The sequence below is a fragment of the Dipteris shenzhenensis genome, chromosome 25, assembly GCF_047967505.1.
Source record: "Dipteris shenzhenensis isolate YYH24624 ecotype China chromosome 25, Dip_SZ_1.0, whole genome shotgun sequence".
Lineage (NCBI taxonomy): Eukaryota > Viridiplantae > Streptophyta > Polypodiopsida > Gleicheniales > Dipteridaceae > Dipteris > Dipteris shenzhenensis.
Window position 1 is genome coordinate 46,655,797 of NC_141620.1, and position 72,089 is coordinate 46,727,885.

At 39.5% G+C, this 72,089-nt stretch overlaps 1 protein-coding gene and 1 pseudogene across 1 annotated transcript; one reads left to right on the forward strand and one right to left on the reverse strand.

Moving 5' to 3' along the window:
* Positions 1–16,335: 16,335 nt before the first annotated feature.
* LOC147885963 (short-chain dehydrogenase reductase 3b pseudogene) lies at positions 16,336–17,317 on the reverse strand (annotated as a pseudogene).
* Positions 17,318–21,646: 4,329 nt separating this feature from the next.
* LOC147885964 (dihydroflavonol 4-reductase-like) lies at positions 21,647–23,697 on the forward strand. Its single transcript, XM_087396946.1, has 6 exons — positions 21,647–21,785; positions 21,964–22,133; positions 22,293–22,496; positions 22,613–22,772; positions 22,944–23,136; positions 23,559–23,697. Exons 1-6 carry the CDS (start codon positions 21,647–21,649, stop codon positions 23,695–23,697), a joined length of 1,005 nt encoding a protein of 334 aa, XP_087253072.1.
* Positions 23,698–72,089: the final 48,392 nt, after the last annotated feature.

Here is a 72,089-nt window from a genome sequence, read left to right on the forward strand (position 1 = left end):
GCCCCTAGTATAGCATGAAGAATTGCATCACTAAATCATCCAAATATTGTGGTTGCAGCTTTGTTCTCCTCAATTTCATCTTGAATGTCAGTTTATTTGGCTTCTGTATCAATCTCTACAATCACTTCCTTTGAGATTTTTTGCACTTCAATGGGAACAAGATCCTTGACTTTAGAAATCACTCGAGTGGTCACTCTCTAAAAATCCATAAAACATGTGTGAGCAAGCACATATTTAAAAATACCCCTATATTTAAAATTTTATGATTGTTTGCATGATTATTTATTCCTCTTAAGCATATATATATGTAATTTTAAATTTAAAGGTCCCCTCCTTACATGACATATCATAATTGCATTATGGGACTAAACTTTTCACATACTTCTGTCTATAAATGGATCGTAAGTCCCCCAATTTTATGATCCCCTTTCATTAATGAACCAATGAACCTATGACCTTACATATTTACAATGACCACCCTCGAATAAACTAATTGGGGGGGGTTTAGGAAAATCCACATTATCTCATCGATGACTACTTGCCTCTTGAGTCCTTCAAGGAACTAGATTCGAGCTATTAGAGTTTCCATATGCAATTATAGCTTTCATGCATCTTGCTGTATATAGAACTGTTGAGATATCGAGCTCCACTCGCAATATGCTAGGGTGACCGTTGTGCATTTATGTCACCGACTTGTTAGCTACAGATGCGGTTGGTACACCGCCCACGAATAATAGCTGGATGACAGTTATCCTTATCTACACTAGTTCGTGGCTCAGTTAGTATGCCACCTTAGTTAGTTGAGTTTGGTTTGAGACCCACATATAGGGTTCTTCTATTTCTTTGTACTAGAGTTCTTTTGGCTTTCACAACTAAGAAGAGGAAAACTGTTTTCAGCCTCCACCTTTGTGTGTATTCCTCCATTGTGTATGTGAGGAAGCCTGCAAGTGAGACTCCTTCCCTCTCTCCCACTATCTTCACATGGTATCAGAGCCTTGTTCGTGGTAAGGAGCTTAAGAAAGCAAACCAAGTTCGCAGTGTCCTGGTAGTGTTGCTTTCCTTTTTCGAGTTTGGGAGCAAATCTCTGCAGGTAGCAAAGCCAGAAGTGTAAGAGTGCACTGTCTCAGATTGAGACGCCCTTCGTGGTGTGGCAAGAGGGCATTATATGCTACGGGTGTTGGGCGAAGCCCTCAGTCACTTTATTTTTTTGATTCGAGGTCATTTCGGGGCCCGTTTTGGAGGCGGAAGATCTCCGCAGGCACTTAGAAAAAGGCCCTATTTTTGCTGTGCGACCACTGTTCTGCAGGTCGGTGAAAAGTTACTATAGAAATTGCATCGTATGCCTGTGCGTAGAGATATTGGGAGTTGCAGAATCATCCTTATTGCCCGTTGATGCAAAATGGTCACTAGGAAGTGACTGTGTGGTAAAAAAAACCACTTTCGTCAGGTTTGTAGATTTGCCCTTGGGAGGCAAAAGCTGTGTTTTTTGCAGTGACAGAATATTTTGCAGTGTTCTGTAATGGCGTCTGATTCTCTTTCACAGATTGTCACTGAAAAGCTTGACAAGAACAACTTCCAAGCATGGAAGTTTAGAATGACGAATTTCCTTATGGGAAAAGGCTACTGGGAGTTCATTACAGGAAATGAAGAAGAACCAGTTCTTCCTAATGTTCCCAATCAACAGGAAATGCAGGCATTTAAAGGATGGCATGAGAGAGCCAGAAAAGTTATGTACTGGCTGTCTATCAGTATTTCAGATTCAATGATTGTGCATATTCAGGATGCAAGTACGCCAAAGGTGGCATGGGATACTTTGGCTAAAATATACAGCACAAATACGCAGGCCAGGAAAATGCAGCTCAAGCAGGAGCTGCACAATGTTGTGCAGAGAGAAAATATGAGCATCAATGACTACCACATGAAGGTGAAGAAAATTGCGGATGCACTTGCTTCCATTGGGTCACCAGTGGATGATGACGATTTAGTTTCTGTGACCTTGAATGGTCTAGGAAAGGATTATGCACAGTTCTGGACATCCATTGCCGTCCGTGAAAAATTTCCTGATTTTGAGGAGTTGATTGCTCTTCTAATTTCTGAAGAGCAGAGAAATGGTGGTGCATCTTCTTCAGGAGGAACCTCAAAAGAAACTGTCTTCTACTCAAATGCTGGAAGTGGTAGAGGTAGAGGTAGAGGAGGCCGATCTGGAGGCCGTGGTAGAAATCAGAATATGCAACAAACTCAAGAAAACCAGTCCTATGTAAGAGGACGTGGTAACTCTAGAGGTAGGGGGAGCCAAAGAGGTCGTGGTGGATGGCAGAGAGGCCAAAATGCAAACAACAATGTTGAATGCTACTACTGTGGTAAAATGGGGCATATGGCTAAAGACTGCTACAAAAAGCAGAATGACATTATGAATGGAAAATTGCAGCAAGGCAATTATGCATCCTCTAGTAGACAGGGTGATGACAGAAATGAACATTTGTTTATGGTACAGCATATGACAAATTCTGTGACAAGTGCAGAAGAAAGCAATGATGTGTGGTATGTTGACTCAGGTGCATCAAACCACATGACAGGTCATGCTGAATGGATGCAGGATGCAAGGAAAATGGAAAAACCAGGATTTGTGGAGACTGGTGATGATACTGCACATCCTATTGTGCAGATTGGCAAAATTCCTTTGTCTATGTAGGATGGGAAAAATAAATACTTGTCGGATGTATTTCATGTCCCGAACATCACCAAGAACCTGGTTTCTGTTGGTCAAATGGTTGAGCAGGGCTTGCAGGTCAGATTCAATCCTCATGGATGTTTTGTTGAGGATATGAAAAATAATGGTCGCTTGATAGCAAAAGGAAAGAAGAAAGGCAGGATGTTTACGTTGGATGCGGACATGCCTGAATTGAGTGCAGCAATGTTTGCACATGGGACCGGTGTAGTTGCAGATATTGATATCTGGCATAAACGCATTGGTCATGTTAATGTACAACGACTTAAATCAATGCAGACCCAAAATATTGTTGCAGGATTGCCTAAATTCAAGGTTGCAAAAATACATAAGGTGTGTGAAGCCTGTCAATTTGGAAAACAGGCAAGGAAACCATTTCCTAAGCATGTTCAAGAGAGTAAAAAGCCATTGGAATTAATCCACTCTGATGTGTGGACTACTAAAGCTGCATCTATTGGAGGCTGTCACTATTTTGTCACATTTATTGATGACTTCAGCAGAAAACTTTGGGTGTATTTTATGAAAAAGAAAAGTGAAGTGTTTGGGCACTTCAAAGCTTTTAAAGCTATGGTTAAAAAAGAAACAGGCTTGCAAATAAAATGCCTAAGGTCAGATGGAGGGGGAGAGTACCTCTCAAATGAGTTTGCAAGGTTCCTGCAGGAGCATGGCATAAAGCAGCAATATTCATGCAGTCATACCCCACAGCAAAATGGAATTGTAGAAAGGAAAAATAGACAGATTGGAGAAGTATCTCAGGCCATGCTAAATGAAAAAGATCTACCAGATTATTATTGGGCTGAAGCAGTTGCTACAGCAGTTTATATAATGAACAGGACTCCCACTGCAGCAATACATGGCATGACGCCAGAGGAGATGTATACTGGTAGGAAACCAGACATTTCTCATTTGAAAATTTTTGGTTGCATTGCCTATGTTCATGTGCCAGATGAGTTGAGGTCCAAGTTGGATCCAAAGGCTGAGAAGTGCGTCTTTATTGGTTATTCTCTGCAGCAGAAAGGGTATAGATGCTATAACCCTTCTACACGTAAGTTCACAGTGAGCAGAGATATTGTTTTTGATGAGATGAGCAGCTGGTATAAACCAGTAAATGTAATGATTGATGTAGATACACAAAATGGTAATGCTGCACAAAATTCACAGCAGCAATCACAAAATATCAGTGGACCTGCAGTGTCCTCTAGCAGTGGTTCACATACTTCGCCATGGACAGGTAGATTGAGATCAGGAGAATCTCCTCAAAGCAATGTAGATAGTGGTACGCAGGTATCACGAAAAGGAAAAGAGAAGGTAGATCAGCCCATGTTTGATGTGAATGCAGGTCACTCTTATGTGGATGGTGAATCCAGTGGCTCAGAGCAGAGCATTGATGATGAGTTAGGTATTCCTTCTGTTGTTACACCTGGAGTAAGGAAGACCAGGGATGTTTTGAGAGCACCTGGAAGTGGGCCTATTTCGCGCAGGTCTACTAGGGTTAGGTATCCTGTGGATAGGCTGAAATATGATGGATTTAAAGCCATTCACTATGCCTATATGGTCAAAGTGATACAGGAACTAGAACCCACTTCTTTTGAGCAAGCCATGGAAAATGAAAAATGGGAGAAAGCCATGGATGAAGAAATGGATGCCTTGGATGCAAATGCTACATGGGAATTGATGCCTTTGCCTAAAGACAAGAATGCAATTGGCTGTAAGTGGGTTTATAAGATCAAGCACAATGCAGATGGTTCTGTGAATAGATACAAGGCAAGATTAGTTGTCAAGGGGTATGCACAGACATATGGCATTGATTATGAAGAAACTTTCAGCCCGGTTGCAAGGATGGCAACCGTAAGAGCAGCCATTGCTATGGTTGCATCAAAGGGATGGTCTTTACATCAAATGGATGTAAAGAATGCCTTCTTGCATGGTGATTTGCAAGAAGAGGTCTTTATGGAGCAGCCAGCAGATTATGTTCATGCTATTCATCCTGAGTTTGTTTGCAGGTTGAAGAAAGCCTTGTATGGCTTGAAGCAAGCACCTAGAGCATGGTCTGACAAGATAGGACAGTATCTTGTCACTATTGGCTTTCAGATTTCCAAGGCAGATTTCTCACTCTATGTGAGAAAAACAGAGAAAGGGACTATGCTGCTTGTCATTTATGTTGATGATTTGATCATCACAGGTGATAGTGATGAAGATATCCTTTATGTGAAAATGCTATTGAGGCAGAAGTTTGAGATGAAGGATTTGGGAGAGCTGTGCTATTTCTTGGGCATTGAGGTGATTAGATCACCAAGTGGGATACAGCTCTTGCAGAGGCAGTATGGATTGGACATGCTGTCCAAATATGGGATGACAGGCTGTAAGCCTATTTCAGTTCCTTTGGAGCAGAATGTGAAGCTGAGCGCAGATGCAGGTGAGCTTCTGGAAGACCCTACTATGTACAGACACATAGTAGGAAGTTTGATTTACATGACTATTACCAGGCTAGATAATTTGAGCTATGCTATTGGGTTGGTAAGTCAGTTTATGCAGGCTCCAAGGAAACCTCATTTGGATGCGGCTAGACGCATACTCAGGTATGTGAAGTCCACATTGCAGTATGGACTATTTTATGAGGCTGGGGTTCAGATACAGTTGCATGGATACACTGATGTTGATTGGGCTGGTAGTATTTCTGATAGAGGATCTACCAGTGGATATGTGTTCTCTTTTGGGAGTGCTGCAGTCACTTGGAGCAGCAAGAAACAGCCTACAGTTGCCTTGTCGAGCACAGAGGCTGAGTACAGGGGTGCAGCAATGGCTGCATGTGAGGTAGCTTGGTTGCATAAGCTACTCTATGATATGCATCAGTCTATAGATGGGCCAGTTGTCATTTATTGTGACAACATGAGCAGTATACACTTGGCAAATAACCCAGTCTATCATGCTAGAACAAAGCACATTGAGATGCATTATCACTATGTGCGGGAGAAGGTTTTACTAGGTCTTATTGATCTAGTTTATGTCAGCATAGAGGATCAGGCAGCTGACACATTCACGAAGGCATTGGGCAAAGAGAAGCTACGCAAGTTCAGAGATCTGCTTGGTGTGCAGGAATTGGGATTGAGCTCGAGGGGGAGTGTTGAGATATTGAGCTCTACTCGCGATATGCCAGGGTGACCGTTGTGCATTTATGTCACCCACTTGTTAGCTACAGATGCGGTTGGTACACCGCCCACGAATAATAGCTGGATGACAGTTATCCTTATCTACACTAGTTTGTGGCTCAGTTAGTATGCCACCTTAGTTAGTTGAGTTTGGTTTGAGACCCACATATAGGGACGTTCTTCTATTTCTTTGTACTAGAGTTCTTTTGGCTTTCACAACTAAGAAGAGGAAAACTGTTTTTAGCCTCCACCTTTGTGTGTATTCCCCCATTGTGTATGTGAGGAAGCCTGCAAGTGAGACTCCTTCCCTCTCTCCCACTATCTTCACAAGAACATCTATTCTTGGAGACCAATGATGTGCCTAGTTAAGGTCCGTTGTTGGCATGTACTTGGAATATGGAGAGGGTGTCGAGGTTACAATTTTAGAATAGAAGAATTTGCTAATGCGATCTGAGATTTCAAGAGAAGAGGCAGGGGAAGGGAATTTCAAGAAGTTGGTGTGTTCCATATCTTCCATATTTGAGTTCACCCCCTAGTTGAGACTAACCTGAGGATAGGGCTAGGGGTTCAATCAAACTCGGGGTGGGGCAACCAAAGGATGATATTGTAAGGGACTAAGTAGAAATAGCCGAGAAAAAAAAAGGGAGTGGAGTGAAAGGAGTACTAGGTTAGTAGAAGATTAGCAAAGGAGTGGATTGAAGAAAGGAGTACAATGAAAGGGGGATGGGTTAGTGACAAGCAGAGAGGCATTGTCTAGCAATGTCAACCAAATCAAGAGATCAACAATAGATTAGATGGAAGACCAATGAGGTGGAGTATTGAATCAACAATAGGTGGAGCATTGATAATAGGGAGAATCCATTACTGCTTAGAAGAATCGACTATTTGAGGCCACCATTCTAATATATTTCACATTGGCTTGCTCTCCATGAGTATTAGACACGCATTGTGAACTAGTGTGAGATGAGCTAATGTGAGGAGGGTACAAAAAATGGAGGACAAGGGGGTAAGAATTATGTGTGTGTGTGTGTGTGTGTGTGTGAGAGAGAGAGAGAGAGAGAGAGAGAGAGAGAGAGAGATGACTACATAATGCCATTTTCTTTTTGAGCCCCCATGAAAATTTCATTTTTAAGTAATTTCACATCATTATGAGAATTTCTTCATAAATGTTTGGATGATGTGGATGTGGTAAGCCATTAAGGGAGAAGTGGGTCTCAAAAGAGCCTCAAATTATTGTTTCCTAATTTAAAGGAATGGGTAAGGGATTTCAAGTGAATGTGCTCCTTTCTGTGGGGATATGCCATATTGAGATGAGGGTGGGCAACTAAGCAGATAGCCCATATTGTTTTTCCTCTTACACTGGCGACCATACAAACCATCCTCTCCCCCCTTAACCCATGCTTAACCCTCTTCCTCGTATGTGTACCTATCCCAAATCAGGCCCAAATCTCATTTAAGACTTTCTAGGCCCTTTTGGGTGAGATGGAAACTATTATTTTGATCATAAATCCCCTCTTTCTTTGCTCCTCTATTCTACTCTATTCTAGACCAGCTATTTTCTCTCTCCAATTTTCAAAATTTTAACCATAGCACCTCCCACAACTCCAATTTCCCTATTGCTCTTGTCCAACTATTTCTCCCACCGAATTTTTTATTTCATGGCTACAACACCCTATAGCACTTCTTGTATAGCTGTTATGCTACCTCCCATGAGGCCTCCTGCATATGACAATACATTTCTCTCCCTCTCTCTCTCTCTCTCTCTCTCTCTCTCTCTCTCTCTGTCTCTTGGCTAGCACAAACCATTCTCCACCTTCTTGTAATGGGATGCACATCCATGCATAGATTGTCCCACTAGTTCACTTTAAAGCAATCATTTGTGGAAAATTGCTAGCCATGGTGCATAAAGCCTTCTTACCAAAAAAGGAAATTTTTATAGGGCCCGAATGAGTGAAAGGAATCCAATAGTGATGGTGGATTATAAAAACCATTCCTCCATCCCATCATCTCCTAGGTGTGTGTACACCTATGCATTGATTAGACCTCATTTGCCTTCTGTAAGCCAATCACTTATGGAAAATTTTTCTGCTTTAAGCTAATCATTTTTATGTGTTAATTAGACCTCCTAAGCCTACTTTAAGCCAATAATTTGCAAGGATTTTATTGCTATGGTGTGAAAATCACAAAAAAGAGAATGGAAAAATGAGTTTGAGTGGTCATGTGCACTTGCATAGACCACACTTCCACCATCTGCTATATCTTTGTACACCTATGTGTTGATTGAATGCTAATAGCCCATTTAAAGCATTCATTCATGAAAAATTCCTCTAGATGATGAAAATTGGTGAAAATAAGATATTTTCACAAGGATAGAAGGAAAAAATGGGATTTGATGGTCATGTGAGCTTGCATAAAGCATTCTTCTTCCTGGGTCATTGTTTGTTTGGGTGTAGCCATTTTTGGTAAGGTTCAGGGTCTTTTTTGTTTATAGGTATCTTGCATGACCCATAACTTATGCATTGATCAATAGAATTCAACAGACTTTGTCTTCAAGGTATAGTACACATTCCAAACTTGAACATGAGACTATAAAATAATGGAATAAGGATTTGGAATGACCGTTAAAGCATTCCACGTGCTATATTGCATGTGAAACATGCATCCTAAAGACTATAGGATATAGTAATTTATTCAAAAACATCAAAATTTTGTTATGTACATACATGCAACTAAGTAATGATTCAAAAGTACACTACGTGAGCTTCATCTCAACCCAAAGACACACCTAAATGAGAACATTAGGCATGAATTAATGGGCCTCCAATGTTGTGCTAAAATGATGCACACCCATTTGAGGGCACACTCCATAACGTTTTTTTGATTTGTTGAAAATGAAAATTTGGAATCCAAACTATTGGAACTACTGCATGGTGGTCTTAAAACATTGATAGTTGTTGATATTGGTATCTAGATTCACCCTATGTTTGTGAGCAACCCTTTCATGAAATCATGTATGTAATCAATCTTAAAAGATGAGAAACCAACTATCTACTACTATGAGTATGTATCATTTGCCATCGATACTTTTTCAATATACCACCAACAAATAAGCATTGATCACTAGCAATACTATCAGTATCATTGGCAAAGATAAAAGTACCAATGACATATTTAGTCACAATCTAAATTGGTGGTACTGAATCATATACCACTAATAAACTGTCTAGAACCACTGGTAGCTACATTTACAATTGATAGTATACCTATTACCCATGGTAATATTCTACTTACTAGTGGTATAATTACCACCACAACTTTACAAGGATGTCGTCAGTTCATTTCCAATGCTTTTGATTTGCCAAGTAATGTTCCTCTCCTACCTTAAGTCCCATGCCAAGGCTTGGCCTTGTGACTAATCCTTGGCCCTTGTGCTCACAAGGCATAAGAGCTATATCCAACCACACTTCAGGTGTAGGTACCTAGACTCTTTCAAAGAGGAAGATGGATTTTTTTCAATTTATTATTGGCATGCATGTTGGATGGAGAATTTCAGCAAGTCGATGTATTATGGAGCTACTACATAGTTGGTAGGGTGCGACTCATTCTCCACTCTTTCAACCTACATAGGCCTAGCCATGGGTATTTGATATTAAGGAACTCATGAGAGCCGTCTAGCCGTAGTAGTCGGTTTCATAGCTAGCATAGCATGTTGTAGGAGTCATTAGTTGAGTCGTGGTCTTAAGAATCTTTGTAAGACAAAAACAAGCTTGGTAGAGATGCATTGACATCAATCCATACTTGTGTTCTAGGTCATGAATCAATAGAGTCTTTTTATTTTCTTGGAATTCTTGAGTTCAAATTGCAACAAATCATATTGTACAATATTGAGAGCTTCTATTATTTTATCTAGCCCAAGGCCCCTCCTAGTCAATTAAGTGTGTATGTGATGAAACACTATTCCAACAATTAGTATCAGAGTGGCATCCAAGTCCTAGAGAGAGTTTACTTTGTGAAAGGGTCCAAGTTGTTTTTATGAAAATGCTGTCGTGAAATATTTGTTTAGTTCTTTGGCCAGCGTGACCACGACGAGGACGAGGACGAGGATGAGGACAATGATTCAAATATACTTCGTCATGTATATGCTTCTGTATGTTGGCTCATTTGAGCGATTTTGTATCACCCTTTTCGAAAGGGTAATTTTGTAACAAACAATGTTGTATATCTTCGGCATGTATATGCTTCTATCGCTCGGCTCATTTGAGTGATTTTGTATTGCCCCTTTCACATGGGAAATTTTGTAACAAACAACATTCTTTTGTAATTACTATAAAAAAAACATTAGTGGGACAAAACAAGGCTTGTTGTGGCCTTGTTTAGCCCCACTAATGTTTTTTTAAGCTTCTCTTAATCGTTGCTATATAGCAACCTTTACCAATGTCATTATATAGCAACGTTTATCAATGTTGCTATGTAGTGACACTTATATAGCGACCGTTCTCTTTTGGCGCTAATAGCGCCGTAAATACCATCCTTTGCATTCGTAAAAAAAAAAAATTTAGTGTAAAAAAGGTCGAGATTTTCGTCGAAAAATAGCTTGTGCCTTGTAGTGTCAAGGGATGTAGAGAACAGGTGTGGCAAAAAAGAGGGAGCAAAAGAAATGAATACCTACTCATGTGGCTCTCTTTCTTTCTGTAAACGACACGAAAAAGGCAAATTTTAAACAACAGATAAAGCCTTGTATAAATGGAAAAAGTATTTGCAATAATGCATATTGCATCACTACATGATTATCACGTGGCACATAATGGGATTTGGCAAACAAAGCAAAGTATGGAGTAAAGTTTAACATTCATGGAAACACAGGAAGGCCCAAAACAAGAGCCTCAACGGTCTCAGCAACAACAATTTTAAAAGACTACATTCATGAAAATGCTTTCCCTATACCCCATCTATCTAAAATGCATCTTTCGATAGGTTTGACAAAAAAAGAAGTGTTTAAGTCTATTGGAGAAACACAAAGGCAAAGAGGGCACACTCTGCCGACATCTTTTCACAATTGATATACTCTTTGGAAGAAGATCTTTGTACATGTTAAAATCCCAAAAAGCAAAAAAATGTCAAAGTGCAGTGATTGTGATGATCTAAAGCGAGCACTTGAGAGTGCAATGTCTCCAGAACAACAGAATCATACAAAAAAAAGATAATTTCATCATGGACTTGTTCAGCATTCTAGACTAAAATATGCATTTTGGAAGGAGCAAGATATTAATGAGTACATGTGCATTATTGTAGATGATATGGATCAGAGTGCAACAACATTACCTTGATTCATTATTAACAGTCCACCTAAGCTATGTACAAGGAAAATACTTTTTGAAGACACATTTATGTGCCAGAGTGTTAGTGCATGGATTTAAGTTTCTTGCAGACATATGGATTGATTCGTTGCATCTACATGATAGCAATCAATTGTAACATCTCTTATGAAGGCAATTCATAGTGTACTTGTAGAAAAAGGTTGCCTACTAGCAAATTTGAGAATATAGGCATACAATTGTAGACGAGAGATAAGAATGTACTCTTCTTTGCATTTCTCTCAATGCTAATCGCTCATCAAATCTTCAATGAGATTGAAATTGGGTTTTTGTTAGTTGGACACACACATGAGGATATCAATCAGGTTTTTAGTACAATCTCAAGAGAGCTAAAACACAAGGACATGGAGACGATGGATGACTTGATTACAAAAATATGGGAGGCAAGTTGGTGACCACAAGGAAGGTACAGTATGCTCCATGGTTGAAAGGATGTATGATTGGAAGAGCTTTGTTCTACCTTTCATACAAAAAGGTGGTGATGCCCTGATTGGTCATAGCGCTCCACACTACTTTCACTTTTTCTTAAAGGATGACAATCCAGTGATGCAATGGCAACACTATTCTCATGCTGTTGTAATTAAGAAGGCCTATCAATTGATGAAGTACCTTGACAGAATGTGAGCAAATGATGCTAAGGCAAAACAGCCTTTATTTTGGCCAAATGTTGGTAACAACTTGCACCCATTGTTTGATGTCTTTCAAAATGACTTTGATTCGCTACTCCCACATCCATATTGTGGTCCAAGGAAGAGAGAGTTAATGCCCGAAGTAGACATAGACATCCATTGTTTTATTACAATTCGACCATCGGACTATGAGCATGAGAATGTTAAGTTCTGGGTTGCAAAAGTGGTGGATGTGAGCATGGATGACAAGGGAAAAGTTGCAACATTTATAGCACTATGGTATGAGCCAAGGAGTAGGAAGGAGAACCACAATAACAATACACTATAAATTGGCTGTATGAAAAATGAATGGGTTCTAAACCATGAAGCAGTTTCAAAGCTTTCCACAGAGACAGTCATAGTATCCTAGAAATCAACGACAAAGTAAACAAGGAAGCAGTACATAGGATATGATGTAGAAGAAAAAATATCAATACCGCTACCCATTATTTCACACATTACAGAGTTTTTGAAGATGCTCGCAAGGAGGAAGTAGAAGGAGATAGCGCAAATGGAGAACACCATTGCAATGCCATTCAAGCATCCAAGCAACAAGTGATGATGAATTGAACATTCAAACAAAACTAGTCATCTATTTGTACTTAACACACTTGTAAAGGCAGAATTGAGTTATTGAAAACGCTACGTGTCAGACTCCTTTATACAAAGACTCATGCAGAGCAATATTTCTTGTAAACATATGACAATGTAAAATTGCAAGCATAGCTATTACTATTTTTGGAGCACATTTAAAGAGCCTTCCATGCCTCTTGTCTATTTTAATCTTTAAATTTTTTGGGACTTCAAGAGTGTTATAGTTTTCTACATCGAATTTTAAGTGCTTTCTTTTGGATTAAATTATATTAATGTCTTTATTTTGAAAGTGATTTTTCATGGATTTAAATTAATAACTCTTGATTTTTTTAAATGTGAATAGGATTATTAAAAACAAGAAGTACAAAAGTAGGATTTGATCGAAGTTTTTGCATTAATAGTGCACCATTATAGAGACAGATCATGAAATTTGTAATGTGGAAATGATAGTGCCAAAAAGTGAACTTTTGATTCTCGAATGATATTTTCATAAAGTCGACTTTTCAATTGGGAAGTATTTTTGGGATTAGTCCAAGAGTAGACATATTAGTCCAAAATTAATGAAATAAGTGTTATGGATAGAAAATGTGTTGAAGTTTAGGAACATGTAAACTTCTCGTAAAATAGTTCACATGTGGGCTGTGCAGGACAAGTGTGCTTATCATCAACAATATCATAGAGATTATCATCTTCAAGAATCAATGTGACTTTTGCCTTCCATCCAGGAAAACCTTGGCCTTGACTAGCAGCACAAAGAGCTCTAAGCGCTTGAGCAGAATCAACATTACAAGCAGCATAATACTACAACAAGAGTAGAACCTCATCTTGAGCAAAATCACAAAGGTGGAGAATGGCACATGCCTAAAGGCAATAACATTTCGTGATCTCCTTTTCATATAATTCTTTTATTTTTGCATGCACACAAAAAAAAGACCACGGCCTTGAAAATTACCATTGGCTAGAAGGATAACCTATTAATAATTGCAATTCTGGCCATAATTGAGTAAAAAGGATGGAAAGGAAGAAGAACATGTATAATCTTACTAAGAATGATAATGAACCTTACAATAAGTAGCCCTCTACTGACAGACATACAACTTCTGGTCTATAGAAGATAGTGTGGCTATGTAAAGCTGCATTAGGAGAAGTTTTTCATCTGCATACCAGAACAAAGCTACAAGGAATTGCTAGTCCTCACAACTATTGATGGTGAGTAGTAGTGGATGATGACACCCAAGCGAGCAAAATAGCCAAGCAATGGTAGACACCAAGTGAGCGAGATGTCTAGTCAAAGGGTTGGTACCAAATTTGAGCAAGCAATATAGTACTAGTGGCTCGAGTAGTCACATAGAGGACAAAACACGAAGAAGGTAGGATGGCCAAGTAGTTGTAGGAGATGGTTGACACAGTCTGAGCAGGATAGCTTGGTAATTGTAGTAGATCGCAGGAGCAAAATAATTAAGAGGACGAAGAAGACTGAGATGCCAATAGGAATGGTGAAAAGGTGGAGTAGAGAGTAAGATAGGGAACTGAGAGAAGATTGTGTGATCTGAGGCAAAAAGGTAATGAGTAGAGAGGAAGAAAGGGAACTGAGAGAAGATTGTGTGAACTGAGTAGTGGTGAACTAGTAAAGTAAGTAAATTGAGGAAAAGTGAATGTAAGGATGAGCATGTGGAGGCTAGTGATCAACTTAATAAAGTAATGGAGGCGAACAAGAACATGTGAAAGCAGCTGACAATCAACAAATAAAGTGAACATAAGGATAATAATGAACGTGGAGGGAAGTAAGAGAGGAGTAAGAGCTTAGTTAAGACAACTTATTGCTGAAGCGATACTACAGATTGTGGAGGTTTGTGAGATACTAAGATTCACGATGAAAATAGAGGTACAAAATTCTCGTGCCAAAGATTTAGGCATGATGGATATACATGTAAATTGTGAATGCAAACGTCTTTGTCATGCAAGTTTCCGTGAGTTTGCCACACATGAATTGATTAGGCTGATGCTTAATGTTTCCAAATACGAATTCATCAGGCTAACACTTTAATGCATAACATCACTAAAGTTGCCAAACACGAATGCTATGCAATCTTGCCAAAAGTGAACCTCGCCACACATGAATGCTATGCAATCTTGCCAAATTCAAATGCTTAGGCTACAAATTGACAAAGACAAATGCTATGCTTCACTTGTTTACCAACTTACCAAGTGTGCCAATACTATGAGAAATCATCAAGCTATGTAAATTCATCATACTATATGAAATCTCCAAAGATTACACAATATGTTACTTAGCAGCAAAGTCTCACTAAATTATCCTAAGGTGCAATCAAGGCTATACATAAAACTTGGAAACTAGATCTTAAAATTTGCAATCATGGAAAATCGCCAAGGAAGAAGAATGTTTAATACGATACAATATAAGTCTTTAAGATAGCATCAAGTATGTGTTGGTTGGTATAGATGGAGATCATGGATCAAGCATATGATGTTTGGGCACAGCTACATAATACCTAATACCTGGAAACTAGATCTTAAAATTTGCAATCATGGAAAATCTCAAGGAAGGAGAATGTCTAGACATTCACCAGTATCTGCTCACCCTGCAAGTCGTCTCTATATCATTGTTCCCCACACTCCGGACAACTAGCTGAATCTCCATGCTCACGGCGGCGAAAGAGAATACAATCATTACAACAAGCATGCAGGATGGTATCATAATCCATACCCACCATTGTTAGCATCTTCTTCGCTTCATCTCTTGACGGGGGCATGGTATTTGGTGCAAGCAACATCTTTGGAGCAACCTATCGCAATTCAAACATACATAGGCTTCGAATAATGATGATTCTCAAACATACATGATGATTCTCAAAACAAACAATATCCAAATAACGAGACAAATGAATGCAAGAGTTAACCTCATTAAGGCCGAGACACTTGTATCCGACCACCCATACTTTGCTTGCAGATTCAAGATTGAGAGACAAGCCCGTAGTTTAGACATCCTAGCACCCTCGTACAACTGTGTTGAGGTTTTCCTACTCACATCTCTCAAAAGAGGGAGATGGGGCAAGAAGGGAGAGGAGAGCGAGACAAGGGGCGAGGCGGGAGTGAGTGGAGGGAGAGAGGAGGGAAATTCTACTTTTCTAAGGTTAAAACTTAAATCACTTTAAGATGTCTCCTTTAGACGGGTATCCAAAATAGCAAGTCTGTGGTTGCTAAATAAAGACATAGCAGTAAAACACAAAACGTCAGGTGTAACGCCTACCTAATCAGAATCGTAGAGCGATTCCTACAGCAGAGTAGGGAATGAAGATTCTTCCACATATTAGGTCAGAGCTGCGGTACTCGCGGGGTTCAGTCAAGCTAGCATAGCTACGAAATTTTAGAGTATACGGATCTCTTTGAAAAAACAATAATGCCTCTCTAAAGACCTACGTAGATCACATCGGCGGAGAAATTTGTGGGAGAAACGCTCTGCATTAAATTGTTGATGGGAGAACTTTTCGAAAAGCTGCGATGATATTAAAATGGAAGAAAAGAAAAAGATTACATAGCTGCCCAGCGTGTTGGGATTGTTCACTCTGCTTCCGAGAGAACTTAAAAAGACTCAATCCAACTTAAAAAGACTCAATCCAGAAAACAATATCGCATAAATAATTTATAGAGAAGCGTTTTGCATTCGCTTCAAGGCGATACAAACTAAACGTAATTCAATACGCTCAATTTGTCGAGCGAAGCGATTCAATCATGTTGAGAAGACCATGCTTGCTCGTTTAAGAAATTCCTTCCTGATCTTTAAGAAAATCCTGACCACGTTACTTTTGTGGAGTGAGGAAAGGCCTTCCTGCGCAAAAGCCCCCGTCCACCACCAAATTGTGCCCATTGATGAAACGCCCATCGTCGCTAGCTAAGAAAAGCGCAGCCTGAGCTATGTCTGAAGGCTGAAGTGGAACGCCTAGCTCTCGAAGTTTCGGGTTCAGATGCAACTGATTGTACACATCCAATAACAATGGCGTGTCTACTCCCGAAGGAGAAATGGCGTTCACTCGGATTCCATGCCTCCCCAGCTCTGTCGCAGCTGACTTCATCACCCCTAGCACCGCATGCTTGGAGACCGCATATGCATGGCCAATGCCTGAAGCCACGATCCCCGCAACGCTCGCCATGCAAAGAATGCAACCCCCCTTCGCCCCTATCATCACTCTCGCCGCATGCTTCACCCCCAACACGACCCCTCGAACGTTCACCCCCATCACCTTGTCGAAATTAGCAATGTCTAGCTCCGCTACCGACGTGAGCATCCCCTCTTCGTTGATCCCCGCGTTGTTGAACATCACGTCCAGACGATCGTATTTTGACACCGCGAAATCTACCAGGCCACAGACGTCTTTTTCATCGGTGACGTCACAGTGGAAGTAACTTGCAGACTGTCCCATGTCCGCTGCTATCTTTCTGCCTAAATCGTCCTGGACGTCCGCGATGATAACTTTGGCCCCGTGTTGAACAAACAATCTTGCACAGGCCTCGCCGACTCCGCTTGCAGCCCCCGTTATGACGGCTACTTTGCCATCAAGCCTGGATGAGGAAAAGTATTGTACTGACGTTAGTCTCAAACATGCAAGCAAGTATTTGGCATCTGAACGACTGCTAGAGAGACACAAACAACTACCTTATCGACCGGGTTCCATCTTGGTCTGTTGTCATGGTGAAAGGTCGAGGCGAATGCCAAAGCTTTGACCGTTGGAGAGTATGCCTGCAGGTACGCGAGTCCGACCTTTAAAGGTGGAGAGATCCTGTGAAACTGGAGGATAGCGGCATCGACTGATGGAGGACAGGTCAGGCAACTGTTGGAGGCCATTCGACATGAAGCTCGTGTTTGTGAACCGAGGCGAGTCTTGAAGCTCGTGTTGGTGAAGCGAGGCAAGTGTTTGCGTAGTCGCCAGCTGTATATTGTAAATGCCGGGATTTCTATTTTCATGCAAGCAAGTATTTGGCACCTAGAAAATGACCAATCGATATGCAAGTGTCCACTTGCATGTTGAGGACATGATGGTAGAGGAGGGTCCTAGGTTGATGCTCCATCCTAGAAAATGACCAATGGATGAGGAACTACTTGAAGCAAATCATAAGAAGAGAATCCTTGAAGAAAAACAATACTCAAAGAAATCCCTTTAGGGACCTCATGGCCTAATGATCCTCTCTCTATCAAAGTTGTACCAAAGCAAATCAAAGAAGCAGTACAAAGTTTTAGCAAGGGTCATGATTATCTCTTTCATTTTCACATGCAGCTGATGGTCTTGCAGATAAGGCTTCCTTCTATTTCACATGCAGATGGCAAGGATGTTTTGGCCCAATAGCAAGTGTTAGATGCAAGTGCCCACTTGCATATCGACGTCACGATAGACAAGTGTCCACTTGCATATTGAGGTCACGATGGTAGAGGAGGGTCCTAGCTCAACGCTCCATCCTAGAAAATGACCAATTGATATGCAAGTGTCCACTTGCATATTGAGGACATGATGGTAGAGGAGGGTCCTAGCTTGATGCTCTATCCTAGAAAATGACTAATCGATGAGGAACTACTTGAAGCAAATCATAAGAAGAGAATCCTTGAAGAAAAATAGTACTCAAAGAAATCCCTTTAGGGACCCCATGGCCTAATGATCCTCTCTCTATCAAAGTTGTACCAAAGCAAATCAAAGATGCAGTACAAAGTTTCAGCAAGGGTCATGATTATCTCTTTCATTTTCACATGCAGTTGATGGTCTTGCAGATAAGGCTTCCTTCTATTTCACATGCAGCTGTCTGGCAAGGATGTTTTGGCCCAAAAGCAAGTGTTAGGTGCAAGTGCCCACTTGCATATTAAGCTGGTCACGATAGACAAGCGTCCACATGCATATTGAGGTCACAATGGTAGAGGAGGGTCCTAGCTACGCTCCATCCTAGAAAGTGAACAATCGATATGCAAGTGTCCACTTGCATATTGAGGACATGATGGTAGAGGAGGGTCCTACCTCGATGCTCCATCCTAGAAAATGACCAATCGATGAGGAACTACTTGAAGCAAATTATAAGAAGAGAATTCTTGAACAAAAACAGTACTCAAAGAAATCCCTAAATTAGGGACCTCATGGCCTATTGATCCTCTCTCTATCAAAGTTGTACCAAAGCAAATCAAAGAAGTAGTACAAAGTTTCAGCAAGGGTCATGATTATCTCTTTCATTTTCACATGCAGCTGATGGTCTTGCAGATAAGGCTTCCTTCTATTTCACATGCAGCTGTCTAGCAAGGATGTTTTGGCCCATTTGCATATCAAGCTGGTCACGATAGACAAGTGTCCACTTGCATATTGAGGTCAAGATGGTAGAGGAGGGTCCTAGCTCAATGCTCTATCCTAGCCAATCGATATGCAAGTGTCCACTTGCATATTGAGGACATGATGGTAGAGGAGGGTCCTAGCTCGATGCTCCATCCTAGAAAATTCAAAATACAACATATATAATCCCATTGAATTTGCCTTATTGAGATCAAACCGAAAGAGAACAGTACATTTATGACTAGTGGGACAAGCATAATCCAATGCAATTATAACATTCAAGGTGTTTTGAAGTATATATCTCTCCTCTTGATGAACATAGTTTAGGGCTTCTTAGACTTCTCCTTCTCCATCAATTTTAGGGCTTCTCACAGCTCCTCCTTTGAAAACTTCCTTGCCAACCTTTGCCTTTGAATCGCAAAACCTCTTAGCTGGCCACATTCGAAATCCCCATACCTTTGTATTCTAGCCAATGCAAACATTCCTACAATCCCTCCCAACTCCCTCTTGAGAACCTCAGCTATGGGCCAAAACTCTATAAGATCAGGTTGCCTTCTTTGTCTACAACTTGGCCAACCATCTCCCTCACATGATTGTGTTTCACTAATCAAAAGAAAACACTAAAATGTAGTCCCCCAGAGACAACTAGAGCTGTATACTCTTAAATTTGGCATTCTTTGCCCTTTCAAGTTTCCATGCTTGGAAAGCATCATCCAAGTCTACCAACAGAGTCTAGAATTGTGTCCTCTCCCTATCCTCTAGAGAGAGATTCAAAGCTGTAAATAGGGACACCCTAATTTTTGATTAATTTTCGGAGATGTTGTTCACATAACACTTAGCTATGTGGTTTTGTGACTACTTTATAGGAATGGTTAAAACCTCGTTCATTTCTCTGCTATTTCATATCTGAATGTAAGGGTGGGAGGACGGTTTGAGCTATGTAGGTCAATAAGGCAAGGGTGTATGCTTGACCCTTTTTTTTTGCATTGTCCATATTTTTGGTGATATGCCTTTTAAAGAAGGTTTTCACTAAAAGGAGCATTAAGACATTAGCCTTACCTTCTAGCAAGCAACCATGCTCATATTTATTTGCAAATGACATAGTGGTTTTCTTAGAAGAAAATTAGGATAAAGTTGAGAATTTATATTGTGTGTGTGTGTGGGGGGGGGAGCTGCTGAGGAAGGGTTGCTTGTCTAGTGGGTGCCCCACTAGGCTTGGGCTTGACATTGAATGGAATGAGAGGCCCCAAAACCCCCCTTCCTTTCGACTTGCATACTTTCATCCTAGACTTTTCAAGAAAACCTCTCCCCTCCTTTATGTTTGAGCATGCATCTTTTGGAATATGTCATCTTCTCATGCTCTCTACCCATCTGGACTCTACCCTCTAATTCTACAGTCTACCTCTGTCTAATATCAGCAATCTTACTAGCAACAAAGCCTCACAACAAGGTAAGAGCTCATTCTTGCTTGGGCATAAATGGCACCATATATTGCTTGCATGTAGCATTTGCTAGGTGGTGGTAAGAGGACATTCCTTCAAACTGTCAACAGTTGCCTCCTCTCTTTTCATCTCTGACCAAAAACCTGCATTTACGCCCACAGTTCGATAAGAAACCTGCACTTAGCTATAGCAACACGGGCCCCAAAATGCTTTTAAGGAGACTCCATTTTTCGGTTTTCCACAAGAAGCTTGCAATGCCACATTATGGCACCTAGATTAATGGTGGCTTGTGGGAATGATCTTGCCTAGAGAAAAATCGCCAAAAAGTGGCATTTCTAGGAGCAAGTTTTGAGGCCAGGTTCACATCACCTATGGCCACCTTCTAAAAAGGTGGTTGCCATTCTAGCTAGCCCAATAGGAGAAAGGACCTTTAAAACCCTATGCCCACTGACACTAACAATTTGTGTTTGGCATATGAAGGCTACCCACTTCCATGGGTGACTAAACGATTTCACATGAAGTGCATGTTACTATGTGGACTGACACAAACTTTATCCTTCAGCCGCTACACTAATGAGACGTTATTGACATTATATGGCATCCTTCTACATAAAAGTTGACCTCCAAGGAGTATGAACCACTCCATCTAGCAATCATCCTCCTTTTCTTTACCTTCTTCATAGCCATAAGGTGGTGTGAACCGGGCCTAAATCAATAGCCGTTAGATATCCATTTTAGAGTGTGCACCCATGTCTATGCCAAGATGGCCGATATGCCAGCCTCCTAGCATATCTAAGCATAGCCTAGCATGAGGTCCTACTACGCTATGGTGGCAGACCCCTGGGTCCCATATATGCCTTTGAAGACACTTGGGAATGATGAAAGCATCACGTCTGATGGTTAAATCGAGTGCTCCAAGCCAGGTGGAAACGCATATTTTCCATCTTGAGTGGGGAGCAAATTTGCTCATACCTTACAAGGAATTTCTCGGGGCCAGACATGGGATTGGGGCATATTTGCCGACCTTGCCACTCGTGGGAATGCACTCTTACATCCATACGGATGTGCATGTGGCCGCTCCCTTAATATTGAAGTCGGGCAGACTGATTTGCTCTTGTTTCATTTTGAAAGCGGTCAGTGTTTTCTCGCTGAGTACGTTTTTCTTCCTCGTGTACAATCTGCAACCATTCACGTTGATCAGTGTTTGTCTACAGTCTGTTCTTCTGGGTGTGAGAGGGACAACTGCTTGTTTTGCTTAAGTTGACAGAAGCTTTCCGTTGCCTAGTAATCGTCATCTTGTGTTTAAGTCTGAGGTTGCTTTGTTTGCGTGATGCAGACGCTGACATCGAGCTACTTCGTCATCACCTATGGCTCCTAATTCGGACTCAGCCCCCCCAAAGCCTCAATTGGTCTGTGTGACAGGCGCTTCAGGTCATCTGGGTACATGGCTGGTCATGCGTCTTCTTGAACGAGGCTACAGAGTCCGTGCGTCAGTAAGAAACCCAGGTCTTCCACCACTCTTCGACGTGCATAAACTGTGCTTTTTTAACCGCAAGCCCGTCATCTGCGCGCATGATATGTTTGACAGGTCGTCCAGGACGGAAAGGATTCGGAGGACTAAATGTATCGAGCGAATTTTCTTGCAATAGTATGTTGTTTCTTTGAGTCCTGGACATGTCTGCAGATGATCCAAAGAAAACAGCAATTCTAAGAGAGCTTCCTGGAGCAAAGGAGAGGCTGCAACTCGTGGGAGGACAACTCCTGGAAGAGGGAAGCTTTGATGCTGCCGTTTACGGCTGCGACGGAGTTTTCCACTGTGCCAGCCCCACAGAGTTGTCATTCGCCAATCCCTACGTCCGTAACCGTCTTCTTCATTGGCGTGTGCTTGAAAATTAATTTTTCTCCTTCGGCGTCAGTGAAAACTACCATTTCCACGAAGTGATCCTTTTTATTTTGAGGAATAACGTAGGTTTGCAATGCGAAGGATAAGGTGCCTATCCGTTATACTTGCAGAAAGATTGCATCGAACCAGCTGTGCAAGGGACGATAAACTTTCTGAAGGCGTGTTCTAAAGCACCCACAATCAAGCGAATTGTGTTCACCTCATCAGCTGCTACTGTCAGATTCACCCAACTGGAGGAGATCCCCGGCCAAAGGTTTGACGAGACTTGCTGGACAGATGTTGGCATGTGCGAGCGAGAAAAGCTATTTGCTTGGGTGAGTTCTACTGGAATTCAGATCGTTGGAGTATTCAGTTCATCGGTCAACCTGTCTGGCCCTCCAAACGAAAGGTTTGCTAATCTAAAGCGTTTGGTACCTTGAACTGCTGGCAGCCGTATATCGTATGCAAGACGCTGTCGGAGAAGAAGGCTTTTGAGCTTGCTGAGGAGTACAAACTTGATCTGGTAACAGTTCTGCCCTCGTTGGTGACGGGACCTTTCCTGCTCGACAGTATCCCAAAGAGCGTTGCGGATTCGATTTCACTTGTGACGGGTGCGTGTATTGTTCATAATCTGGGAAATTGCTACCGATACATCAGGACCATGGCCTCGTTTGTCTTGCAACCAAAAATTCAGTGATGTGAACTCAGCACTGATTTCCCGGATCTGTCACGTTTGCAAGTTGTGGGACTGAGACAATGCCATGGAATTGCGCGACTTGCAGGAGATGCGCGCCCTCACATGTTCATCAAGCGAATTTCGTATGTGCACATTGAAGATATAATCAATGCTCACATCCTCCTTTACGAGAATCCAGCAGCTAACGGGCGCTACATTGGTCCAAGCATCGACGCTTCCATCACGGAGATAAGGGAGCTGCTCTCGAAGCTGCACCCACATCTTGATTTGCCAGCCAAGTAAGAGTCTTATCTCTCAGATCCTCGTGCGTAAGTTCTTGTGTGTACAAGTGTGTGACGTGTGTGTGTGCGTGTGTGTGTGTGTGTGTGAGAGAGAGAGAGAGAGAGAGAGAGAGAGAGAAGGCTCCGTATAGAAACAAGTGGCTCGAGTAGCATCCTATGCTAGTTACCAACGAGGTTTGAAATTCAACACTTGAATGGAGGGATCATCCCACCGTGTCAAAAACATGCTAAGGTTGCATTAGCGTGTCAAAAACAATCTAAGGTTGCAATTGGTGAGCACAAGTACATTCTTGTTGGATCTTCATTTTAGAGTATCTTCTCAAAGCACTTAGTTTCATTATCTAACTCAGAGAGAGAGAGAGAGTCTGCAAATATGTTCTTTCTTGCTTATTAAAATATTTTTGGAATTGTTGATTCAGTTTCGATCATCTCGGAGAGATTGTGCCCCACTACATGGATAGTACAAAATTGAAAAGTTTAGGTTTTCAATCCAAATATAGTCTTGTAAACATGCTCGAAGAAGCTATCCAATGTTGTAAAGAAAAAAACCTTTTATAGTGCCTTATAATGCATTGAGAACCTAGCAATGCACAAGCTTGATTGACAAATGAGTGCTTAAAGGTGAAAATTCACATTCTAGTATCAAATTTCCACAGGATTTGTTCCACTAGGTTTGTATTTTGTGTTTCAATTGTCTAGCCATTCAAAAATTGCATTCGCTCTAAAGGACCTTAAGAATTTGCAAGATTCCTCAAGAAAAATTAATTGGTGATGTAATTAACTCAATTAGCCTAACTTAAAACCCCCTAATATAATCTAATTAATTAGACTAATTAACTCAATTAGCCTCGCTTCCCACACCCTGGCCTTGGTCGTCTCCCTCAACCATCGATTCCCTGCCGCCTACGATGATCTCTTCCTTGCTCTCTAGTGGTTTCAAAACTAGGCCTGCTCGCCCCCCCCCCCCCCCCCCCCCCCCGGCCCCTTCCCCTGTGTATTGCTAATCCCATTTTCACCATGTGTATGTGTGCCATCAAGTTCGATTGAATTCGCCTGTCAGCGATCGCGACAGCAAAAACAGGATGAATAGGGAATAATGAAACGATCCATTTTAGGATAGCTAGGCGGTAGTGCAGGATAAGTGGTCAAGATAAGTGTTCACCATCACAGTGGTTGGTTGCACACTAGGATATTAATTGCCACCAATGCGGTGGTTTGCTTCTATTATTATAACATGAATGACATGCAATTCATTTGTTTAGGATTTATAGTCACTCATCGGTTTGTGGTCACCTGTGGATTTGTGGTCATAGCACAATGATTGAAATTTGACAATAGTTACAGAGAACCAACCTAAAGGGGACACCATAAACACTGGTGTTTAAGCTAAACCAACCATGGTTGTATAACGTTCCAACCACCGGGTTGGTTTAGTAAAATAACAATATATTGTTGCTCTATTTGCAAAATATATTGCTATTACTTTCTGTTCAACCATAATGGTTTAAGACAATCACATAGCTATTGTTTGAGCTGACCCAACCACAATCGCATGATGTTCCAACCACCAGGCTGGTTTAGGATAATGGCATTAAGTCCAAGCTAGCCTGGTTCTAGTGTTTTAGCTAAACCACTGATGGTTGCATCATATTCCAGCCATCGGGCTGGTTTAGGATAATCATATTATGTCCAAGCCCGCCTAGTAAACTATCCCAAAGCTCAATCACAAACAACCACCGATCTTGTTTAGGCAACCACTCACCTCCGTTGTATCAAGAAATAAAACAACTAAACTAAAGCGCAACCACAAAAAACCATCGGGATGGTTTAGGTAACCACTAACCTGCTTTGTATCAAGCATGTGTATGATGTGCTCGTCAAACATCTTGCATCCCGTCCACTTTCTCCAGATGTCCTTGTTATTTGGAGAAACTCTCGTATTTTTTTGCCAAAACGTCACCACTATTGCAATGACTTTTGGACTTAGGATGTCTCTCCTTTTCTTGTGTTCTATTGAAGCCCACAGACTACTCGAATTGGGATGATCAGGAATTGCTTCTGCTCTGTGTGCATCTCTCGAGGTGTTAGTAGGATTGTCACTCTATAAACTTTAGGGTGCAAGCTAAAGCTTGTGAAGACTCAAGACTGGTATTTTACTTGAATGGCCTGATGTTGCTTCCTTGAATGCTACCACCAATCATGGCATCATAGCTCGTGTTCTTCGCTCTGATGGTAATGATCAAACCATACATCTGCAACTGCTTCCTACTTCTGCTCTACAACAAGCAGTATTCTATTCCTTGTGCCCTAACCAAGCTTTTCTGTCTTGCAGCCCGCAAGCCATGGCGAGCTGCATGTTGCCATGGCGATGATCAATGAAAGACGACAATGCCAAACCAAAACAGAGAGAAGCTAGCTTGTGAGGCAAACAAAGAATAGAAGACAACTTACTCGAAAGACAACAATGCCAAACCAAAAACGGCACAAGGTCATGTCGAGGTGCATGCAGGTTGCAAGGCGGGGGTAGGTTGCAGGTACTTAATCTTCTAAGATTTGATGGGTGGGAGGTGTGAAAATTCAAAATTTGCAGGAGTAGCAAAATTTCAGCCTCCGATTTTTCTCCCTCTGGTGATACACATCAGCAGAATTGGATATCCCAAACAAGTGCAATGTGGTCTCAAATGCTTCAAAACACAAATAGGCCAAAGGGCACACTATCGAGTTTGATGCTGTGTATTATGAAATACAATGAACTTTGGCATGCTTATGAGCCATATAGCAAGCAAGTGCATGGAAAAAGAAACAATTAAAATTTTTAAATAGTGTTGGATTTATTAAAAGAGCTTTGCACATTCTGTTGCATGATTACATAAATATTAAACCCCTGTATCCTCCTCTTTTGAACCAACCTTTAGAAAGGCTTTCTAGTGCATTGCTACATTTAGATTTGTTCTCCTCAATTTCATCTTGAATGTCAGTTTATTTGGCTTCTGTATCAATCTCTACAATCACTTCCTTTGGGATTTTTTGCACTTCAATGGGAACAAGATCCTTGACTTTAGAAATCACTTGGGGTGATCACTCTCTAAAAATCCATAAAACATGTGTGAGCAAGCACATATTTAAAAATACCCCTATATTTAAAATTTTACGATTGTTTGCATGATTATTTATTCCTCTTCAGCCTATATATATATATGTAATTTTAAATTTAAAAGTCCCCTCCTTACATGACATATCATAATTGCATTATGGGACCACTTTTTTCACATACTTCTGTCTATAAATGGATCGTAAGTCCCCCCAATTTGAAGATCCCCTTTCATTAATGAACCAATGACCCTATGACCTTACATATTTACAATGACCAACCCTGGAGAAACTAATTGGGGGGGTTTAGGAAAAGAAGCCTTGAAAATCCACATTATCTCATTGATTACTACTTGCCTCTTGAGTCCTTCAAGGAGCTGGATTTGAGCAATTAGAGTTTTCATATGCAATTATAGCTCTCATGCATCTTGCTGTATATAGAACATCTATTCATGGAGACCAATGATGTGCCTAGTTAAGGTTCCTTATTGGCATGTACTTGGATATGGAGAGGGTGTCGAGGTTACAATTCTAGAATACAAGAATTTGCTAATTCAACTTGAGGTTTCAAGAGAAGAGGCAAGAGGAGGGAATTTCAAGAAGTTGATGTGTTCCATATCTTCCATATTTAAGTTCACCCCCTAGTTGAGACTAACCTCAGGGTAGGGCTACGGGTTCAATCAAACTCGAGGTAAGGCAACCAAAGGATGAGATTGTAAGGGACTAAGGGGAAATAGCTGAGAAAAAGAAAGGGAGTGGAGTGAAAGGAGTACTGGGTTAGTAGAAGATTAGCAAAGGAGTGGATTGAAGAAAGGAGTACAATGAAAGGGGGATGGGTTAGTGACAAGTGGAGAGGCAGTGTCCAGCAATGTCAATCAAATGAAGAGATCAACAATAGATTGGACGGAAGACCAATGAGGTGGAGTATTGAATCAAAAATAGGTGGAGCATCGATCATAGGGAGAATGCATTACTGCTTAGAAGAATTGACTATTTGAGGCCACCGCTCTAAAATATTTCACATTGTCTTGCTCTCCATGAGTATTAGACATGCAGTGTGAGCTAGTGTGGGATGAGCTAATGTGAGGAGGGTACAAAAAATGGAGGACAAGGGGGTAAGAATTATGTGTGTGTGTGTGTGAGAGAGAGAGAGAGAGAGAGAGAGAGAGAGAGAGAGAGAGAGAGAGAGAGAGAGAGAGAGAGAGAGAGAGAGAGAGAGAGAGAGAGAGAGAGAGAGAGAGAGAGAGAGAGATGACTACATAATGCCATTTTCTTTTTGAGCCCCCATGAAAATTTCATTTTTAAGTAATTTCACATCATTATGAGAATTTCTTCATGAATGTTTGGATGGTGTGGATGTGGTAAGCCATTAGGGGAGAAGTGGGTCTTAAAAGGGCCTCAAATTATTGTTTCCTAATTTCAAGGAATGGTTAAGGGATTTCAAGTGAATGTGCTCCTTTATGTGGGGATATGCCATATTGAGATGAGGGTGGGCAACTAAGCAGATAGCCCATATTGTTTTTCCTCTTACACTGGCGACCATACAAACCATCCTCTCCCCCCGTAACCCATGCTTGACCCTCTTCCTCGCATGTGCACCTATCCCAAATCAGGCCCAAATCTCATTTAAGACTTTCTAGGCCCTTTTGGGTGAGATGGAAACTATTATTTTGGTCATAAATCCCCTCTTTCTTTGCTCCTCTATTTTAGACCAGCTATTTTCTCTCTCCGATTTTCAAAATTTTGACTGTAGCACCTCCCACAACTCCAATTTCTTTCTTGCTCTTGTCCAACTATTTCTCCCACCCAATTTTTTATTTCATGGCTACAACACCCTATAGCACTTCTTGTATAGCTATTATGCTACCTCCCATGAGGCCTTCTGTATATGACAATGCATCTCTCTCCCTCTCCCTCTCTCTCCCTCTCTCTCTCTCTCTCTCTCTCTCTCTCTCTCTCTCTCTCTCTCTCTCGGCTAGCACAAACCATTCTCCACCTTCTTGTAATGGGGTGCACATCCACGCATAGATTGTCCCACTAGTTGACTTTAAAGCAATCATTTGTGGAAAATTGCTAGCCATGGTGCATAAAGACTTCTTACCAAAAAAGGGGATTTTTATAGGGTCCGAATGAGTGAAAGGAATCCAATAGTGATGGAGGATTATAAAAACCATTCCTCCATCCCATCATCTCCTAGGTGTGTGCACACCTATGCATTGATTAGACCTCATTTGCCTTCTGTAAGCCAATCACTTATGGAAAATTTTCCTGCTTTAAGCTAATCATTTTTTATGTGTTAATTAGACCTCCTTAGCCTACTTTAAGCCAATCATTTGCAAGGATTTTATTGCTATGGTGTGAAAATCACAAAAAAGAGAATGGAAATATGAGTTTGAGTGGTCATGTGCACTTGCATAGACCACACTTCCACCATTTGCTACATCTTTGTACACCCACATGTTGGTTGAATGCTAATAGCCCATTTAAAGCATTCATTCATGAAAAATTCCTCTTCATGATGAAAATTCGCAAAAATAAGATATTTTCACAAGGATAGAAGGAAAAAATGGGATTTGATGGTCATGTGAGCTTGCATAAAGCATTCTTCTTTCTGGGCCATTGTTTGCTTGGGTGTAGCCATTTTTGGTAAGGTTCAAGTCTTTTATATTTATAGGTATCTTGCATTTAGGACCCATAACTTATGCATTGATCAATAGAATTCAACAGACTTGAGACAGACTTTGTCTTCAAGTTGTAGTACACATTCCAAACTTGAACATGAGACCATAAAATTATGGAATAAGGATTTGGAATGACCGTTAAAGCATTCCAAGTGCTATGTTGCATGTGAAGCATGCATCCTGAAGACTATAGGATATAGCAATTTATTCAAAAACATCAAAATTTTGTTATGTACATACATGCAACCAAGTAATCATTCAAAAGTACACTACGTGAGCTTCTTCTCAACCCAAGGACACACGTAAATGAAAATATTAGGCATGGATTAATGGGCCTCCAATGTTGTGCTAAAATGATGCACACCCATTTGAGGGCACACTCCATAACTTTTTTTTGATTTGTTGAAAACCAAAATGGATTGAAAATTTGGAATCCAAACTATTGGGACTACTGCATGGTGGTCTTAAAACATTGATAGGTGTTGATATTGGTATCTAGATTCACCCTAAAATAGAAGAAGTTGAGAATGTGCAATTTGTGCATGTGCAAAGCTCTTTTAATAAATCCAACACTATTTAAAAATTTTAATTGTTTCTTTTTCCATGCACTTGCTTGCTATATGGCTCATAAGCATGTCATTGCATTTCATAATACATAGCATCAAACCCGATAGTGTGCCCTTTGGCCTGTTTATGTTTTGAAGCATGTGAGACCACATTGCACTTGTTTGGGATATCCAATTCTACTGACGTGTATTGCCAGAGGGAGAAAAATCGGTGGTTGAAATTATGCTACTCCTGCAAATTTTGAATTTTCACACCTCCCACCCATCAAATCTTAGAAGATTAAGTACTTGCAACCTACCTCTGCCTTGCAACCTGCATGCACCTTGACGTGACCTTGTGCCGTTTTTGGTTTGGCATTGTTGTCTTTCGAGTAAGTTGTCTTCTATTCTTTGCTTACCTCACAAGCTAGCGTCTCTCTGTTTTGGTTTGGCATTGTCATCTTTCATTGATCGTTGCCATGGTAACATGCAGCTCGCCATGGCTTGCAAGAGAAGCAGACAAAGGCTGTGAGACAGAAAAGCTTGGTCAGGGCACAAGGAACAGAATACTCCTTGTTGCAGAGCAAAAGTAGGAAGCAATTGCAGATGTACGCATTCGATCATTACCATTAGAGCAAAGAACACGAGCTATGATGCTATGATTGGTGGTAGCATTTGAGGAAGCAACATCAGGCCATTCAAGTAAAATACCAGTCTCGAGTCTTCACAAGCTTTAGCTTGCACCCTAAAGTTCATAGAGTGACAACCCTACCAAGGGTGTGATTTTTTGGTGAGCTTTTTGTCATGAGCTTTTTTTCAATTTTCATGAATATTGTGAGCTTTTCATTCACTTGAGAGAGAGAGAGAGGGGGAGGGGGGGGTTCATGGAGTGGGGTGGGTGGAAAAAGGGGAGGGATGGTCGTATGGGTAAAGTGGCATGGAGAAGGGAGGGGAGGGGAGTTGGAACATATATTCGTTATCATAGTTAGAGGGGGAACTTATAAGGTATGCAAAGAGGAGTGCAAGGAGGAGAGAGAGGATGAGGAATGTGAAACTTATGTTCATCTACTAAATGTAAAGGGGAAGGGAGAGCATATGGGAAATTTGTTCATTTTCAAAGTGTATAATTTGATAGATTTGACTTCATATTTGGATTCCTCGTCGAATTCCGGTCATTTTGAGTACCAACATGACCATATTCCGATAAAAATTGGAAAAAAGGTGTTTTTGTCATTTTGGCCTGTTTTGGGCCTATTTTGAGTCTGCGCTAGGCCCAAAACAGGCCAAAATGACAAAAACACCATTTTTCCAATTTTTATCGGAATATGGTCATGTTGGTACTCAAAATGACCGAAATTCGACGAGGAATCCAAATATGAGGTCAAAAGTTTCAAATTGTACACTTTTAAAATGAACATATCTCCCATAGTTCCTCCCTTCTACTTTGAATATGGACATATCTTTCATAATTTTTTGCCTCCTACTGCCACTCATATCTGCCCCCCCCTTGTGCATAGTATACACTCTTCCACCCCTTCCACATGTTATGAAAATGAACATATCCTATATCCTCTCTCCCTCTTTCTAACCTCCCTAGCTTTCTTATAACAAAAACATGTATGGATTTCTAAAAAAAGCTCGCAAAAACAAAGGAAATGGTAAAAAGGCTCACATTAATAAGCTCGCCAAAAGATTTTTCCCCCCTACCAACACCTCAAGAGTTGCACACAGAGCAGAAGCAATGCCTAATCATCCCAATCTGAGTAGTTTGTGGGCTTCAATAGAATGCAAGAAAAGGAGAGACATCCTAAGTGCAAAAGTCATTGCAATAGTGGTGACGTTTTGGCAAAAAAATACGAGAGTTTCTCCAAATAACAAGGACATCTGTAGAAAGTGGATAGGACGCAAGATGTTTGACGAGCACATCATATACATGCTTGATACAATAATGCAGTTTAGTGGTTACCTAAACCATCCCGGTGGTTTTTTGTGGTTGAGCTTTAGTTTAGTTGTTTCATTTCTTGATACAACAGAGGTCAATGGTTGCCTAAACAAGCCCGGTGGTTGTTTGTGATTCAGCTTTGGGATAGTTTACCAGGCGGGCTTGGACCCGGGCTTGGATTTAATGTGATTTTCCTAAACCAGCCTGATGGTTGGAATATCATGCAACCGTCACTCGTTTAGCTCAAACACTAGAACCAGCCTAGCTTGGACTTAATGCGATTGTTGTCCTAAACTAGCTCGGTGGTTGGAACATCATGCAATTATGGTTGGGTCAGCTCAAACACTAGCTATGTGATTGTCCTGAACCATTGTGGTTGAACAGAAAGTAACAGCAATATATTTTACAAATAGAGCAACAATATATTGTTATTTTACTAAACCAACCCGGTGGTTGGAACGTTATGCAACCATGGCTGGTTCAGCTCAAACACCAGTGTGGTTGAATAGACATTAGTTGTTGACCAGCTCAATGGTTGAAATTGCTGTGTTCGAAAAAACCACTACGCTTGTTTTTGTAAATCTCAAAGGAGAGATTAACCCCACACTTATTTTTAGTATATCCCAAACAACCACCATCTTGTTTTTAGTCATCTAATTGCATGTCATGGGATCCAATTGCATTTTCTTTGGTTGCACACGAGGAAAATAGCTCCCATAAATAAGCTGGTTCTCTTTAACTATTGTCAGATTTCTACCATCAGGCTGGTGAAATATTAGAAACTGCATTTGTTTATGGTATCCCATTTAGGTTGTTCTCTTTAACTATTGTTAAATTTCAACCACCAGGCTATGACCACAAATCCACGGGTGACCACAAACCCACGGGTGACCATAAATCTTAAACAAATGAATTGCATGCCATTCATATTGTAATAATAGAAGCAAACCACTACATTGGTGGCAATTAATATCCTAGTGTGCAACCAACCACTATGATGGCGAACACTTATCCTGACCACTTATCCTACACTACTGCCTAGCTATCCTAAAATGGATCGTATTGTTGCAAAGTGCCATACTAAAATAGTCCCCTTTAGGCTGGTTCTCTTTATCTATTATCAAAATTCAGCCACCACCGGGCTGGTTATAACCACAAATCCTAAATGAATTGCAAGCTATAGAATCGTACTATATTATTGGAAAATTTCCATCAAATTATAAAGTCCAACTTAGGGAAATATTTTCAAATTATAAAGTCCAACTGAGTGAAGCAGTCATAAGTAAATAGAACCTTCAAATCCAACTAAATGCAACATTTTCAAATTAGAAAGTCCACCTGAGTGAAGTAGTCATATCCAAGGACATATAAATGGCAAATTATTACTTTAAAACTAAAGATATATAGAAAAGCCAAATGTATAGTCAACCCCTAAAGCTATATATCCAGGTAGTATACAACTAAGTTTTATTCTTCTACATTTTGAAAGAGACCACCATCGTATCTAAGAATGGATAAATACAAAGAAAATTTACTACTTTTTTTTTTCAAAGAAGACAATTTACTATTTAACTCAAGTTCTATTGAAAAGCTGATTGTATTAGAGCGTGGTCAGCCCCAAAAAAGTCTCGATTAATAAATATCCAAGATTCCAAGAGATCAAGTTCGAGATATTTGAAGGACTTTATATTTATGCAAGGATTCTAGGACAAGGGCTGGACACTTCGCACAATGGGAGCCTTTAGCAACATACTTCGCAAACTGTGGGTTCTTATAGTATTGAAAGCCTTTCCACAATTCCTCTACAATATGACCATCTTGTGAATGACATTCTTGGGAACTCTATGTTCCTCCTCCAAGAGATCAATCTCATCTACGAGAATCTTGGGTTGCCAAGGGACCCCTTGTGAAATGGCTTCATCAAGCTCAGGACAAGCGGCAAAAAAAATGTCATTGCTGCTGTGGCTTTCCATCTCTATTCCTCCGCTATTCCTTCACTCGTGATCTATTGGGTTTTTAAAACTAATTTTCTCTCTTGCTATCCAAGATGTAATTGTTCACATATTCTAATTTGTCAAATCAAGCCATCTTGACATGCTCAACGATGTAATCCAGTCAGATCTTTGCCATCTTGAAGACCTATGTACCAATAGATTCCCCACACATTACATTGATGAATATGATAGGTTAGTTGTATGATAGTTAAGGCTAGAGGAGGTAGGCACTGGCAAGGAAATGCAATTTGGTTAGTTTAGGATTAACTGCAACCCCCACAAAATATAACCTTTAGTAAATCCCAAACAACCACCGCGTTTGTTTAGTAAATTCCAAACAAGGGAAAATGTAAATCCCAAACAATATACTAATTCCAAACAACCACTGCACTTATTTTAGTGACAATGACTATGCATGAGGGACCATCTAATTCATAGGTTCAGATTAGCATTCCGTTGGAATCAGATTTAATAACAATGATTGTGCATGAGGGACCATCTAATTCATAGGCTCAGATTAGCATTGAGCCAGAATCAGAGGACCATCTAGTTCACAAGCTTAGATTAGCATTCAATTGGTTCATCAGACTACTGTCATAACAATAGTTCTCATTCTTATGACTGAGAACTATTGTTATTACAGTCTGATGAACAGACTCAATGCTAATCTGATGTCCTATTTTAATCTTGCCTTTCTTCAGTTGACTGTAATAACAATGACTTTGCTTGAGGGGCCATCTAGTTCATAGGATCAGATTAGCATTGAGTCAGAATCAAACTCTAATAACAATGACTTTTCATGAGGGACCATCTAATTCACATGCTCAGATTAACATTAAGCTGGAGATAGACTGTAAGAACATATCAAACTGTTAGAATTTTTTGATGACTAAGAAATTCTCCCATGGTAACCATCTAATCACACGTCATGGCTAGACAATGATGTATATATGCCAAAAGACTGTTTCATCAATGAAAGGGGTCTATTGAACTCTATCTTTCATCAATTATTTATGAAAGATAGAGGCCTATAGACCCCTTTCATCAAAATACTGTTTTGTTGATGAAAGGGGTCTATTGGACTCTATTTTTCATCAGTTATTAATGAAAGGCAGAGGCCAATAGACCCCTTTTGTCGACGAAAGGGGTCTTTGGGTCTCTATCTTTTATGAACCATTAATTAAATATAGAGGCTAATAGACCCCTTTCGTTGACGAAAGGGATCTATTGGCCTCTATATTTAATTATTTTCTCCAAAAGGGGTCTATTGGCCTCTATCATTAATTGAATATTAATCAAAAAGATATTTAATTGTATGTCGATGTCACACACTAAAATTATCAACGTCACAATTATGAAAAATTATCAACCTCACACAGTAATGATGTTTAATTAAATGATCACTCATTAGCAATCGAATTTGTATGATAATCATTATAAGTCATGGTTCCTATTAAAATCATAGTTTGGTAGCATTTCTATAGCCAGTATGTCTTCTCGTCATGGTGAATAAAATAAATGCATTGATTGTAATATTTGAAATAATAAAAATGAATGCCAGCATTAAGTACTTGGGTCGGTCGAGGACATGTGGTGGTCCCTTGCTAGCAAAGGTGTTCTTTATCATGGAAGAGGGATGATTATTTCTACAAATTAAAGGCCCTTAAGTCTTTAATTTTAATGTGAACTTTAATTTTAATGAGAGCCCTTAAAAAAATTAAAGGCCAATAGACCCCTTTCATCGACGAAAGGGGTCTATTGGCCTTTAATTTTCTTAAGGGCTTAAGGGCCATTCATTTTCATGAGAGCCCTTAAGCCCTTAAGAAAATGAAAGGCCAAAAGACCCCTTGCGTTGATGAAAGGGGTCTTTTGGCCTTTCATTTTCTTAAGGGCTTAAGAAAATAAAAGGCGCCCTTAAGAAAATAAAATGCCGAAAGGGCTTAAGAAAATAAAAGGCCAAAAGACCCCTTTCATCGACGAAAGGGGTCTTTTGGCCTTTCATTTTCTTAAGGGCTTAAGGAAATTGGAGGGAGGGGCCTTTAATTTTCTTAAGCCCTTAAGAAAATCAAAGGCTAAAAGACCCCTTTCATCGACGAAAGGGGTCTTTTGGCCTTTCATTTTCTTAAGGACCTTAAAAATGAAAGGCCAAAAGACCCCTTTGATTGACGAAAGGGGTCTTTTGGCCTTTCATTTTCAAATTTTTTCAAAGGCCCTTAAGAAAATTTTTTAAAAGGCCATTTTCCTCCTTGTCCAATTTTAGAAAATGAAAGGCCTTTCATTTTCAAAAGTCTTTTTCCCTCCTTGCCTTTCGTCGCTTTGCTCGCTCTCCCAAGCTCTCCCTCCCACTCTGCTCGCTTTGCTCTCCCTCCCGCTCTGCTCGCTCTCCCTCCTGCTCTCCTCCCTCGCTCTCCCTTGCTCTCCCTCCCGCTGTGCTCCCCCGCTCTCCCTCGCTCTCCCTCCCGCTCTGCTCGCGCTCTCCCTCTCACTGTGCTCCCCTGCTCTACTCTCCCTCCTGCTCTACTCACTCTCCCTCTCCCTCGCTCTCCCTACCCGAGCTTCTTTAGCAATGAACACTCATGGGTTGGGGGAAACTGCTACCTCCATGTTGGGTATCTTGTGTATATATAATTCAATGTACTAAATACCTCATTGCTTGATCTCTCTACTCTTGGGTATCTTTGAATTACGTAATGCTATCACAGGACATGCTTATGTTTCAAAAATTTTGAACAAAGTTCTCGAGTGCTTTGCGTTTTGATCACAATAAACTGACTGACTTATGCTATGTGCAAGTTCAAATAGGTAACCATAGTTTCACCTTCGACCATCTCTACGGTAGCACAGGTTCTCCATAGTCTACCATCTTTAAAGATTCCATCTCACCCCTTGTGGAGGGCATTTTTCATGGCTATAATGCTACAGTACTCACTTACAGACAGGTATGGTATCTTAATTGATCCTCATACAAAACATAAGTGTTTGCTATTGCAAACCAAGCTATATAAACAAAATACACTGTGTGGTTTAAGGACACATCACGTGGTTTTCCTATACAGCACATGATATTTTGACATATGTATGCATAGCACTTGGAGATTTTTTTCTTCCCTTTTAGACACATGCACTTTTATGAAAATAAGGCAAGGAGGGGGAGGCAAGGAGACGAGGAGGCCTTAGGAGACACAACATAGTATATTCAAGATATTGTATGCTTTCATGGTTAATAACTTGTTCTTGTATGCTTAATAACTTTTCTTTGTATGCTTTTATTGTCCAGCTAGTCTCCTCAAGCCCCATCATCTCGTCAAGTGCAGCTTCAATTAGTAGCATCACGATCAAGCTTCATGTATTTTCTATTTTGAAGCCTCTTGGGCATTCTTTGTATGCTATTGAAGTAATACTGGGACTTAATTGACCTTGTAAGTCTATTCTATGCCATGCAATGACTTCTTTTTTTAAATGCATTTGTGTCAAATTGGCAGGATGGTAAAAATAAAAACTTCTGAGAGGAGGAGAAGAGGTGGAAGAGGAGAACGAGGAGGTAGGAGAGGTGGAAGGACAAGTAGCAAGAGAAGTTTGCAAGTGGAATCTACACCTAATTTAGAGTTTCAAAAAGAGGTTGAAATTGGAGTGGAAGAGGATAAGGAGATGGAAGACTTTGAAGACACTATTATGATTGTGGAGGAATCTTCTAAGAAGAGAAAGAAAGAGGATAAACAACTAGATGAGGAGTTTGAGCAAGAGTTTCCCACTGCACTTGATATTGGCCTGGGGAAGCATGTTATTGAATCTCTTGCAATCAATCCTAGAAAGATTGCTCCCTTGATCCCATTATGTCGTTGTGTTGTAAACACAAGAGTGAGAGGCCTACGAACTGATATAAATAGCCTAAAGCAAGCTCTAGAGGCAGAAAAATATATTCAACAAAAAGGAATGTTTATTTTATCTACAACACTTCTAGATGGTGTTTCACAAGAGGTGACAGATGAAATTGAACAATCATGGGATTCTTGTTGGAGGGATGTAAATGCAAAATTTGAGGCCCAGATTGTTGATGATGCTGATTGGACATTTTTGTCTCGAAAGATGTTTTTTGTGTGGGAGGGGAATCACCAGACTATTGCATGGATGTCTCTAATTGAAGAGAAATTCAAGACATCAAAGGCATTGCATATTCGAGTTTTAGCAAGTTTTATTACTCTAGAGAAAGAAACAGAAATGAAGCTAATAGCTGCTCTTCAAAGGTTCAATCTGTAAGTGCGAGTTCTTGCTCATATGTGTTACTTTTTTTTGAGCTTTTAAGGGTTTTGTGAACAATTCTTAATATGTTTGAAGCTATATATTTTTTATTTTTCAGCCTTAATGAAACAACAATTATTAAAGCAAATCTCAAGGACTATTTGTACAACACGAAGACAATGTGTTCGTGTGATGAGAATGAGTACTCATCACTTTTTTCTGAGGAAGAAAAAAAGACACTTGAAAAGCATAGGGCAAATGAAAGCAGTAAAGGATCAAGCACTTGGTATCCTTTAACATCTCTGATGCTAGGGAGAATGGTATTTGTAGTAAGTTTCATACCATTTGTCATGGATGTCTTTTGAATTAGAACTAACTACTTCATTGTACTCATTCATTTCTTTGGAATATATTTTAGCCACTATACAAGCAAGATTATGAGGCAAAGCTAAAGGAACTTCAGCCAAATTTGAGTGTTGCTGATATGGAGAAAGCACTTAAAAGTATTCGAAAGCATGTGAATCTCAAGTACGGTCGAAAATGATCAAGGTATGGTTAATTTAATGATTCTTAACATAAAGTTGATTTTTTAAAGTGTTTAAGTGTTTTTTGAGATTGAGAAAGAACATTAAAAAAGGATGTAAATATGATCTTTGTTTAGAAAATGATCAAGGTATGGGATATGCATGTATTGTATGATCAAAAAATACACGAGTGTGACGATTGCATGTATGTAGATTCTGTCTATTGTCAAACCAACAAATGGTGAATATTGGTTTAATATCTTGTGGAGCCTCCCATTTGATGATAAATCATCAATTTTCACATTGGAAAAATTGTATAACATCTCCATTGCAAAGGTCTCAAAGGAGACACAACTAGCAACCCTCAGAATCTGAGGGTGAGATTCAAATTTGAGAACAAATTATGGGATGCCAAAAGATGATAGAGAATTCATAAAGTGGATGGCGAAAGAGGCATGGATGGATTAGTTGCTTTGTGAATCTGAGAGGTTACTTTCTCAGGTCTTGGTTGCTAGTCAACAAGCTAGCTTTGTGCTTCTTCAAGATCCTACGTTGAGAGAGTATTTTGGGGAGATACAAGCAATGAACAGACTTGAACTTTATGAAGATTTAAAGGATTCAATGGCTGTTGCTACAGCTGCAATAGGACAAATGGAGATGACAAGGGCATCTCGACGATTGGTATTTAGGTAAGCAATATATGTTTTTTCCTTTTCAATTAAAAATCCATCCTTAAGTATTTTGCTTTGGTACTAAGACTCTTATTGTATGAAGATTCTTGCAATCCTTAAAAGCTGTTGGTAAGATTGGAAAATTGTTGCCCGTATGTCGAGTATGGACAAAAATTCAGGACTTAAAATTATGTATGTACTCTCCAAACATGATAGAAAAAGAAGGGAAGCAAGTGCTCTCGGAGTGGGAGAGAAAGAACTGCCCGTGGTGGCTCGATATGAAAAAAGGATGTTGCATTGAGGAGGAGGTAGAGCTGTACACATAGCATAAAAAGGGAGAGATGGGTTCATCAAGCTCAAATTCAGTCCACGAGGATGATGCAGTCATTGAGATTCAAAAAACACTTGAGAAGATGACTAAAAAGGACAAGGATTCAAGTATGGAACTAAAGAAGGGTGGTAGGCCACCAAAAAATCTTGGTACTAATAATGGTAAGCGCTCTTGGTCATTTTTCAAGCTGTTATTTGTTTGTGTAACATATGTTGTTATCACTTTGTGTCTTTACATATGTGGTGTGGATACAGATGTGCAAGTACTACAGTCTACACCCATTTTGAAAGGATGTAAATGGAAAGATAGGTCTATCCGCTTTTTGCACATTCCATTGGCCTCTCTAACTTTGAATCCGAGTGGCACATGTGATGCTTCACTTTGCAAGGTTTGGTGCTATGATTATGTTGAGTTTGGGAAGCAATTGTCTATCTCAAACTTCACACAAGCCTATATAGACATGAAGGAATACTTTGTAGATCTTGGAGGTGAAAGAAAAACAAGAAATGGTAAGAGTGTTTTTGGGCTGTAGATTTTGTCATTCTTGATCTGCCTACATAGCTAGAAGCTCCTGGAGTAGAGGATTCCACATCTCCATCTTGGAATTTATTATCAGAGGACCATGTACACTACTCCTTGCTAGTAGCAACCACAGTTGTTTCAAATTCTGGCTGGATCCTAGTTATGTGTGCCCCTCATGTTCTTCATTTGGTTGAGCATTATGCTAGGATCAGTAGATTGGAGTTTGCATGTCGAAAGTACATGCAATACTTGGATGCATATTGTACAATCAAAGTTGGTGGTATTGATCATAAGGTGAGACAATTGTCATACAATGACCTGTTGAAAGAATTTATGCTCTTGTATAATGAAATGGCTTGTACTAAGCATAAGTTTAATTCTTTTCTTATCTTTAGGTGGATGTTGTGGTTTTATGCCTTCTTCATCGGGCTGGTATGTCTTGTGTTTGTAATCCTGGAAATACTTCCGTGGTTGGTACCAAATTGGGCATTGCTTTTGGAAGTAGTTTGTTTCATCATTATTTACCAACAAGTGAGCATACTATAAAACATGGAGAGAGTATTCCATGGAGAGGTGCATTGGAGAAGGCTCCATGCATGATGTTGTACTTCTTGGAGTTGTTGTGTCCAATTTCTGGACAGATGGTGGACCTAGGTGCTGGGATTGGTTCTATGCAAAAAGCATGCGTGCATTCTAGGAGAGCATGCTTATCTATTGAGAATAATCTTGACATTTACAATTCTATATTGCAACCATTTTTAGATGGACAGAAAGGAAAGGGAAATGTGTTAAGCAACTATGGGACTCTAAATGATTCCGAAGATGTGGAAATGGTTGTTAATCTTCCAGATGACTAGTAAGTATGTTACTCTTGTGTTTTATCTTTTTAAACCTATTTGTTGGAGAATATTATTATCAATGAGGCATTGATATTGATTGATCTATTTTAGCTTTTTGCCTTCTTATGCAGGTGCTATGGCTGAGATGATGTGTAATGACATTGCATTCAATGCCCCCATCAAAGAGAGAAGGCATCATTGCAATATCTATGTGGATGACATCAGTAAAGAAGATTGAGTCTAGTGATTTGACATGAGTTTTTCCCTTCAAGCAATTCATTTTTCTTGTGATGCCCTAGATTTGAACATGCATAACTTTTGTGGTGTCTTGCACCTATTTCATTTGCTAGAGATGTAGTAATCATATTGAAGAACTATTAGTACATCATGTGAGTACCCATGAATATTAATCTCAATATCACATATTCAATTTTGAGCATGTTGGTTTCATAAAACTTTTTCTATTTGCTAGAGATGTGACAATTATGTCATATCTTACTTAAGGTTTGCATGTCAAAACTATGAGTTGTGTACAAATGATCATCATGGTGAATTGAATCTTTAAGTATCTCCTTGATGCAACTAATAAATGTTTCGGCATAGATGCATGCAAATTTGCACCCTAAATTCTTCACCATGTGACTTGCAATCATTTCATCGATAAATCACTATCTATCATGATAGTATGAATGTAGACATGAAAAGTAGTTTTGTGAATAAAGGGATCTTATAAGCCCTAAATACTATTGGAAAGAAATGTAATTAAATGTATATAGCATCTTTGTGGGGTAGTTTTATGACTAAAGGGTGTGTGATGTTAGCAGCATCTTTGTGGGGTAGAAATGTATATAGTATCTTCTTGGGGTAGTTTTATGACTAAATGGTGTGTGATGTTATGATAAAATTGTCTATGAAATCACAATATAGGCCAAGCTCAGAAAAATGTGCTCAGACCAAGACGCTCAGAGAAAAGACGTACCCTGTTTACAAGAAATATTGCTCTCCATGAGTAGGAGTCTAACATGCAGCGTTTTCAATAACTCAATTCTGCCTTTACAAATGTGTTAAGTACAAATAGGTAACTAGTTTTGTTTGAATGTTTGAGTCATCCTCACTTGTTGCTTCGATGCTTGAATGGTATTGCAATGGTGTGCTTCATTTACGCTATCTCCTTCTACTTCCTCCTTAGTGAGCATCTTCAAAAACTCTGTAATGTGCAAAATAATGGGTAGTAGTATTCATATTTTTTCTTCTACATCATATCCCATGTGCTTCCTTGATTACTTTGTGCTTGATTTCTAGGATCCTATGACTGTCTCTGTGGAAAGCTCTGAAATTGAGCTTCATGGTTTAGAACCCATTCGTTTTTCAAATAGCCAATATATAGTGTATTGTTATCGTGGTTTTCCTTCCTACTCCTTGGCTCATACCATAGTGCTACAAATGTTGCAACTTCTCCCTTGTCATCCATGCTCACGTCCACCACTTTTGCAACCCAGAACTTAATATTCTCATGCTCATCGTCCGATGATCGAATTGCAACAAAACAGTGGATGTCTATGTCTACTTCTAGCATTAAATCTCTCTTCCTTGGACCACAATATGGACATGGGAGTAACGAATCAAAGTCATTTTGAAAGACATCAAACGATGGGCGCAAGTTGTTACCAACATTTGGCCAAAATAAAGGCCATTTTGCCTTAGCATCATTTGCTCGCATTGTCTCAAGGTACCTCATCAATTGATAGGCCTTCTTAATTACAACAGCATGAGAATAGTGTTGCCATTGCATCATTGGATTGTCATCCTTTAAGAAAAAGAGAAAGTAGTGTGGAGTGCTATGACCAATCAAGGCATCACCACCTTTTTGTATGAAAGGTAGAACAAAGCTCTTCCAATCATACATCCTTTCAACCATGGAGCATAATGTACCTTCCTTGTGGCCACCAACTTGCCTCCCATATTTTTTTAATCAAGTCATCCATCGTCTCCATGTCCTTGTGTTTTAGCTCTCTTGAGATTGTACTAAAAACCTGATTGATATCCTCATGTGTGTGTCCAACTAACAAAAACCCAATTTCAATCTCATTGAAGATTTGATGAGCGATTAGCATGGAGAGAAATGCAAAGAAGGCTATATTCTTATCTCTCATCTATAATTGTATGCCTGTATTCTCAAATTTGCTAGTAGGCAACCTTTTTCTATAAGTACACTATGAATTGCCTTCATAAGAGATGTTACAATTGATTGCTATCATGTAGATGCAACGAATCAATCCATATGTCTGTAAAAACCTTAAATCCATGCACTAACGCTCTGGCACATAAATGTGTCTTCAAAAAGTATTTTCCTTGTAGATAGCTTAGGTGGACTGTTAATAATGAATCAAGGTAATGTTGTTGCACTCTGATCCATATCATCTACAATAATGCACATGTACTCATTAATATCTTGCTTCTTCCAAAATGCATATGTTAGTCCAGAATGCCAAACAAGTCCATGATGAAATTCTCTCTTTTTTTTGTATGATTCTGTTTGTTCTGGAGACGTTGCACTCTCAAGTGCTCGCTTTAGATCATCACAATCACTGCACTTTGACATGTTTTTGCTTTTTGGGATGTTAACATGTACAAAGATCTTCTTCCAAAGAGTATATCAATTGTGAAAAGATGTCGGCGGAGCGTGCCCTCTTTGCCTCTGTGTTTCTCCAATAGACTTAAACACTTCTTTATTTGTCAAACCTATCGGAAGATGCATTTCAGATAGATGGGGTATAGGGAAAGCATTTTCATGAATGCAATCTTTTAAAATTGTTGTTGACGAGACCGTTGAGGCTCTTGTTTTGGGCTTCCTGTGTCTCCAGGAATGTTAAACTTTACTCCATACTTTGCTTTGTTTTCCAAATCCCATTATGTGCCACGTGATAATCATGTAGTGATGCGATATGCATTATTGCAAATACTTTTTTCATTTATACGAGGCTTTATTTGTTGTTTAAAATTTGCCTTTTTTGTGTCGTTTATCAGAAAGCAAGAGAGCCTCATGAGTAGGTATTCATTTCTTTTGCTCCCTCTTGTTTGCCACACCTGTTCTCTACATCCCTTGACACTACAAGGCACAAGCTATTTTTTGACGAAAATCCCGATCTTTTTTACACTAAAAGGTTTTTTTTTAACGAGTGCAAAGGACGATATTTACGTCGCTATTAGCATCGAAAGAGAACAATCGCTATATAAGTGTCACTATATAGCAACACTGGTAAACATTGCTATATAATGACACTGGTAAAGGTTGCTATATAGCAATGATTAAGAGAAGCTTGAAAAAACATTAGTGGGGCTAAACAAGGCCACAACAAGCCCTATTTTGTCCCACTAATTTTTTTTATAGTAATTACAAAAGAATGTTGTTTGTTACAAAATTTCCCATGTGAAAGAGGTGATACAAAATTGCTCAAACAAGCCGAGCGACAGAAGCATATACATGCCGAAGATATACAACATTGTTTGTTACAAAATTACACTTTCAAAAAGGGTGATACAAAATCGCTCAAATGAGCCAACATACATAAGTATATACATGATGAAGTATATTTGAATCATCATCCTCATCCTCGTCCTTATCCTTGTCATGGTCACGCTGGCTTGATCCCTAGCCCTCGTGAGCTACGCTTAATCCCTGGCCCTCGTGAGCTACACCCGATCCCTGGCCCTTGTCAAAGTTGTGTAAGCGTAATCCCTCATCATGACCGCTCACCTCCGCTGATGGGATGTTCGAGCTTTCACGCTAAGGCTGAGGTCCTCTGGGATAGCAATTATGAAATGACATCAATGCGTAAAGGATAAATATGAAAGGACAATTATTTACTTAAGACAATGATGAAAAGTTTGTTTTGAAATGACAAATATTTATGAAAGACAAGTGGAATCCAAGAAGATTTTCATATATAAAAAATATCGCCAAAAGTAAAGTGGTGGAGGAGGTCTACTGCTCTACGTTACTGTCCAAGGTACTTTCCTCCTCCCTGCCACTAGGTGGGTCACTTGGGACCTCATCCTCCACTTTTCTAATATGCAGTCATGCTCTTCAGAGATTATGTACTCGCAATCCACGAAGGCCTCCACACAATCCATCATTATGTCCTTTACACAATCATATTTGAGGCTCCACAGGTTGTGGCAGTCTCTCCACAACCTACAGAGATCCTGTAGGTTGTGTCGTGCATTCCTCAGTCACCCTTGCTCCACTAGCCTTGGGCTTGGACCCCACCCAAGCACATGCACCCCAACGTTGTACTTCACCCAGTCACTCTCTTGTAGAATCTTCTCTTTTACATGAGCTAGCAAAGAAGCTATGTCTATAATCCTTGCGACGTGGGAAACTGGGTTGGGGTTTAGGGAGGACACCCGTGGGTGAGGGCATGGTTGTTCCATTAAATCTGTTTGAAAAAAAAAAGAACCAAATATGGCTAAGGAGCATGTGAAAAAAGAACCGAATACGACTAAGGAGAAGGAACTAAGCATAAGCATATGAGGGAAAGCATTTGAGAGAAGGATATGCTTATGCTTATGCATGAGCATATGAGCATATGCTCATGCATAAGTAGAAGAATAGGCAAATGCATATGCTTATGAAAAGAAGAGAAAAATAGAGGAAAAAAGAGAAGGGAAAAGATATTGAAGGAGGGGAAAAAGAATAGGGGAAAAGAGCATAAGCATAAGAAAAGGAACTGCATATGCATAAGAGAAAAAGAGAGAAAGGATATGCTTACGCTTATGCATGAGCATATGAGCATATGCTTATGCATAAGCATAAGCATAGGAAAATGCATATGCTTATGAGAAGAAGAGAAAAAGAGAGGAAAAAAGAGAGGGGAAAAGAAGAGAAGGAAGAGGGGAAAAAGAAGAGGAGAAAAAGAAGAGGGGAAAAGAGCATAAGCATAAGAGAAGGGAAAGCATATGCATAACAGAACAATAGAGAAAGCATATGCTTATGCTTATGCAAGAGCATATGAGGGAAAGAGGGGGAAAAGAGGGAGGAAAAGAGAAAAAGAGGGGAAGAAGAGGGAATAAGAGAAGAGAGGGTTCCTACACCAATGCAAATATCGAAAATAACAAAAGGAGAAAAGAGGAAGCACTTTCTTACCTAGAAAAGTCCCGCTCGGTGTTTCATGGACTGGCCCTACAAAAGAGAGGAAGCATACCATTTTTCATATCACTAGTTAGAGGAAGGAGGAGTTTGGAGAAGCAACTTTTCAAAGGGATTGGATTGAAGAGACAAGCATAAGCCTACAATCCAGGAGAAAGCATAAGCCTACAAACAAGGAGAAAGAGGAGGAACAGAAATATCGAAAAGAGAAGAGGTGAGTCTTCTTTTTTTCACCAAATCCTCTTTTTTGTCCTTAACCTCTTAAAATCAAGCATGAAAAGTAGCACATAGGCTTAGTAATATAAGGAGAAACATGCTTCAACACTCACAAAATGACATCTCCCAAAAAATGAACCTATATTGCTTAAAGAGACACACCTTCTTCAAAAACCTCCTTTCACACAAGCAGAGAGGGAGAAGGGTGGAGAGGGAGCACAAGTGTTGGGAGAGGGGCTGGGTAGGGGTGAGGAGTGTGGGGAATAGAGAGGAGAAAAGCGAGGTCATTGAATATAAGGTGGGAGCATCAATTTTAGCTTTTCTTGCAATAGAGGTGTGAAAGACGGCATCCGTGGGGTTTCGGGTTTTAGCCCTCAGTGTCGCTATGTAGCGACATTGGTCAATCGCTATATAGGGACGGTTATATCCTAAAAGCTTTGCTATATAGCGATGGTGAGGCGATGGTTCAGGGCACTTATTCTAAGAAGAGAGGAAAGGAGCTTATGGGTGGCTATTTTTTGGACCTTAATGGATTTCCTTGCAACCCATGTGATTTTAGAAGTGTGCAGATGGAAGGGACGAGTGGAAGCTCATCAGATGATGTGCCAATGCCTGAGAGCATAGAGTGGCTTATGGAGAGGTTGTATTATCATTGCCTCATTGCAAGCGAGAAGTACCACATCAATGCCATATTGTCATGCGCCGCTTGTGGATGTATGGCGAGGATCCTGAACGAGTACCGACTGTTGGTGGTGCACGTGGTGATGGATCGTCTCAGTAAGTCAGTGCTATTTGAGTTCATGACTAATATTGCATGCGAACACTTTCTTACCTTGAGACAAGATCTTATATTTACACAAAACCTTGAGACAAGATGAGGAGGGTGGTGAGGGTGTGCATAAACCTTCACACTTTGGGCAGGACTATAGTCTCCTAGATGTGCCAAATGATGTGACAAGGGCATGGTGGACATGATGGAATTTATTTTTATGGGCACTACATCACATGTACACATGATGTCCCCGAGTCTGAGGTGAATATGTGAGAGTTGCAATCAACACAGTTGTACGAGGGTGCTAGGATGTCTAAACTATGGGTTTGTCTCTCATTCTTGAATCTGCAAGCAAAGTATGGGTGGTCGGATACAAGTGTCTCAGCCTTAATGAGGTTAGCTCCCACATTCATTTGTCTCATTACTTGGATATTGTTTGTTTTGAGAATCATTGAATCATCATTATTCAAAGCCTATGTATGTTTGAATTGCGATAGGTTGCTCCAAAAGATGTTGCCTGCACCAAACTCGAGGAGGTCACTATGTATAAACTGTCTATACCACGTGCGTTCAAGGCCTATTTCTAAAATCCCTTATCTGTAAATTTTTCATTAATAAAATGTACCCCTTTTCTACACAAATCTGTAAATTTTTCCCAAAACTATTTTAAATAGTCCCTTATGTATATTTATTTCTGTAAATTTTAGAAACAAAAAATATCCTTCTGTTGAACTCACGTGATAGGGTTACATATGATGAGTGACCCCCCCAAGGCACCAAATACCATGCTCGTGTCAAGAGATGAAGCGAAGAAGATGCTAACAATGGTGGGTATGGATTATCATACCATCCATGCTTGTTGTTACAATGATTGTATTCTCTTTTGCCACCGTGACCATGGAGATTTGTCTAGTTATCCAAAGTGTGGGGAATAATGATATAGAGATGACTTGCAGGGTGAGCATATACCGGTAAAGGTCTAGACATTCTTCTTCCTTGAGATTTTCCAAGATTGGAAATTTTAAGATCTAGTTTCTAGGTATTAGGTATTATGTAGCCCTACCCAAACATCATATGCTTGATCCATGATCTCCATCTATACCAATCAACACATACTTGATGCTATCTTAAAGACTTATATTGTATCGTATTAAACATTCTTCTTCCTTGGCGATTTTCCATGATTGCAAATTTTAAGATCTAGTTTCCAAGTTTAATGTGTAGCCTTGATTGCACCTTCGGATACTTTACTAAGACTTTGTTGCTAAGTAACATATTGTGTAATCTTTGGAGATTTCATATAGTATGATAAATTTACATAGCTTGATGATTTCTCACAGTATTGGCACACTTGCTAAGTTGGTAAACAAGTGAAGCATAGCATTCGTCTTTGTCAATTTGCAGCCTAAGCATTTGAATTTGGCAAGATTGCATAGCATTCATGTGTGGCGAGGTTCAGTTTTGGCAGGATTGCATAGCATTCGTGTCTGGCAACTTTAGTGGTGTTATGCATTAGAGTGTTAGCCTAATGAATTTGTATTTGGCAAGTTTGGTAACATTAAGCATCAGCTTAAGCAATTCATGTGTGGCAAACTCATAGAAACTTGCATGACAAAGACGTTTGCATTCCCAATTTACATGTCTGTTGTGCCTAAATCTTTGGCACGAGAATTTTTTACCTCTATTTTCATTGTGGAATCTTAGTATCTCACAAACCTCCACAATCTGTAGTATCACTTCAGTAATAAGTTGTCTTAGCTACGCTCTTAATCCTCTCTTTCTTCCCTCAACATTGATCATTATCCTTATGTTCACCTTATTTGTTGATTGTCAGCTGCTTTCACATGTTCTTATTCGCCTCCACTATATTAAGTTGATCACCAGCCTCCACTTGCTAATCCTTACCTTCACTTTTCCTCAATTTACTTACTTTACTAGTTCACCACTACTCAGTTCACACAATCTTCTCTTAGTTCCCTTTCTTCCTCTCTACTCATTACCTTTTTGCCTCATATCACACAATCTTATCTCAGTTCTCTATCTTACTCTCTACTCCACCTTTTGACCATTCCTATTGGCATCTCAGTCTTCTCTGTCCTCTTAATTGTTTTGCTGCCGTGATCTACTACAATTACCCAGCTATCCTGCTCTGACTCTGTCAACCATCTCCTGCGACTACTTGGCCATCCTACCTTCTTCGCGTTTTGTCCTCTATGTGACTACTCGAGCCACTAGTACTATATTGCTTGCTCAATTTTGCTACCAGCCCTTTGACCAGACATCTTGCTCACTTGGTCTCTACCACTGCTTGGCTATTTTTCCCGCTTGGGTGTCATCATCCGCTACTACTCACTATCAATAGTTGTAAGGACTAGCGATTCCTTGTAGCTTTGTTTTTCTATGCACACAAGAAACTTCTCCTGATGCAGATTTACATAGCCACACTATCTTCTATAGACTAGAAGTTGCATGTCTGTCAGTAGAGGGCTACTTATTGTAAGGTTGATTTCATTTCATTATCATTCTTAGTAGGATTATACATGTTCTTCTTCCTTTCCATCCTTTTTACTCAACTAAGGCTAGAATTCCAATCATTAATAGGTTATCCTTCTAGCCAATGCTAATTTTCAAGGCCATGGTCTTTTTTTTGTGTGCATGCAAAATAAAAGAATTATATGGAAAGGAGATCACGAAATATTATTGCCTTTAGGCATGTGCCATTCTCCACCTTTGTGAGGTTCTACTCTTGTTGCAATATTATGCTGCTTGTAATGTTGATTTTGCTCAAGTGCTTAGAGCTCTTTGTGCTGCTAGTCAAGGCCAGGGTTTTCGTGGATGGAAGCCAAAAGTCACGTTGATTCTTGAAGAGGATAATCTCTATGATATTGTTGATGATAAGCACACTTGTCTAGCACAGCCCACATGTGAACTATTTTACGAGAAGTTTACATGTTCCTAAACTTCAACACAATTTCTGTCCATAACACTTATTTCATTAATTTTGGACTAATATGTCTACTCTTGAACTAATCCCAAAAATCCTTCCCAATTGAAAAGTTTACTTTATGAAAATATCATTTGAGAATTAAAAGTTCACTTTTTGGCACTATTATTTCCATGTTATAAATTTCACAATCTATCTCTATAATGGTGTACTACTAATGCAAAAACTTCGATCAAATCCTACTTTTGTACTTCTTGTTTATAATAATCCTATTTACATTTTAAAAACATCAAGAGTTATTAATTTAAATCCATGAAAAATCACTTTCAAAATAAAGAATTATTAATATAATTTAATCCAAAAGAATGCACTTAAAATTTGATGTAGAAAACTATAACACTCTTGAAGTCCCAAAAAAATTAAAGGTTAAAGTAGACAAGAGGCATGGAAGGATCTTTAACTGTGCTCCAAAAATAGTAATAGCTATGCTTGCAATTTTACATTGTCATATGTTTACAAGAAATATTGCTCTCCATGAGTCTTTGTACAAAGGAGTCTGACATGCAGCGGTTTCAATAACTCAATTCTGCCTTTACAAATGTGTTAGAGGTAACTAGTTTTGTTTGAATGTTCAATTCATCATCACTTGTTGCTTGGATGCTTGAATGGTATTGCAATGGTGTTCTCCATTTGCACTATCTCCTTCTACTTCCTCCTTGTGAGCATCTTCAAAAACTCTGTAATGTGCGAAATAATGGGTAGCGGTATTCATATTTTTTCTTCTACATCATATTCCATGTACTGCTTCCTTGTTTACTTTGTTGTTGATTTCTAGGATACTATGACTGTCTCTGTGGAAAGCTCTGAAACTGCTTCATGGTTTAGAACCCATTCATTTTTCATACAACCAATTTATAGTGTATTGTTATTGTGGTTCTCCTTCCTACTCCTTAGCTCATACCATAGTGCTATAAATGTTGCAACTTTTCCCTTGTCATCCATGCTCACGTCCACCACTTTTGCAACCCAGAACTTAACATTCTCATGGTCATCGTCCCATGGTCGAACTGTAACAAAACAATGGATCTCTATTCCTACTTCTGGCATTAAATATCTCTTCCGTGGACCACAATATGGGCATGGGAGTAGCGAATCAAAGTCATTTTCAAAGACATCAAATGATGGGCGCAAGTCGCTACCAACATTTGGCGAAAATAAAGGCCATTTTGCCTTAGCATCATTTGCTCGCATTTTCTCAAGGTCCTTTATCAATGGATAGGTCTTCTTAATCAAAACAGTAGTGTGTTCCTTCCAAGAAGGCTTCCAATTCGGAAATCTACAAAGCATTTCCTCTTTGTATGTACTAAAAGATTTTGAGACTTCTATTTCACCTTAAGATTTCTCATTGAATTCTTTTATAGGAGCCATACTGGATGCATTTCTGTGCTCAAGATTTAAGTTAGGATATAGTAAGGTTCTTCGGGTTCCCATGTTGTATCATGAGAATAGTGTTGCCACTGCATCATTGGATTTCATCCTTTAAGAAAAAGCGAAAGTAGTGTGGAGCGCTATGACCAATCAGGGCATCACCACCTTTTTGTATGAAAGGTAGAATAAAGCTCTTCCAATCATACATCCTTTCAACCATGGAGCATACTCTACCTTTCTTGTAGCCACCAAGTTGCCTCCCATATTTTCTTATCAAGTCATCCATCGTCTCATGTCCTTGTGTTTTAGCTCTCTTGAGATTGTGCTAAAAACCTGATCGATATCCTCATGTGTGTGTCCAACTAACAAAAACCCAAATTCAATCTCATTGAAGATTTGATGAGCGATTAGCATTGAGAAAAATGCGAAGAAGAGTACATTCTTATCTCTCGTCTACAATTGTATGCCTATATTCTCAAATTTGCTAGTAGGAAACATTTTTTTACATGTACACTGTGAATTGCCTTCATAAGAGATGCTACAATTGATTGCTATCATGTAGATGCAATGAATCAATCCATATGTCTGCCAAAAACTTAAATCCATGCACTAACACTTTAGCACATAAATGTGTCTTCACAAAGTGTTTTCCTTGTACATAGCTTAGGTGGGTTGTTAATAAAGAATCAAGGTAATGTTGTTGCACTCTGATCTATATCATGTACAATAATGCACATGTACTCATTTGGATGAGAAATATCTTGCTCCTTCCAAAATGAATATTTTAGTATAGAATGCCGAACAAGTCCATGATGAAATTCTCTCTTTTTTTTGTATGATTCTCTTTATTTTGGAGACGTTGCACTCTCAAGTGCTTGCTTTAGAGCATCACAATCACTGCACTTTGAGATTTTTTCCCTTTTTGGGATTTTAACATGTACAAAGCTCTTCTTCCAAAAAGTATACAAATTGTGAAAAGATGTAGGTGGAGCATGCCCTCTTTGCCTCTGTGTTTCTCCAATAGACTTAAACACTTCTTTTTTTGTCAAACCTGTCGGAAGATGCATTTCAGGTAGATGGGGTAAAGGGAAAGCATTTTCATGAATGTAGTCTTTTAAAATTGATGTTGTCGAGACCATTGAGGCTCTTGTTTTGGGCCTTCCTGTGTTTTCATGAATGTTAAACTTTACTCCATACTTTGCTTTGTTTGCCAAATCCCATTATGTGCCATGTGATAATCATGTAGGAATGCGATATGCATTATTGCAAATACTTTTTCCATTTATACGAGGCTTTATCTGTTGCTCAAAATTTGCCTTTATCGTGTCATTTACCAGAAAGCAAGAGAGCCTCGTGAGAAGGTATTCATTTCTTTTGCTCCCTCTTCTTTGCCACACTTGTTCTCTACATCCCTTGACACTACAAAGCACAAGCTGTTTTTCGACGAAAATACCGACCTTTTTATACTAAAAAGTTTTTTTTTTAACGAGTACAAAGGTTGGTATTTACATCGCTATTAGCATCGAAAGAGAATGGTTGCTATATAAGTGTTGCTATATAGCAACACTGGTAAATCTTGCTATATAATGACACTGGTAAATGTCACTATATAGCAACAATTAAGAGAAGCTAAAAAAACATTAGTGGGGCTAAACAGGGCCACAGCAAGCCCTGTTTTGTCCCACTAATGTTTTTTTTATAGTAATTACAAAAGAATGTTGTTTTTTACAAAATTTTCCTTGTGAAAGCGGTGATACAAAATCGCTCAAATGAGCGGAGCGACAGAAGCATATACATGCCGAAGATATACAATGTTGTTTGTTACAAAATTACCCTTTCAAAAAGGGTGACAAAATAGCTCAAACGAGCCGACATACAGAAGCATATACATGACAAAGTATATCTCAATTGTCGTCCTCATCCTCGTCCTCGTCCTCATTGTGGTTGCGCTGGCTTGATCCCTGGCCCTCGTGAGCTATGCCTAATCCCTGGCCCTCGTGAGCTACACCTGATCCCTAGCCCTTGTCAAAGCCGTGTAAGCCTAATCCCTCATCATCACTGCTCACCTCTGCTGATGGGATGTTCGAGCTTTCACTTCAAGGCTGAGGTCCTCTGGGATAGCAATTATGAAATGACATGAATGCATGAAAGGACAATTATTTACTTAAGACAATTATGAGAAGCTAGTTTTGAAATGAGAAATATTTATATAAGATTATGGAATCCAAGAAGATTTTCATATATAAAAGATATTGCCAAAAGTCTCCAAAAGTATATAAAAAAATAAGTCTCCAAAAGTATGTATATAAAAAATATATGTCTCCAAAATTTATTTCCAAAAGAGACATTCTCCAAAAATGCCAAAATGGTGGAGGAGGTCTACTGCTCTACGTTACTATCTGAGGTACTTTCCTCCTCTGCGCTGCTACGCAGGTCATTGGGGACTTCATCCTCCACTTTTCTAATATGCGGTCATGCTCCTCAGTGATTATGTACTCGCAATCCAGGAAGGCCTCCACACAATCCACCATTATGTCCTTTACACAATTATATTTGAGGCTCCACAGGTTGTGGCCATCTCTCCACAACCTACGGAGATCCCATAGGTTGTGTCATGCCTTCCTCAATAACCCCTGCTCCACTAGCCTTCGGCTTGGACCCCACCCAAGCGCATGCAACCCCACGTACTTCACCCAGTCGCCCTCTTGTGCAATCTTCTCTTTTACATGAGCTAGCAGAGAAGCTATGTCTATAATCCTTGCGATGTGGGAAATTGGGTTGGGGTTTAGGGAGGACACCCATGGGTGAGGGCATGGTTGTTCCATTTAGAATCTATTTGAAAAAAAAAAGAACCAAATATAGCTAAGGAGCATGTGAAAAAAGAACCGAATATGACTAAGGAGAAGGAAATAAGCATAAGCATATGAGGGAAAGCATTTGAGAGAAAGCATATGCTTATTCTTATGCATGAGCATATGAGCATATGCTCATGCATAAGCAAAAGCATAGGCAAATGCAGCATATGCTTATTCTTATGCATGAGCATATGAGCATATGCTCATGCATAAGCAAAAGCATAGGCAAATGCATATGCTTATGAAAAGAAGAGAAAAAGAGAGGAAAAAAGAGAGGGGAAAAGAAGAGAAGGAAGAGGGGAAAAGAGATTGAAAGAGGGGAAAAAGAAGAGGGGAGAAGAGCATAAGCATAAGAGAAGGAAAAGCATATGCATAAGAGAAAAAGAGAGGAAGCATATGCTTATGCTTATGCATGAGCATATGAGCATATTCTCATGCATAAGCATATGCTTATGAAAAGAAGAGAAAAAGAGAGGAAAAAAGAGAGGGGAAAAGAAGAGAAGGAAGAGGGGAAAAAAAAGAGGAGAAAAAGAAGAGGGGAAAAAAGCATAAGCATAAGAGAAGGGAAAGCGTATGCATAAGAGAAAAAGAGAGAAAGCATATGCTTATGCTTATGCATGAGCATATGAGGGAAAGAGGGGGCAAAGAGGGAGGAAAAGAGAAAAAGAGGGGAAGAAGAGGGAATAAGATAAGAGAGGGTTCCTACACCCATGATTGCAACTAGTGCTTAATGTGCTAGCTGTAGGATAACGGAAATAACAAAAGGAAAAAAGAGGAAGCACTTTGTTACCTGGAAATGTCTCGCTTGGTGTTTCGTGGACTGGCCCTACAAAAGAGAGGAAACATACAATTTTTCAGATCACTAGTTAGAGGAAGGAGGAGTTTGGAGAAGCAACTTTTCAAAGGGATTGGATTGAGCAGACAAGCATAAGCCTACAAACTAGGAGAAAGCATAAGCCTACGAACAAGGAGAAAGAGGAGGAACAAAAATATCAAAAAGAGAAGAGGTAAGTCTTCTTTTTTTCACCAAATCTTGTTTTTTGTCCTTAACCTCTAAAAATCAAGCATGAAAATTAGCACATAGCTTAGCAATATAAGGAGAAACATGCTTCAACACTCACAAAATGACATCTCCCAAAAAAATGAACCTATATTGCTTAAAGAGGCACACCTTCTTGAAAAACTTCCTTTCAAACAAGCAGAGAGGGAGAAGGGTGGAGAGTGAGCACAATTGTTGGGAGAGGGGTTGGGTAGGGGTGAGGAGTGTGGGGAATAGAGAGGAGAAAAGTGAGATCGTGGAATATAAGCTGGGAGGATCAATTTTTGCTTTTCCTACAATAGAGGTGTGAAAGATAGCATCGCGTGGGGTTTCGAGTTTTAACCCCCACCGTCGCTATGTAGCGACACTGGTCAGTTGCTATATAGCGATGGTTATATGATAAAAGCATCACTATATAGCAACGGAACAGGGCAAAGCATTGCTATATAGCTGCAGTTCAGGGCACTTATTCTAAGAAAAGAAAAAAGGAGCTCATGGGTGGCTATTTTTTGGATCTTAATGGATTTCCTTGCAACCCATGTTGTGATTTTGGAGGTGTGTAGATGGAAGGGACGAGTGGAAGCTCATCAAATGATGCACCAATGCGTGAGAACACAGAGTGGCTTACGGAGAGGTTGTATTATCATTGCACTCATTGCAAGCGGGAAGTACAACATCAATGCCGTATTGTCATGCGCGGCTTGCAGATGTATGGGGAGGAGCCCGAACCAGTACCCACCATTGATGGTGCACGTGGTGATGGATCATCTCGGTAAGTCAATGCTATTTGAGTTCATGATTAATATTACATGTGTACACTTTCTTACCTTGAGACAAGATCTTATATTTACACCAAACCTTGAGATAGGATGAGGAGGGCAGTGAGGGTGCGCATATATCTTCACACTTTGGGTAGGACTATAGTCTCTTGGATGTGCCAGATGATGTGATGAGGGTATGGTGGGCATGATGGATTCCATTTTTATGGGCACTACATCACATGTACATGTGATGTCTAAGTCTAAGGTCAATATGTGAGAGTTGCAATCAACACAATTGTACAAGGGTGCTAAGATGTCTAAACTATGGGCTTGTCTCTCAATCTTGAATCTGCAAGCAAAGTATGGGTGGTCGGATACAAGTGTCTCAGCCTTAATGAGGTTAGCACCCGCATTCATTTGTCTCATTATTTGGATATTATTTGTTTTGAGAATTATCATGTATGTTTGAGAATCATCATTATTTGAAGCCTATGTATGTTTGAATTGTGATAGGTTGCTATTGAAGATTGTTCCTGCACCAAATACCATGCCTGCATCAAGAGATGAAGCAAAGAAGATGCTAACAATGGTGGGTATGGATCATCATACCATCCATGCTTGCTGTAATGATTGTATTCTCTTTCGCCACTGTGAGCATGGAGATTTGCTAGTTGTCCGGAGTGTGGGGATATAAAGATGACTTGCACGGTGAGCAGATACTGGTAAAGGTCTAGACATTCTTCTTCCTTGAGATTTTCCATGATTGCAAATTTTAAGATCTAGTTTCTAGGTATTAGGTATTATGTAGCCCTACCCAAACATCATATGCTTCTTCCATGATCTCCATCTATACCAACCAACACATACTTGATGCTATCTTAAAGACTTATATTGTATCGTATTAAACATTCTTCTTCCTTGGTGATTTTCCATAATTGCAAATTTTAAGATCTACTTTCCAAGTTTTATGTATAGCCTTGATTGCACCTGCAGATACTTTACTGAGACTTTGCTGCTAAGTAACATATTGTGTAATCTTTGGAGATTTCATATAGTATGATGAATTTACATAGCTTGATGATTTCTCACAGTATTGGCACACTTGCTAAGTTGGTAAACAAGTGAAGCATAGCATTCGTCTTTGTCAATTCGCAGCCTAAGCATTTGAATTTGGCAAGATTGAATAGCATTCATGTGTGGCGACGTTCACTTTTGGCAAGATTGCATAGCATTCATGTCTGGCAACTTTAGCAATGTTATGCATTAGAGTGTTAGATTGATGAATTCGTATTTGGCAAGTTTGGCAACATTAAGCATCAGCCTAATCAATTGATGTGTGGCAAACTCATGAAAACTTGCATGACAAAGACATTTGCATTCGCAATTTACATGTGCATCGTGCCTAAATCTTTGGCACGAGAATTTCGTACCGCTATTTTCATCATGGAATCTTAGTATCTCACAAACCTCCACAATCTATAGTATCCCTTCAGCAATAAGTTGTCTTAACTAAGCTCTTACTCCTCTCTTACTTCCCTCAATGTTCATCATTATCCTTATGTTCACTTTATTTGTTGATTGTTAGCTGCTTTCACATGTTCTTGTTCACCTCCACTACTTTATTAAGTTGATCTCTAGCCTCCACACAGCCTCCACACGCTCATCCTTACATTCACTTTTCCTCAATTTACTTACTTTACTAGTTCGCGACTACTTAGTTCACAGAATCTTCTCTGAGTTCCCTTTTTTCCTCTCTACTCATTAGCTTTTTGCCTCAGATCACACAATCTTCTCTCAGTTCCCTATCTTACTCTCTACTCCACCTTTTCACCATTCCTATTGGCATCTCAGTCTTCTCCATCCTCTTAAGTATTTTGCTCCTGCGATCTACTACAATTACCTAGCTATACTGCTCAGACTCTATCAACCAACTCCTACAACTACTTGGCAATCCTACCTTCTTTGCGTTTTGTCCTCTATGTGACTACTCGAGCCACTAGTAATATATTGCTTGCTAGAATTTGCTACCAGCCCTTTGACCAGACATCTCGCTCACTTGGTGTCTACCACTGCTTGGCTATTTTGCCCGCTCGGTTGTCATCATCCACTCCTACTCACCATCAATAGTTGTGAGGACTGGCAATTCCTTGTAGTTTTGTTCTAGTATGCACACAAAAAACTTCTCCTAATGCAGCTTTACATAGCCACACTATCTTCTATGGACCAGAAGTTGCATGTCTGTTAGTAGAGGGCTACTTATTGTAAGGTTGATTTCATTTCATTATCATTCAGAGTAAGATTATACATGTTCTTCTTCCTTTCCATCCTTTTTACTCAATTATGGCCAGAATTACAATCATTAATAGGTTATCCTTGTAGCCAATGGTAAATTTGAAGGCTGTGGTCTTTTTTTTGTGTGCATGCAAAACAAAAGATTATATGGAAAGGAGATCACAAAATATTATTGCCTTTAGGCATGTTCCATTCTCCACCTTTGTGATTTAGCTCAAGATGAAGTTCTACTCTTGTTGCAGTATTATGCTGCTTGTAATGTTGATTTTGCTCAAGCGCTTAGAGCTCTTTGTGCTGCTAGTCAAGGCCAGGGTTTTCCTGGATAGAAGGAAAAAGACACGTTGATTCTTTAAGATGATAATCTCTATGATATTGTTGATGATAAGCACACTTGTCCTGCATAGCCCACATGTGAATTATTTTACGAGAAGTTTACATGTTCCTAAACTTCAACACAATTTCTGTCCATAACACTTATTTCATTAATTTTGGACTAATAGGTCTACTCTTGGACTAATCCCAAAAACCCTTCCCAATTGAAAAGTTTACTTTATGAAAATATCATTTGAGAATCAGAAGTACACTTTTTGGCACTATCATTTCCACATTATAAATTTCACAATCTGTCTCTATAATGTTGCACTACTAATGCAAAAACTTCAATCAAATCCTACTTTTGTACTTCTTGTTTTTAATAATCCTATTTACATTTTAAAAACATCACGAGGTATTTATTTAAATCCATGAAAAATCACTTTTAAAATAAAGACTTATTAATATAATTTAATCCAAAAGAATGCACTTAAAATTTGATGTAGAAAACTATAACACTCTTGAAGTCCCAAAAAATTTAAAGGTTACAATAGACAAGAGGCATGGAAGACTCTTTAAATGTGCTTCAGAAATAGTAATAGCTATGCTTGCAATTTTACATTGTCATATGCTTACAAGAAATATTGCTCTCCATGAGTCTTTGTACAAAGGAGTCTGACACGTAGCGGTTTCAATAAATCAATTCTGCCTTTACAAATGTGTTAAAGGTAACTAGTTTTGTTTGAATGTATGATTCATCATCACTTGTTGCTTGGATGCTTGAATGGTATTGCAATGGTGTTCTTCATTTGCGCTATCTCCTTCTACTTCCTCCTTAGCGAGCATCTTCAAAAACTCTGTAATGTGCGAAATAATGGATAGCGGTATTCTTATTTTTTCTTCTACATTATATCCCATGTGCTTCCTTGTTTACTTTGTCCTTCATTTCTAGGATACTATGACTGTCTCTGTGGAAAGCTCTAAAACTGCTTCATGGTTTAGAATCCATTCGTTTTTCAAACAGTCAATATATTCTGTATTGTTATCATGGTTCTCCTTCCTACTCCTTGGATCATACCATAGTTCTATAAATGTTGCAACTTTTCCCTTGTCATCCATGCTCACATCCACCACTTTTGCAACCTAGAACTTAACATTCTCATGCTCATCATCCGATGGTCGAACTGCAACAAAACAATGGATGTCTATGTCTACTTTTGGCATTAAGTCTCTCTTCCTTGGACCACAATATGGACGTGGGAGTAGCAAATCAAAGTCATTTTCAAAGACATCAAATGATGGGCACAAGTCATTACCAACATTTGGCCAAAATAAAGGCCGTTTTGCCTTAGCATCATTTGCTCACATTTTCTCAAGGTCCTTTATCAATTGATAGGTCTTCTTGATTACAACAGTAGTGTGTTCCTTCCAAGAAGGCTTCCAATCAAGAAATCTACAAATATTTTCCTCTGTATATGTAATAAAAGATTTTAAGCCTTCTATTTCACCTTTAGATTTCTCACTGAATTCTTTTATAGGAGCCCATACTCGCTCGGGGGGGTCACTCATCATATGTAACCCTATCACGTGAGTTCAACAGAAGGATTTTTTTAATTTCTAAAATTTAAAGCAATAAATATACATAAGGGACTATTTAAAATAGTTTTGGAAAAAATTTACAAATTTGTATAGAAAAGGGGTACATTTTATCAATGAAATTTTTTACAAATAAGGGACTTTAAATATAGGCCTTGAACGCATGTGATATAGAGGGTTTATACATAGTGACCCCCCCCCGAGCATACTCGAAGCATTTCTTTGCTTAGGATTGAAGTTAAGAGATAATAAGGTTCTTTGGGTTCCCATGTTGTATCATGAGAATAGTGTTGCCACTGCATCATTGGATTGTCATCCTTTAAGAAAAAGCGAAAGTGGTGTGAAGCGCTATGACCAATCAGGGCATCACCACCTTTTTGTATGAAAGGTAGAATAAAGCTCTTCCAATCATACATCCTTTCAACCATGGAGTATACTATACCTTTGTTGCGGCCACCAACTTGCCTCCCATATTTTCTTATCAAGTCATCCATCATCTCCATGTCCTTGTGTTTTAGCTCTCTTGAGACTGTGCTAAAAACCTGATCGATATCCTCATGTGTGTGTCCAACTAACAAAAACCCAACTTCAATCTCATTGAAGATTCAATGAGCGATTAGCATTGAGAAAAATGCAAAGAAGAGTACATTCTTATCTCTTGTCGACAATTGTATGCCTATATTCTCAAATTTGCTAGTAGGCAACCTTTTTCTACATGTACACTGTGAATTGCCTTTTATAAGAGATGTTACAATTGATTGCTATCATGTAGATGCAACGAATCAATCCATATGTCTGCAAAAAACTCAAATCCATGCACTAACACTTTGGCACATAAATGTGTCTTCAAAAAGTATTTTCCTTGTACATAGCTTAGGTGGACTGTTAATAATGAATCAAGGTAATGTTTTTGCACTCTGATCCATATCATGTACAATAATGCACATGTACTCATTTGGATGAGAAATATCTTGCTCCTTCCAAAATGCATATTTTAGTCTAGAATGCCGAACAAGTCCATGATGAATTTCTCTCTTTTTTTTGTATGATTCTCTTTGTTCTGGAGACTTTGCACTCTCAAGTGCTCACTTTAGATCATCACAATCACTGCACTTTGACATTTTTTCCCTTTTTGGGATTTTAACATGTACAAAGCTCTTCTTCCAAAGAGTATACAAATTGTGAAAAGATGTAGGTGGAGCATGCCCTCTTTGCCTCTGTGTTTCTCCAATAGACTTAAACACTTCTTTTTTTGTCAAACCTATCAGAAGATGCATTTTAGATAGATGGGGTTGAGGGAAAACATTTTCATGAATGTAGTCTTTTAAAATTGCTGTTGCCGAGACCGTTGAGGCTCTTGTTTTGGGCCTTCTTGTGTTTCCATGAATGTTAAACTTTACTCTATACTTTGCTTTGTTTGCTAAATCCCATTACCTGCCACATGATAATCATGTAGTAATGCGATATGCATTATTGCAAATACTTTTTCCATTTATACGAGGCTTTATTTGTTGTTTGAAATTTGCCTTTTTCGTGTCATTTACCTGCAAGCAAGAGAGCCTCGTGAGTAGGTATTCATTTCTTTTGCTCCCTCTTCTTTGCCACACCTGTTCTCTACATCCCTTGATACTGCAAAGCACAAGCTATTTTTCGATGAAAATACCGACCTTTTTTACACTCAAAAGTTTTTTTAAAAACAGGTGCAAAGGTTGGTATTTATGTCGCTATTATCATCAAAAGAGAACGATCGCTATATAAATGTTACTATATAGTAACACTGGTAAACGTCACTTTGTAATGACATTGGTAAACGTCACTATATAGCAACGATTAAAAGAAGCTAAAAAAACATTAGTGGGGCTAAACAGGGCCACAACAAGCCCTGTTTTGTCCCACTAATGTTTTTTTAATAGTAATTACAAAATAATGTTGTTTGTTATAAAATTTCCCTTGTGAAAGGGGTGATACAAAATTGCTCAAATGAGCCAAGCGACAAAAGCATATACATGCTGTAGATATACAACATTGTTTGTTACAAAATTACCCTTTCAAAAAGGATGATACAAAATCGCTCAAACGAGCCAACATATAGAAGCATATACATGACGAAGTATATTTGAATCGTCATCCTCATCCTCGTCCTCGTCATGATCATGCTGGCATGATCCCTGGCCCTTGTGAGCTATGCCGGATCCTTGGCCCTTGTTGAAGCCATGTAAGCCTAATCCCTCATCATCACTGCTCACCTCTGTTGATGGGATGTTCTCTTGCCAAGCATGGGAAGTGCTTATATGGCATGGTGGACTACTGAGAGGGATGTTTTGAAGGAAGATGTGAGGCCCAACGGAGGTGGGTATAGCATTACAAGACGAACTGTGTTTCAAAAGATGGTGTAAAAACGATTGAATCAAGCTCACAACTCTCTGCACTGTGCTGCCCATAGACCCAGACCCACAATGGTAGGAAAATCGCACAGAAACTGATGTTCAGATAATGCAGTCGTGGCATGATCTTCTTGGACGTTTCTTTGAGGATAGGATAGAGTATGCCTCTGCTGTTAGAGAACTGTCAACTTTTCAAAATAAAGAAGGATTGTTTTCTTATCCAAGAATCAAAGAACTAGCAAAAGAGATGCTAGCATAGAGATTCTAGGAAGAGTGTGGGGCATCCATGCCTCATTTGCAAGCCTTGGCGATGAAAGTGTTGTCGCAACCTTGTAGCAACTCCTCTTGCGAACACAATTGGAGTAACTATAAGTTTGTGCATTCCATCACAAGAAACTGCTTGACATCAGAAAGATCAGAAAAGATAGTTTACCTCTATGTGAATGGTAGAGATTTGGATGATGTGAAAGGGGTATCCAATGATGGTGATATGCCAAAGTGGGTACATACTAATCTTTTAGGTCCCTTGCATGACGCCCCTATACTGACTCACCCTGAGCCGAATTCTAGTGACTCAAAAGAGGAGATGTTGGTTATAATTGAAACATGTTGCAATTGCAAATTTTTTAACATGCAATCCTTCTGAAATGCTATTTATTTAAAATGCAATTATTTTAAAATGCCACTTAAAATGTAATTATTTCACACTGCAAACCTTTTAAAATGCAATTCTCTTAAAAAGCAATTTATTTGATATGCAATTAAATTGATATGCAAAAAATGGTTCTGATGGTGGCTGGAGGGATGGAAGACTAGCTCTTGATGAAATTATAAATCTTTCCAAGCGCACTTTGTAGAGGGAGCATAAGTCCCATCAAAGTGTTTGTGAAAGATTTATAATTTCAATGACGACTAAACTATGATAACTTTTTGGTCATCGAACATGATGATTCACATCAACAAACATAATAACCGCTTGTCATTGTAAGAAAATAATACAATGTCTATGCTAAATAGATGACAGGATCTCATACGCAAGAGAGAAAACAAGATAGTATGGAGAATCAAAAATTTGATTACTGTAGAACTGATACAATAGATGGTGCTGCCTCCCAACCGTGCGCTCCTATGAAAGAAGCTTCGATGGCATGCTGGAAAGAGTAGAAGATGGAGGCTGGATGCTAAGGAATTAGGGTTGTTGAAGCCAGTGATGAAATGGGCTTCATGGGCTTGCTCTTATATAGCCACTAGTCGTAGTCGATTAGGCTCGATTGGGTGACCGACCCAGTCCGCCCAAAACGGTTGACTGGGAGTCGGTAGACCACTAACCATATGATAGAACCGGTGCCATCCCACAACAACTGACCCACAGTCATCGTTCAGTCGATCATCTGAGGCTCCAAACGAGCCCGACAACTCGAGAGTGGGCTGCCTCGAGAAATGCTCCATCTACCCTCAGTGCGGCCAGTCAAGGGATGCCTTCCCACACTTGCATGTAGCCCCACATTGCATCTGAAGTCGTCCAACCATTAGGCCACACATGGCCCCCATCTGGTGTCCAAACCAGGACCTACCAGATAATCGAGCTACTCAAATGCCTTCTCCTCATATGGGGGCTTTATAAGTAGAGTTAGCTGGTTCTCACGTAGTTACATGAGAGTGGAGCATTGATATCTAACACCCCCCCTCAATGTCTACCTGCAAGTGAACTTAATTTTTCAGCCCAATGCCAAGTCGATGAATATGCCTCTCTAGCAAGTCTCTTCCAAGAGCCTTCGTGAAGATGTCCGCAGCATTCTTTGTAGTCGAACAGTACACCAAGTTGACCTCTCCATCCATGATGAGCTCGCATACAAAGTGATATTGAATCTCAATGTGTTTTGTGCGAGCATGGAACACCGAGTTCTTTGCAATCACCATGCAACTCTGATTGTCACATGATAACTGCGTAGGCTTGTTCTGCACTGCACCCATGTCCCCCGAGATCCTCCTCAACCATACTGCCTTGCAAGAAGCAAAGCATGCAGATTTGTACTCGGCCCCGGTAGAAGAAAGAGCAACTATGGGTTGCTTCTTGCTGACCCATGACACAACTCTAGATGCAAGTGAGAAATAGTACCCTATCACTGATCTCCTGCTGTCCACGTCTCTTGCCTAATTCGAGTCATAGAATCCGGTCAAGATGTTGCCCTTGGTATAGGTGATGCCATAATCAAGTGTTCCTTTGATGTATTTCAGCACCTGCATCCCTGCCCTGCAATGGTTCTCATGTGGCTTATTGGAAAACCTGCTTAGTACACCAGTCGCAAAACTGATGTTTGGCTGTGTGTTGCATAGGTAAATCAAGCTGCCCACAAGCTTTCTGTACTTCGCTTCATCGACCAGTGGTGATGAATCCTCATTTGAGAGCTTCGTGTCAACCTCCATAGGGGCACCAACTGTCTAAAGAAAATTGATTTAAATAAACCCAACAAAGAATTTGCACGCCATTTAGTTAAGTATTTCAAGACAATCATAATACACCCTTAAGGATAATGGATTTGAAAAACACATCACCCGCGCAACATTTACTTAAATATTTCAAAATAAATAGAAAGCCATCGCATTAGCTCCATTAACAAAATTGGTATATATCTTTACGAGGTAGTACAATGCATTTAGATCATAGTATTCTCAACTGAGGATCTGCTGAAAATGTTGCTCCAATGCCAAGAACATCGTACAGTTGCTTGGCTTGGGGAGCATTACAATTTGGGTAGGCACTCTTGACTTTTAGCGTATTTGCCAAGCAAACCAGGTGAAACCGATGATGACACAATAGGGCATAATATCCAATCATCATATCAAAACGATCTTGGCATATTGGACATAAAGGACCATCATCCACAAAAGTGATATGCGATGGAAGGGTGAGTGGTTTTCTGGCTGCCAAGCCCACAAAATTTGGACTCAAGCTGCGAACACGGCTGCCATCTTCAATTGTTGGAGAGCGGCTTGTGATCTCACGCTTGTTGAGCATATGAAGCGGCGATGCAGCATTGCTCCTCGTAAGCATTTTCGAGGTCTTGTCTTTGGCTGGCCTATTGGAGAATGGCATTTAGGCAACTAACTTCAGCTTGCACTTGCTCGTTCTCGTTCGTCACCCGCTGATACTTGATCATTGCATCATGCACTATGATGCTCAGAAAGGTGAGATCTTTCTGCGTAGCACCTTGCGTTGTAGCTTGTGAACCATCAGCATGTGGGCCCTATACACCTTCATCTTTTGCGACTTCATGCACGTTCATAAATAACTCAGAACTTGTCACAAAACTATACAAGCACACAATATGACTAATAAGTACACGCTATATGATATAACAACTACAACAATGGACATGTAACAAAATGGAATGTACTTCACTTACTTGAAGTCAGGCTTCCCACATTAGCAGGTAGTTGCAATGATGGGAACAATAGTGGCTTGTGGTTGCGGTGGCTTTTTGCCCTGTGTCCTGGGTTTGTCAGCAAAATCCACAGGCACGTCCAACACAAACTTTGCATATAACATCTTTGCAAAGTAAAGTGGCATAGCTCTGCTATGAGGCTTGTCAGACTTGATCATGTAGTATATATAGTATGCATTATCCCTCATAGTGGGGTGGCGACAATTCTTGATGGGCCACCATCCATGTTTTGAATCGGCACATTCCCATACCACTGCAATTGGTCACCAGTGTGTTGATGCGGTTCCATTTCCAACCGTTCAGATCAGGAAATACACTTGCATTGGCAATTGCACGTGCCTCATCTCTTTGTGTCGGGAGGAGGGTAGCATCAGCCACGTCCATCATGTCCTTCATGGCTTGCTTTCCCCTCACGCGTGGATCTTGAGATGCGTATGTAGCTTGCATTCCATGTTGCCTTGTGGATGCCATGGTGACTCGTGAGGGAGGGAGCAAGAGGAGATCTAAGCACCATGTGAGATTGAGTGAGCAAGAAACTTGTTATTGAGACATTTAATTATAACATGCTTATGCCAACCATTCCATATAAGAATTTATCTAACTAACAAAATTAAGGATTGACCACGAGCGATTTAATTGTATGAATAAAAATGTCAAACTCTGACAAATTGTCACATTTTTAAACCCACATTAACATTTTTCAAAGACATTAAACTTTGGCAATCATAGTGCTTTTATTCAACAACATGTCTTCATTTCCTCAATAGGTTGCATTGCCACATCCTCGTTTATATTGAAACTATGTAGTTTTGTCAAAATTGCTCCCATAGAAGGTCGCTCCTTTGGATCAACGTTTCCATAATCAACCAAGAGCTTGATTGCACTATCACCCTTCATAAAACTGTCATTGAGAGCATCTACAGAATCTATGAGAAAGTTGGTAATTTGCTAAAATGGCCATCCGATGGCAAAGCAATCTGACCCTGATGCCCATGTGCCCTTCCAATTTGCCTAGGTAGTAGTACTAGCATATAATTCCGGTGCTAACCATGGAAATGCCCTAGGAGGAGCAAAAGCTGGGTCTTGTGGATATTGAATTTCAGTCCAGTGGAGGCTCTTACCCAATCAATAATCCCCACTTGGACAGACCTGTCATCATTTGTGAAGTCCAACATGTAGTTGGAAGCTTGTAGATCAGGGCCATTGCAGGTACCGTTCATAGTTAGTAGATGTTTTTTCTCGAGAGGTTTATAAAAACTTTGAAGGGATTTTCAAGGCAAAGAGCAAGACCGGAAGCAAGTGGGATGGCTCGTGCAAGAGTCATTAGTATATATCACGGAGTTTCTTGCATCCACAGATCCCAATATGCCACAGACTTGGCATAACAAGGATGATGATTGCATCGTTAGCAAGGTTCCCCAAGGAAAAGGAATTGAAAGAAAGATGAGCAAAGAGCAAATGGAGAAATTCAATAAGTTTTGTATCCTCAATAGCAAGGAGATGCAGAAGTGGATTGAGAGATATGAAGTAGCCAAAGCAAAAAGAATAGTTGCAAGGAAGAGATTCAGAGTAATGTACAGGCAATTGCAACCATATCCATAGGATCTCTCACTTCTCCCCACTCACAGGTCACTTGATTGGCTACAACTGGCTCTACGTAAAGCCGAATGCGATGGAGAGATAATAAATAACATGAGCGAGAGTTATCATCTGGATGTATGTTGCATGTAAGTTTCTTACCTCTTGATGTAATTAAGTAATTTTTTGTGACAATATACGCTATAAAATAGATGCATCCTCATTGTTTTAATGATGCTTAGTACAAAACGTACAGTGCATTATGGTCATATGGACGACATTTTCATGTGGAACGCATCGATTCAAAGAGAGTCACGTATGATTGTGGAGTCATGGCTAACTTCACAGAAGATAGCTGAGCAAGTGCTTCTGATACCAATCTTCTCTCCTTGCAGTTGGATTATTGAAGGATTATGAAGGATTATTGTGGGACCATACACAAAATCTATGAAATTGGGATTTAGTATTTTCATTCTTGATGTAAAATGGTTTCAGACTATTTACAATAGTCCCCATGCGACAGTGAGGAAAGATAGTAGTGGTTTCTTTGCAATAGACTCGATCAAACTTTGGACTGATGAAAGTGATACTTTTGTTCTTCTCAAGCATTGTGAGCAGGTGCATACTAATGATTTAATTAATCGAAGCTTTCATTTTTAAAGATCCATTGGTACATGTACTTAAGCATAATTTCATATATATAATTGATGGCATTTGGCACCCATCTTCAATATAGGTGGTTTTTCTTTCGGATCGTTCTGATCCAAGATGGTGGTAAGTGATCCAAGTTGCACCATGAAGTAAGCAAATTTTTAAAGATAGAGATGTGGATATGGAGATGTCACTACCACTGCCAGATCCAATTGATCCAGATGGATCTAGCGAAGAAGATGAAGATCACAATATGAGCCACAAGGAAGATGCGCATAATGACATCATATGGGAGGAAGATGGAGATCACGATATTGAGGAAGAAGATGACGATCATCAAGAATCATCACTTTATTGAAGAAGATGATCAATTCTTAGGTGAACATACGATGCCAGAGTATGATGATGATATGATGATGATATAGGAAATCAACTTGGTATAGAGTTGGAGATAGACTTGTTTGGCGACTTGGCTTAGGATGAAGCCGTTTATGTAAATGCTCTTCATTGATTTTTTTCATCTCAAACTTGGACATGCATATATGAGCTTCAAACTTCATGTACATGCTCTTGTACTTTTATTCTTTTAAAGGATCAAACATGTATGAAAAGCAAAAAAATTTTGTCATTGGGAAAGCCTATATTTAAAGGTCGATATGGGAAAAAACACTCTTTGTAGAATGTCGCTATAGGGAATTATCTCAGTGTGGCTACATAACGACCTTCTACAAGTCTGGTAAGTGTCCCTATATAGCGACTCTGTATAAATGTTGCTATATAGCGACACTTGACTAAACTCGCTTTGCTTATCCATAATTAGCACCCACTGAACTCATCAACTCCTGATAAGATGTCACTTCTATAGAGGATTGCATTGAAATCATCTAATTCTGAAGAGACAACACTTTTGATGCCTTTGCCTTTCTCAATATGCAAGAATTCATCCACTCCAGAGTGGGCATTGCTTCTGAATTCTTTATCTTTCTTGGTATCAATGAACTCATCCACTCCTGATAAGATGTCACTTCTATGCTTGAGTTCATTGAAATCATCCACGTCTAAAGGGACAAAGCTTGGCTTGTAGTAGGCATATTCTTTAAGTCCTCTGAAATTGTAGTATACTCTATCTTTGTCATTGAAAACCACATGTCCCTTTTTAATCTTCAAAAATTGCATGCTCCATCTCAAATGTTTTCCTTACTCATAATAGGGACCATCCAATGACGTTGTTTTATCATCCATATCATCGCTAGTAACTTTTACAATCCTCATGTTCGCAAATGACCACTAATCCCGGTGTTCAAACCCCAAAACTTGACCTTCTGCTATGTTCTGATTTGCAAATGATATTATTTGCAAAATATCTCCCACATTGAAATCCAAAGAATTGCACTTTGTATTCCCAATGATATGTGTTGGATAAGTCTCATCTCTATCCCATGCAATAAATGATTTATTGAAAACATTATAAGACATAACATCTCCAAGTACTTCCATATCTCCACACTTATATTTTAGCTCAACATGTGCACTAAGAATCTTTGATACAATAACTACAACCTTATCTTTGCCAAGTCCTTAAAAGTGACAAAGAGAATTTGGATCACTATCATGGATTGTAACAAAAGCAACTACTTCTCTTTGGCAACATAATATCACATCCATTCCAGGAATGAAATCTGTTGCCATCTTCCTGTGGAACAATTATAGAAAATATTAGTCTCTTTTGAATATTTTTTCTATTATTTGTAACTTTTTATTAAATTAATCTCTTTTATTTTACTTTTACTTTATTTTATTAATTTTCGATGGTGATACAAGGATACAAGCATTTAGCTAATAGAATCTCTAATTTAAATTTGTGATTTTACGGTTTAGAATTATAAAAGATAGTATAAAGAATTTAGTATTGAGTTGCATGCAATGTGGTGTGCCCATCCGATAATTACTTGTTCGGATAACATGTGGGGGTTAAAGGTCACTATGCCTTAACCCCGGTTATGTACAATAGTCAAACACATATATAAATGAATGAAAAAGAAGATTAGGGTGGTTCTGCACCCACCAAACTTGTGTGGCTCTCTGTCTCTCTCTCTCCTTCTTCCGTTCTTGCTTTCGTTGAGAGCACTCTCAACTAGTATCAGAGCCCGGGTGATCTAGCTGAGCGTGCGTGAATGCTTTGAAGCTCAGTAGCTCTGTGGGAGGAAGGAGAAGCTCTGTGGGAAGCTTTGTGGGCGACTTTACTTGCATCAGAGTGTGCAGAGACCTTGGAGGAACCTTTGTAAAAGTCACTTTGGCTTTGCAAAGTGATTTTGAGAGCCTGTTAAGTGGTTTCAAAGAAAAAGTCGTTTTTTGAGCTTTTCCCTGTTCCGTTCGATGACAGAGACTCCGTATTGACTTGTAGAGGCAACTATTGCTTGCTTTTGGTGTCCACATTACTTCAGGAGCCTGGAAACACCTTCATTCCTGAATCTGGGATCATTTCATTGGATTTCTGAGTCACTGTGTCAGTTCCTGCGTTTTTTGCCTGGGTGTTGGAACTCAAGTTTGGAGCAACCATTTGCAGATCTGTCAGTTCCGGTGGACTCAAGAGGTCCTAAAACTTCTATGTTGCTCATCATTCGCACTCCGGTGGAGTTTACAAACAGCTCTATTTCAAAAAACGTTTTTCAATCCGTGTGTTGGACCCAGTGATTGAGACCACGGTTTCCAAAACCGTCTGTCCCATTGCGTTCCGGACGCCCAAAAACCCCTACCTATCAGTTCTTGCGTGATTCGGTGAAGGATTTTCAGAGTTATAAATCTCTGTGTATTCGATTTCGTCTCTCTGTTATGCATTTTTCATACTAAGGTTTTGAAACCTTAGATTTATGCCACATGGCAGTGGATCTCGGGGGGGTCACTCATCATATGTAACCCTATCACGTGAGTTCAACAGAAGGATATTTTTTATTCCTAAAATTTACAGAAATAAATATACATAAGGGACTATTTAAAATAGTTTTGGAAAAAATTTACAGATTTGTATAGAAAAGGGGTACATTTTATTTATGAAAAAATTTACAGATAAGGGATTTTGAATATAGGCCTTGAACGCACGTGATATAGAGGGTTTATACATAGTGAACCCCCCGAGCAGTGGATAAGTGTTGACTCCCATCTCTCACTCATCGGTTGGGATTTTGGAGTTCTGGCAGAAGAGAGATATTTGCAGATTTTCTTGCTGAGTCCGATTATGCAATGGCGCCCATGTTTTGAAGCATCTCAGTGGATGATTTATAGGCCATTTGGATGCATTACGGTCCTTATTGGATGCGCTGATAGGCCCAAATTGCCTTGTGGGATGCTATTTTTTATGGACGCTTTGCACATGGATGCTATTTTATGCTGAGGGATAGCTTTGACACATTGTTGGTGATGCACTGATAGTGGTATGCTCTCTTGGATGAGATATTATTGATGCATATGCTAGTGGACGGTGTTTATGCTTGAGCCATTTGGCACTTATTGGCATTTTCTTTTGGGCCAGATTTGCTCATATAGATGCATAGTATATGCACATGAGTCAGATGCATCTTTTGATGCTTTGAGCTTTGAGTTTTGGTGATATTTCAGTCTATTGTGGCATACACATTTGGGTGCACCTGGTATTTGGTGTGATTCTCTCTTGAGGCACTAGCATTTGGGATTTTGCTTTATTTGCATCATGGCATCCTCTTCCATGTCTGAAAAGGAGTTTTTCAACATTAAAAAGTTTGATGGGACAAACTTTTCTTTGTGGAAAGAACAAATAAGGGATGTGCTTATTCAAAAGAAGCAGATTAAACCCTTGGCAGGGATTGAAGCTAAGCCTGCAAATATGTCAGAGGATGATTGGAATGAGTTGGATGCATTAGCAAAGTCTACTATTAGACTTCATCTTGCAGAGTCAATTTATTTCACAGTAGTAAATGAGCAGACTACTAAAGATTTGTGGAAGAAACTGTGTGCCACTTATGAGAAGGAAACTGCCTCTAATAAAGTTTACCTCATGAAGAGGTTGTTTGAGTTGCAGATGAAGGAAGGGGTCTCCATTGCTTCTCACTTGAATGAATTCAATATTATTTTCAGCCAGCTTCAGGCTCAAAAAATGAATTTTGATGCGGAGAC

What these genes read in the sequence shown, in the direction of transcription:
- LOC147885964 (XM_087396946.1), top strand. Translation starts at nt 21,647, where the DNA reads ATGGCTCCTAATTCGGACTCAGCCCCCCCAAAGCCTCAATTGGTCTGT. An exon ending in TGCGTCAGTAAGAAACCCAG is followed by an intron (nt 21,786 to 21,963) that starts GTCTTCCACCAC and finishes ACATGTCTGCAG; the next exon opens with ATGATCCAAAGAAAACAGCA. An exon ending in TGTCATTCGCCAATCCCTAC is followed by an intron (nt 22,134 to 22,292) that starts GTCCGTAACCGT and finishes TTATACTTGCAG; the next exon opens with AAAGATTGCATCGAACCAGC.